The 72,089-nt window shown below is 35.6% G+C and overlaps 5 protein-coding genes and 1 long non-coding RNA gene across 9 annotated transcripts in view; 4 read left to right on the top strand and 2 right to left on the bottom strand.

Annotated features, from left to right (window-relative positions):
* Positions 1–636, top strand: part of LOC112293331 (serine/threonine-protein phosphatase BSL3) — a 10,463-nt gene extending 9,827 nt beyond the window's left edge. Inside the window, exons 19-20 of the mRNA XM_073539868.2 lie at positions 1–70; positions 398–636. The exon at positions 1–70 is cut by the window's left edge and continues 70 nt beyond it. Coding sequence (XP_073395969.2) covers positions 1–70; positions 398–481 — 154 coding nt within the window. The 3' untranslated portion in view covers positions 482–636. The remainder of the gene's footprint in view (positions 71–397) is intronic.
* Positions 637–9,049: 8,413 nt separating this feature from the next.
* Positions 9,050–10,965, bottom strand: LOC112273836 (uncharacterized). Its single transcript, XR_016500297.1, has 3 exons — positions 10,349–10,965; positions 9,746–9,814; positions 9,050–9,484 (listed from the first exon to the last, which is right to left on the bottom strand). It is a non-coding gene; the product is annotated as an uncharacterized LOC112273836 (long non-coding RNA).
* A 30,450-nt stretch (positions 10,966–41,415) lies between these two features.
* On the top strand, positions 41,416–43,226 carry LOC112276594 (ribonuclease 1). The gene is made up of 4 exons (XM_024508024.2): positions 41,416–41,812; positions 42,027–42,202; positions 42,363–42,515; positions 42,619–43,226. The coding sequence occupies exons 1-4, from the start codon at positions 41,611–41,613 to the stop codon at positions 43,114–43,116; spliced, it is 1,029 nt and encodes a 342-aa protein (XP_024363792.2). The 5' UTR covers positions 41,416–41,610; the 3' UTR covers positions 43,117–43,226.
* A 1,426-nt stretch (positions 43,227–44,652) lies between these two features.
* LOC112278767 (ATP-dependent RNA helicase HAS1) lies at positions 44,653–49,480 on the top strand. Its single transcript, XM_024512507.3, has 11 exons — positions 44,653–45,297; positions 45,528–45,713; positions 45,945–46,130; positions 46,354–46,479; positions 46,647–46,817; positions 47,068–47,268; positions 47,370–47,408; positions 47,526–47,630; positions 47,897–47,965; positions 48,227–48,352; positions 48,605–49,480. The coding sequence occupies exons 1-11, from the start codon at positions 44,776–44,778 to the stop codon at positions 48,791–48,793; spliced, it is 1,920 nt and encodes a 639-aa protein (XP_024368275.1). The 5' UTR covers positions 44,653–44,775; the 3' UTR covers positions 48,794–49,480.
* Positions 49,481–51,881: 2,401 nt separating this feature from the next.
* Positions 51,882–55,001, top strand: LOC112279129 (uncharacterized). Its single transcript, XM_024513269.3, has 5 exons — positions 51,882–52,563; positions 52,862–52,941; positions 53,161–53,567; positions 53,733–54,048; positions 54,418–55,001. Exons 1-5 carry the CDS (start codon positions 52,068–52,070, stop codon positions 54,661–54,663), a joined length of 1,545 nt encoding a protein of 514 aa, XP_024369037.1. The 5' UTR covers positions 51,882–52,067; the 3' UTR covers positions 54,664–55,001.
* A 2,753-nt stretch (positions 55,002–57,754) lies between these two features.
* LOC112278866 (uncharacterized) lies at positions 57,755–62,937 on the bottom strand. 4 transcript variants are annotated; one of them, XM_024512724.3, is made up of 7 exons: positions 62,653–62,937; positions 61,720–61,913; positions 61,292–61,435; positions 60,023–60,208; positions 59,403–59,750; positions 58,436–59,192; positions 57,755–58,242 (listed from the first exon to the last, which is right to left on the bottom strand). In XM_024512724.3, the coding sequence occupies exons 2-7, from the start codon at positions 61,909–61,911 to the stop codon at positions 58,058–58,060; spliced, it is 1,812 nt and encodes a 603-aa protein (XP_024368492.1). In that variant the 5' UTR covers positions 61,912–61,913; positions 62,653–62,937; the 3' UTR covers positions 57,755–58,057. The 4 variants fall into 4 exon arrangements, with proteins under 4 accessions (XP_024368492.1, XP_024368494.1, XP_024368495.1 ...); XM_024512726.3 differs by having other exon boundaries at positions 61,292–61,432; XM_024512727.3 differs by having other exon boundaries at positions 61,292–61,432; positions 62,641–62,850.
* Positions 62,938–72,089: the final 9,152 nt, after the last annotated feature.

Raw genomic sequence — 72,089 nt, 5'->3', positions numbered from 1 at the left:
TCCCATCCCTCCTGCCATCACGTCTCCTGAATCGTCACCAGAGCAGCATGTGGATGACACGTGGATGCAGGTATTTGTGTGTGGTGGAATGTTGGGGGGCTGAGTTTGTTGTGAAATCTTGTGATGTTGTTGGGTGGAGTGATGAGAAGAGGTGATGTTTGGTGAGGATAGTATGGGGTTGAGCGGTATGATCTTTGTGTGCATGGTGGTTATGGTTGTGAGTGCTGGTGGCATGGAAGGGATGTGGAGGTTGATGTTCTGTGGGCAGGGGGGATGGTGAGGCGAGTTTAATGGGAGGTGGGCAGGTTGTGATGCGCGTATTGAGTGGATGATGGGGCGTGGTGTTTTGAGTGAGGGTCGTATGGTCTGAGAGTGTGGTGTGGCTTGAAACTGGCAGGAGTTGAATTTGCAAAGGCCGCCGACACCCACTCGAGGGCGTCCACAAGGGGGAAATGATCGGGGTTCTTTGGCGTGGATTTGATAGTCGGCGTAGGTGTGGGTAGGATGGCTAGGTGAGGCCAGTGGACGGCAGGAGTGATGTTGATGAGTTTACGGGTTTGTAAAGTACGGCAATGTGCACTGATTTTAGGAATAAGAAGAGTCGCTCCCTATTGGTATTCTGGGGTTGCGTTGTGACGCACAAGCACAGGAGGTGGTAAGCATGGTTGTTATGGGGGACTGGGGGTGTGAGAGTTGCGAGTGCCGGATGTGAAGCGTGCGGCATCCGTGGGGTGGAGGTGTAGCGAAAGAAGGGAGAGGGTAAAGAGGGAAAATTTTGATAGGTAAGGTGGAAACTGTAGGGGCATGGAATTTTGGAAGGGCTTGAGCGAAGCGCAGGGTCAAAATGGCGAGGATGGTCCACGCAGTGGTCGGCTTGGAGTAGTTTTTACGTAGTGTTTTGAGTAGGTATGAATTTTGGGTGTTGGTGCGCGTGTTTGTGTACGCGCCTGTCTGTCGATGATTTCGAGTGAAGCACAGCGTGTTGTTCTGCCTGGATCTTGACGCAACGACTCTCGCCTGGGTGTGATCCTACGGAAAGATGCAGACGGAGGGGTTCTAAAATGGTGAGATGTACTTTTAGTATGTTAGTGTGTGTAGGAAGGTTTTAAGCAATATGCAGTAGTTGTAAATTTTGTAATGAGTGTTCGTTTTAGTCGTTTTTGATGCGATTCAAACGTTTGAACCTTAGGGATTTTTATTGCTGTATTGATGCGATGCTTCGCAAACACATGATGCCTGCTGGTCTGGGCGTGTGCATCCTGGGCAATTAGAGCCAGCTGTGTAGCATTGCACCCTTGGGTTTTTTTTTTTTTTTTTTTTTTTTTGTTATTTACCCAGATGTTGCATTGGTTGTCAGAGTTTGTTGTTTATTTGCAGAGATTGAGCTTCATGTGAGTGTAACATTTAGTCGAGTTCCAACAAGAGGAACCGGTCGGAATTCTGTGGGGACACTGGAGAAGACCTAGCGTTTGTAAGATCTAGCTTCCGTTGAGGTTTGAATTGGCGATGTTGCACATGTTTGACAACGATCGCAAGGTATGGTGGAGGTAGTCCGGTTAGTGGAATCTTTGTAAGAATGAGTTTAAACGGGAATTGAGAAGGAATACGTGGAAGGACGTGATGTTGGGAAGATATGTGTATTGGCGAGTTGGGTGGACGAAGCATTGCTGGAGTGAAATTGGTGGGCAGTGTAGCATGAGACTCTAAAGTATCGCGATTCGTTGTGTGGGTATGGTCGGATGCCAGCTTGGTATGGAAAGCTTATAAAGCATGTGTGATTTCAGTGCTCATTTCAAACGGAAGGATAAGAAGCGATCTTGATGCAATCATGTGTTGTAGGAAACGAAACCTGTGTAGAAGTTGCATCCATTGTAAGTCACGTAATTGGTTGCTCTTTTTGGGCCGGGGAGTTGACTACATGTATGTAGTTGTTCAATTTAGCACATGTTTCAAAATGGAACAATTCATGGGGCATGGGGATTGTATTAAATCAGCTGGAAGTAGTTGTGTCATGGATGGAGTATTAGGTGTAGCAGGATATGAAACTGAACAGTACGTTGATCTAAACAAGGAATGGATGTCATCTGTTGAGGGTAAAATTTGTTTACTTACCATCTTGGCTTTACACTCAAAAGTGCAAGTTTTAGGTGTTGCCATCAACAGACATTGTACCCAACAGACAGTATAAAGTCATCTTTGATTGTCAACATAGTGTTTGTAATCTATTCTTGGTTCAAGGCAATATAGAGACATTATTGATCTTGTCAACATAATTTTTGTATTTCACTCTTGGATTAGTCTGTTTAGATTTTTGTTATTGGTCATTTGAAGGTATTTAGAAATCTACTTTATGTTTTATCATCAAACTATCACCTTCTTTTTATCTCAATCACAAAGTCTACATCAAGTTTATAAATAGATGCATCCTAGTACCTAATATTAGTTAGTAGGTTCTTTTTAATTTGATGTAGAATGTATATTTTTTTTATGCATATAATTTCTACTTATTAGAAGTTTCTTTTACATAAAAGATACATTTATTATAAAGTTTTAAAAAACTTGTGATAAATAAAGAAAAAAATAAATGTATAGCATTAAGAATAAAAGATCTTTAATGAAAGAATAATATTTTTACAATTTCAATATAAAAAATGAAATATTAACTAATTTAAGAAATTTCTAGTCTAATATATAATATAGAGATAGTAAACAAAATGGAAAACAATGGAGCTTAAGATACATGTTAGGCATATTCAAGAGAAAAATTTGGATTAAATTTGGAGCTTTAGATATAATTATAAAGATTGTATATCAAATTTGCATAAGTTTTAATGATAGTCTTATGCATTGCCATTCATAAGTGATGATGTTTAGTTTGATTTATAAAATTATTATATTTGAATCAATTTTCACTAATTTTTAATTCTACTATGCAAAATATAATACATATAATGCTTTAGGTACATGGTGTAAACTACAAGAATAAAATATTTTTTACGCATATTTTTTTTGTATAACATAAATTACTTATATAATTATAATTATTTGTTAAGTTTTATAATTATATATTACAACTTGATTATTGCTTTATATAAAAAAATTACTTTTAAAGATATTCTTATTTATATTAAAACTTCTTCAATATAATATATGACATATTAGACTATATATATATATATATATATATATATATATATAAGACATTATAATATCATTTACCAATTTTTTTTATTTTTATTTCAATCTATTAATACTTGATGAGCTCTTTCATTATACATTTTTTCTAGTTGTACTTAAAGTTTATGAGTTTATTTGTCTATTTTACTTCATTCCATTTTATAAAAGTCTTTTGTGTTTTTTGTCACATACTTTGTAATACAAGTTGTAATTCTAAATTTTTTTATTTGTACTTATTAATAGATAATATATATTTTGTGAGTTCCTTATGTATTAATATTATAAATGATTGATATCATTTGCTTATATAAGAGGTATTAATAGACATATTTTAATTAGATTATTTAGGTCCTATTATTTATTTTACATAATTTAATAATCCATACATAATAAAAAAAAATATAACATGGAAATATATATACGAGTATGAAGATTATCCTAAATATTATAAAATAATGACTCTTAAATTACATCTTTTGAATCTACTTTAAATAAAAGAATAAAAGAACATAAAAAAAAAAATTATTTGAAATAACTCATTTTAATCCATAATAATTACAATAAAATTACTTGCTCTCTAATTACTTGAAGGTCCATCTTCTTATATAAAATCAAAATATTTGCAACTATTGAATACATATTTGGATGCCATTTCAACATTAAATGAGGATTCAACAACTACAACGTGAGCACCAAGCTTGATTATAAAATAGACGATTCTAGTCCAAGAGTCAATATCATAGCATAGACCTTTTAAACCATTTGGCTAATATCACTAAAATATTTGTATTGATTGGCTATTATGGATTTTTTCTTTTTTGACTTGATTTATTTTGATCTTAGTTTTAGTAATCCTAAAGATTTTTTTGCTTATTTGACAAATAAAGGTTGTCAATAAGTTGTATATATAGAAGATGTGCTTGTAAAAGAATATTATGTGTTTTTAAATGCACTTCTTGTATTGAAGCATCATCATAGAATAAACATTTGTTTAATTTCAAATTGATGCAAAAGGCATTGCAAGCTGCCGTTTATGATGATTTCATTGTCCTATCCAAAGACTTTGCCTACCATACAATATTATTACTAATGGTAGTAGATAACAAACTCCATCCAATAGCTTTTCATTCCAAGAAATGTTTAATAATAAAAATCAACTATAAGATCTACAACAAAGTATGTCTTGCAATTCTGGATTCATTTCAAGAATGGCGTCATTATCTAGAAGGTACTTCTGGTCTAATCACCTTATATACAAATTATAAGACTTCAAGTATTTCATGCCAACATATGTTTTGAATTGTTACTAAGTCCATTATATCATGTCTTTATTAAAATCACTTATCAACCAAGAAAATAAGAGGATTTATTAGATGCCTTTTTTTATACATTCTTATCTTATATCATAAGAAGGAAACATATTCCTTGATTAATAAAGAACAATCTTCTTGAAGCTAGAGTAATTTGATCTTTGAGCAATGAAAATAACATTGATTGTTGATTCAAACTATTTCAAGCAAGTTCAATTGAGTATGTTCTTTTATCCTTGTGTTTATGATGTTAAGAATAATTCTTTTAAGTCTTGTGAATCTTCTAAGTTCAAGTTCAAGAATAATCTAGTCTATTTCAAGGTTGCATATATATATTTCAGAAGATAAAGAACAATTAGATTGTTTTTCAAGCTAATCATGACTTTCCAACAATTAGACATTTGGATTCAAGAAGACTTTAGATCTAATATCTAGAGATTTTTGGTGGCTTCAAATATAGAAGGTAATTAAAGACTTTGTAAAATCATATGACATTTATTCAAGATTAAAAATTCCTTGTTATTAATCTTATAGACTTCTTTAGTCATTAACTATTTCAAAACAACAATGGTTTTTTTGTTTCTATAGGTTTTATAATGGATCTTCTAATTTCAAGTTCATATGATTCTATATTCATAATTGTAGATTGTTTCACCAAGATGGCTCATTTTGTATTATATACAAAATCTATCACAAATAAACAAACAACTAAACTATTTCTTTATAACATCTATGACTATTATGGATTGCTAAAAAATATTATATTTGATAGAAGGATACAATTAGTATCAAGATTTTGAAGAATCTTTTTTAAGATATTGAAGATGGACATAAAATTATTTTTAGCTTTTTAACTTCAAATTGATGGATAAATAATATAAGTGGATTAAGTTTTAAAGCAATATTTGAGGTATACCATCAATTACCATTAAGATGATTTAACAACTTTTTTGCCATTGATAGAGTTTGCTTATAATAAGACAATACATTCTTCTACTCAACAAACACCTTTTATTGTTAATTGTGGTTATTATTAATGATTTGATATTTTTGATTTTTTAAAAGTTTATAATTTTACAACAAAAGATTTGATAAATTGCTTATTCAAACCACATGAAATAATAAAGGTACAACTAAAAATAAATAAATAAATAAAAAAGATAAATATTAATATTTATTGTAAGAAATAATCTTAATTTTACATGAATAATAAGATATGATTACTTTGTTGTAATATTGAAATTAATTATTCTTTTAATAAGTTAAATTATTATAGACTTAGATCATTTCTTATTTATAAACAAATTAATCCAATTGCTTATTGATTACACCTACTAGAGTTTATTGAGATCCATCTTGAATTCTATGTGTCTTTTCTTGAGTCATATAAGACAATAGATATACCAAGAAGAAGACAAATGTCATTTCCTCTTATAAAAGTAGATAGTAATTAAAAGTATGAAGTAGAAGAAGTCTTAGACTTAAGATAACATTGAAATAAGTTGAAATATCTTGTTTAATAGCATAAATATGATATTAGTGAATACATATGGGAGCTAGCTAAAAATCTTACAAATGCAACAAATAAGAGAAAGATAATATCATGGATATACATGTTTACCTAAATAAGAAGTATCAAGTCTAAGATATGTATAGATAAATTTGATAATATCTTATGGCAAAGCTTCTTATAAGTTTTATAGATGTAAATTTGACTTTAGACATATATATAATTGATTGATAGGTTAGTAATTTGGCCAATAAGTTAGTTACATATTGTACATATTAGTAGCTTGTAGTACAAGCTAACCATATAGGACATATATAAAAAAACTTGTCTTAAAAGTTAAGCGCATGTCTTGCAAGTTGGACATGTATTAGAGGTCTTATAAAACATTACTACGTAGCTTTTAGTTACATAATATATGGAAGTAAGAATACATCCTTTTTTACTCTTATCAATGCCTTTTTTTATTTTTACTCTTATTTCAAAAGACTTTAGTTTTTTTGTCTTTATTAATAGCTATTTTTATTTAATATTATACCATCTTTGAATGATTAGCTAATCTTTTTAAGTGATACATTGGTGTATTAATCCTTTGATTTTTTTAGATTCGTAACTTTGAAAATCTAATTTCTATAGCTAATCTTTAATAGATGCATACATTTTTTGGATGAGTAAATGTTGTAAGAGTATATGAAGAAAATAAAAGTAATAACTTAAATTGATAATTCTATTCAAAGGTGGAGCATAGGTTGCGGCTATGCAAAAATTGAATTCAATAGAAGAAGAATTATATAAGTAAAACATATTACAAGTTACCATACACAAAGAATTTATCTCATTACTAGAAGAATTCAAAGTAGTTCTAGGAATACCAGACAAAATTGTCCATCATATAGCTTATCTAAACACAAAGTTCAATAGCCTTGAAATAAATTCCAATCTAAATAAATTTAAATATTAGATGCATCTAAGACTAAAAAAAGTATTATTGATACTTTAAAATTGGCCAAAGCAAATTTTAGTATCAATAATAAAAAAGTGTAAGAAGTTCATGATAAGTTGCTACTAAAAGCTTGAAATAAAAGCTTAAGGCTTTAAATATTGAGTGTAGAAAGAGAAAGCTACTGTACATGGCAAAAAAGATAGACTTGTTGCCTTAAAGTGAGACAAGCAACAATTTTCTAGTGAGAGAGTAAAATCTAAAAGCTACTTAGCACAAAAGGAAAAAGATGATATAACATCAAGGACCAATATACACACTTAGAAGCTCAACTTAGATGTAAATGAGAAAAAAGTGATGGAGCTTCAATGTAATCTGGACAATGTTATAAGACTAAAAAAGAAAAGTTGATAATTGTTAAGGAATTTATAATTTCTAAGGCAAAGGTTGAGTTGATAAAAGAAGCTTTGGAATAGAAAATTGTTACTTTTTTTGGATTCAAGTTAAAGATTAGAAGGTTGATAAAGCTACAAAACTAAACCAAAGTAGCAATCAAACAAAACTTGCAAAGAGTAGTTAGCAAATGAGGTGAAGATAAACTTAACTGAGAAAAAAAACATATCTAAAAAGCTATAAACAAAAGATTAAAATAAAAATACTTAATCCTAATGAATACAAGAGCTACATTGATTTATAAATCTAGTTAAAAAAATAAAAATAGTGATATGGTGTGAATGTGGGTAGCTCTAGAATAGTGTCTTTGTAGAAACAAATATGAAATAAAACCAAAAGGCTAATAAAAATTTAAACAAGTTAAAATTTAATACAATATTTTTTATTATTAAAAGAATTTTTTTCTAATTTTAAAAAGATCTAGCTTTTTTTTAAAGATATAAAAAGATTATAGAAACCATAATATAATATTTTTTTACTTAAATACATAAAATATTATAGTAATCAATATCATAATGCTATGTTACAAACTTTACTCAATATAAATATATTTTATATGACATGAATTATAAATTTGTATCATTATAATTTTAATGTAATAAGAGACTTTTAGTTTAATTTATTACATAATTTTGGATTTTTAGATGATTATATTATTTTTTTATTTTGATGAAATTTTAATCTATTCTAAAAATATAATAGAGCATAAACTTCATGGTTGATGTGTGTTTCACAAATTTAGAGGAGTAGTATTATTTGCCAAAATAAAAAAGTACATATTTTACACTTCTCAAGTTGGCTTCGTATGATACATCATTTCAAATGATGGCCTTATAATGGATCCTAAAAAAATTTAGAATATTTTAAATTCTAAAATTTTAAAATTAATAAAAATATGTTGAATGTTTTTTGAAATTTTTTAATTACTATCAAATTTTTATTATAATTATTTTTTCAAAATACAACTTCATCTACACATTTAATATATAAAGACAAACTTAAGTAGAATAAAGAAGCTAAAATAATATTTGAAGCTTTGAAGACAACTTTTATTTCCTAATCAATTTGATATCGTATTGACTTTTTTAAAAGATTATTGTACAAAAACAAAAGTATTGGACTTTACTTTAGATACAATAATATTACAAATAGAAACACATGACAAACTTTATCTATTAGTTTTTATTTACAATTTTTTTTAGCATCTAAGCTCAAGTATAAGATCTACAACAAAGAACTTTTTGCTATTGTAAATCCTTTTTAAGAATGGCAACATCATCTAGAAGGTGCTTTTAGTTTAATTACTTTTCATACAAATCACAAGTACCTTGAATATTTTATATTAATATGAATTTTGAATTGTTATCAAGTCCATTTAAACATATTCTTGTTAAGATTTATATTCCATATCACTTATCAGCCAAAAAAACAACAAAGTTTATCAAATATTTATTCTAAATGTATTTATCTTGTGCCAAAAGAAGAAGATGCAATTTTTGATCAACAACAAACTATTATTTTGAAGCTTAAGCAATTTTGACTTTGAGGAATAAAATCAATGTTGATTGTTGATTCAACCTTTTTTGATCAAGTCCAATCAAATATGTCTTTAAATCCTCTTATTTATGTATCACGGATATACATAATTACCCAAATAAAAAGTATCAAATAAAAGATAAATATAAGTAGAATAAATCTAAAATCCATTACGTTATGAATCAAAAACCATATCTCTCATATTAAAAAATCCGCATTAACACTTCACTCCACTCTGTCAACAACACCCACGTCTTCTACACCTTTCCTGCTTTCATATCCTCCATCCACTCATCGTCCACACCTCTTCCCACCTGCACACTCCTACCTTCACACTGCTGCTCCTCTGCACCCCTCATTACACTGCCTTGCATCTTGTACACTATCACTTCCCACCGGACATCTAACACCACTCCGCATCCCCATATTCCGTACCTGTAGATCCAGCCGATGCACGTTGAATATGTCTTTCATAGCATGCGAGTTGTAATCCAGCAAGTAAGACCGGTATGCATCACGAGCCGACTGATGCAGGTAGTAGTTCTTCTCCACCAGCTTTTCCTGTTATCACACACACACGCGCCATGCTTGGATCGTTCCCACGCACACCCCAACCGTTCCAACCAACCCAAAACACAACCCACGACTCGCATGACCTACACTACCACACCGTTCGCGATTCCTCTTCATAACCACCATACTATTACTCCGCACGCTCTAATGTCACTAATCCTCTGTCACCATGCCACAACATTCATCCTCCAAGCCATGCCCATTCCTTTTCCTCACCACCCCCACCAGTATCTCATGCAACATTCTTACCAGTTGTGACTGCACATTCGCTATCTTGTTCAATGGAAACTCGTACTCGTTCAATGGCACTTTTGCGCCCTGCACACAAACCAACCCACTTCAGTCTCCCCCTCTACTTTCACGATCCACCACCCCATCTCAAAATCAACCACCACTTGCATCCCCGAAATCCAACCACCAAACCTTCCGGACCCACAACCACCAGTCATCATTCCCTACAACTCGACTTAACTACAACAACCGTCTGTCCGCTCAATTCCATCCACCACCACCATCAACCAGTACCAGGTCCTCCCACGTCCCTGCCTCTCATTGTCAACCCCTCTTCGTTACACACCATCTCAAACAATCTCTCTCCACCTTCAGATCCTTCAGGAACCCCAGCTCCTCCGGTATCAGAAACTTGCCGTTCGACCCACTCTAGAAATGTACTCCTGCACACCCAATCCTCATCCAGCACCATAACTGCTATTGCCCCTGCTTGACACCTCTGACTCTCAACAGCACCCGCAATGCATCCGCCTGCCTACAGGTTATGACCTTGCTCTCGCTACCCAAATTCATTTCCCTTTCTCCGCTTCAATTACCCAATGTGATTCCCGAATTTCATACCTCAGTCTGGTGAGTAAACCTGGTGTCTTTCAGGATATTCTTGGGGGCTCTGAAACCGGCAATGACTCGAATGCGGTGGTACTCAGAATCCCTTCAACCTGAGCAATTCCTCCTAAATTCTCAATAGTGAAGCTAGTCTTCTTGCCTTCCTTGCCGCTCATTCCATCCCTCGGGACGTTAGCCTGGTCCTTGCTATTCATTTGGTCAGCCTAAGCTTGCTCTGGGACCTCTCCATCCATTTCCCCCTGTGCTCTCTCATCTTCATTCTCACCGCTCAGTTGTGGCACAACCTGCGGCTGCCAATCTAGCTTCTTCTTCTTTTTCGGTTTTCCAACTTCACACTCTTCATGCTCAGCTTTAATCACGTCTCTCACCTCATCCGCATGAATTTCCTCATTGTCTACATCTGCCATTTCTTCAAAATTCTTCGGCCGCATTCGCGCTTTCTTCCTTTTCTCGTTTATAGATTCGAAAACTAAACCATGCAATGGAGACAACATGGTCAGAACTCAATTTTCACGGGAACCTGCAAAGACTTGAAAGCAGTGTTGCGGGTGACGAAAACATTTCACAAGGTTGAAAACCCCGACCCATAAACCCTGAACCCTCCCGAAACCTCAAAATCAACCTGGTCATCAAGGCGTGGAAAAAAATATCCCTTCTCACCACAAACATGAATCTCACCCACAACTGAGAATCTTAAACCCTGAACGAGAATTAGAATGCAAACCCCTATACTAGTGGAAAAAACAACACACAACCTCGCCAACTCCTCCATTCGGACTACCAGTTGCCTTACTCCCCACCCACTCTCTTCCAGAGCCCACTCGAACACTCCAACAGAAAAACCGAGAAAGGGTAGAAACAAAATTGGGCACTATGGAATGGACGGAGAGGAAGGAGTTGGGCAAGAAAACACAGAATGCAACAGCAACAACAACAATAGGAGAGTGGACATGCCGTTACGGAAGGAGGCTGGAGAAGGATGGAACAAGGTAGATGATGAGTGGGTCAGCGCTGTGGCTATGCCATGAGAGATGCAGCGATGAATAGATGCAATGAGTGTGTGGGAAATCAGGGTGACGTTGACTGTGTGAGGGATGCAAGAAGCCATTGTCGATGCGGATGCGCAATCTTGCCGACTGGACCGGGCTGCCTCACCGACACATGGGTCGCCGCCTCTCGTCACCAAGGGCTCGCCAGAATCCTGGATCCGCCCACGGGCTGTCTAGCCCCCGTCGGCTAGCCTCGGGACCCATTGCTGATTGAACAGGCGTTGTGCGGTAAAGCAGCAGCTTTTCCCCATTAATATCGCTGCCGTGGGTTTCTCACAGCGCCAGATTCGTCGCTCAGACCTCGTTCTTGTCGATTAGCAGTCTTTGATCGCAGTTGGATCCACTCTGCCTGCATCTCCACCTTCTTCCAATTTGCCCTTGGTGGTGAAACTTCGGCTGAATTTTCTGTATTCGGCTGCGTGCGAGAGTAATGCACTGCGCGTCAAACAGCATCCACAAGTATGCAAGAGATTGGTAACAAGGATAAAAACATAACACCGCTACAAGTGCAGCGCTTATTTGCCGATCACAAGTAAACAAGGCTTCTTATACAAAACAGTTCTCCCTGATACTAGATAGATACCCAGTCAAAGGGGTGCACATCCAGACATTCAATTGAGACCTCGATTTTGTTGAGGACAGGCCACAGAGGCGTATCGTCCAACAACCTCCCTCGTCCCAGTAGTTCCAAATTCAACTCTTACTCTAAATACACACGCAAGAAATAACTACAAAAAATTCCTTTACAGCTTGAGGGTTTCTTGATTCGAGACTGAGTCTCTATTTGTAGGTGATCTGCAATGTGAGGTGATGGCGCAAGGCCAAGAGTGCCGTTGTGATTCGCTGGTGCATTTTTCATTATCTAACTAATGATACTATCTAGTCCTCTTTGGGAATCAAAATTTCATGACGAGCTGAATGAACTTTGCAGTGTCGAGCTTTCTGCCTCATCATTCGGGCATTGTTGTTGTTCGTGACAAGTGCTTGTGTCTGGTTGTTGAGGTTGTTGGAGCACCAATTATTTACTGCTTCAAAAGAGGTTCTTGGTCAGAGCAATGTTGCAAAAGATGCTCCTATCTGTTCGTCGGCGTACGTTGCGAGTTCTCAATCTGTTGTTCACTTGATGGATTCGATGGTTTCCTCACGATGTACTTCCAGTTCCAGTGGTGTACCTGAAGAGCGATTGTTGCCCCGTCGTTGCAAGTACTATATTGTCTAATGTAGGTTTCACCTTGGAATCTATGAATCTTGGGCATACTGCTAGCTAAAGGTGAAGGGTTTCAAGGGAGCAAGGTATAAGGCTTTTCAAAGTAGGTTGGAAGCAGAGAAGTATGTGTCGAGTTAATTTTAAGTATTCTGTTACTGTATAGTTATGTTGAGTGTGCTAACTACATTTAGTCTTTCCCTGAATTTTTCAAATAAAGAGTGCCCAAGTGGCTTTGTAAAGATGCTTGTTATTTATTCTAGTGTTGGTACATACTAAAGGCTAATTTCTCCGGATTGAATTTTTTTCTAGTAAATTGATAGTGTGTTGCTTTGTGTCTTGTTATTGGATTAATTGTTGGATTTATGGCTATTCTAATACTTCCTATATTACAATGTATAACTATTGGAGGTTCTATATCTATTTACAAGTCTTTGAGTAAGATTATTAGCCAGGTGGCTTCTTTAGAAGCATCAGTTAATATTCTATATTTTGTTTTCAAAGGAGACAAGACTATAGTGGGTTGTTTCTTAGATGACCATGACATAGGTATAGTTTTAATGCTAAATACAAATATTGTGGTAGATTGAGCTTGTTTCATATCTCCTATCTAATCAAAGTCTACATATCTAAAAATGTTAGTTTGATTGTTGTTTTAATATAATATTCCATAGTTTTGAGTGCTTTTGATATAACATAATATTCTTTTTGCTTTAAGTAGAAGAAATTGCTAATATTTTTTGTATATAGAATTTTTGTATCATGAATATTCTTTCTTTTACTTGTATGCATTTTACCTTTAAATAATGTAATGGAGTATATATAAGATAATTGTATTGTTGACACATAGGGATAGATAGTTAGAACCATGTTTGAGAAATTATAGAAGTTTTTAGAATTGAAGCTAGGTTAATAGACTATGTAGCACCAACTATAGAACATTCTAGAAAAGAAGTAGGATATTATCTAGTCAACTATGGCTTTGGACCTTCTCTCTTAGTAAAGTTTGGATTTACATCTTCATATTCAGTTTTATTTTGTTCTCTTCTATTTTTGTTTGTTCAATTTTGTCTTTTGTATCTTATTCTATTTGGTTCTGTTTAGTTTTGTTTTGGTCTATTTTGTCCTACTTTGTAATGAGGTTTTATATTGCTACAAATTAGAAGAGTCTTAGACTCTCGAGATAGACTAGTCATATTTCATGAGTATCAAAGCAAGTATTAGATTGTTCTTTGGTAGTATGTACATAGCCATCATCTAATTCAAGGTCAATTGTTATAGTCACATTAGACACTATGTTGAGGTTACTATGAGCTATTATGTAAAAAATCATGTAATAATACTTTCAACTATCTAAAGCAAATACCAATGAAGGAATTATATATGCAGTGAGCTATTTGAGAGATGTGACAGCTATTTGATAGTGACATCAAGTTCAAAACTATGGAGCTCAAGGTAGATTTTGTGGTTGAGAGGAATTTGAAACCAAGTTTAAGAATCAATTTTGGCCAATCAATGCAAAGAAGATATAATACAATCACTTGGTAAATCTTACACAATTTAGGTTGATGCAAGATTATGTTTCTTGATTCAAGTCCCTATGTCTCCAAATTGATAATGTTTTAGAGGTAGAGATGATGGATCAATTCTTACGAGGTTTGAAACCTAGGGTCCAACAAGAGATGGAAGTAAAAGATTTACAAACATTTAAAGAGGCAACTTAGATTGCAGAAAAGGTTGATGCTATAGATTTCAAAAATTGTGGAATACAACCTATAGCATGAAGTTCTATGCCACTATTTAATATTATGGCACAACAACCAATGCCAGTGGAGATTGATGCCTTACAAGGATCATTGACAGGACAAAGACAACAAATATTGGCATAAAAGGGATTTCATTTTTGTTGTTAGGTGCCAAGTCATTAGATCGTAGATTGTCCAAAATATCAAAATTCAAGCACCAATAAAATAAGGCAGGTTCTTAGTCTTGAAACTCACCAAGTTGATAATAAGACATAGTAGGAAAATGAGGCTCTCTAGTTAAGGCACTAAGGGCCAATACTAGGGATAGCTACTGTCTCTAAGAGACAAATGGTATGGCTTCAAACAACTATAAAAAGAATTGATTGGTGCATCTAATGGAACTATTAAGAAAATAACTATGTCAAGTACTCGTGGATTGTGGCTTTATAGAAAATTACATCTCAACTAAAATTGCCAAACAACTTGGGATTAAAACTAAGATAATCAAAGAAAGAAGTATATATCTTGTAGATAATCGAGAAAATATATTGAGTAAGACATTTGAAAAAGAAACCTTAAGCTTGATTGATACCTATGTCTTAAGAAAGAAGTTTAAGGTAATAAAGCTAAGATATGATATTATCCTTGATATGCCATAGCTAGAGGTAAAAAATATGCAAGTTGTTTGGATAGCAAGGATAATCTCCTTCAAAGATGATGGATGCGAGGTGACTCTTTGTACCTCTGCATGGAATGAAGAGAAAAAATAATCTACAACTAAAAACTTATTCATAGAGATGATTTTTATGAAGAAGCAAATACAACATATGCAACTTATATATGATGGTTCTAAATCTTGCATCAATGGTAGAAAAGATAGTCGAAGAAATAGAATAGATAGAACAACTCATACGGGAATATTAGGATGTCTTTTCAACCAACCTACCTAATAGTGTGCCTCTTGATTAAGGTACCCTCTTTCGAATAAAACTACTACTTCGAGTCAAACTGACAAATCTGCCAATTTATCGCATACCACTAAATGAACTTGAAGAGTTACAAAAGACATTGGATGAACTATTGGAAAAGGGTATTTTTTGAAAAAGCACATTACCATAGAAACTATCTATATTCTTTGCACTCAAGAAGGATGGTGGACTTTGACTTTGCATTGACTATTGAGGCTTTAGTAAGTAGATTGTTAAAAATACATATCCACTTCTAAGTGTAAATGATCTTCTTGAATAACTTAGAGATACAACTATCTTTAGCTAATTAGATCTTTGAAGTGGCTATTAGCAGATACCTATTGCAAGAGAAGAAATAAAAAAGTTAGTATTTTATATATGCTACAAACATTTTGAATGGCTTATTTTATCTTTTGACCTCACCAATGTTCTAGCCTCTTTTATGGGTCACATCAACAAATTGTTTTGGGATCTTTTGGATAAGTATATAGTCGTCTTTATTGATGATATCTTTGTACATAGTAAAATTCCTAAAAAACATGAATAACACCTATGAGAAGTGCTACACCAATTACAAGATAGTCGCTTCTATTGCTAGTAATCTAAATGTGAACTTTGGAAGTTAGAAGTCACTTTTTTGGGTTATGTGGTGTCTTTCAAAGGCATAAGCATAGAACAAGATAACGTGAAACTAGTATAGGATTAGCCAACTCCCAAGGATGCTTCTAAAGTCCACTCATTTTTAAGCCTTGTTGGATATTATCACCATTTTGTTTAGCAATTTGTACACATTATTACATCATTGACAAATCTATTGGAGAAAGAAGCCCCATTTGAATGGAAATTGGAACAACAAAGTGCCTTTGATGGATTGAAGGAGATACTCATTACTGCTCTAATATTGCAATTGTATGATCACAACCTTTTTTGTACACTTCACATTGATACTTTTGACTTTGCTATTAGAGCGATTCTTCAAGAAGACTTTGGTAGGGACCTTCAACATGTGGTATATTAATTATGCAAGCTCAAAAAGACAAAAGACAATTACTCTACACAAGATTAAGATCAATTAGTAAATGTATATGCAATAAAGGTGTGGCAACACTATTTATTGAAAAAAATAGTGGTTATTCAAATTGACCATCGATCTTTGCTACACAATTTGTACCTAAAAAATATGAAATCATTGCATCATCATTGAAAAAAATATTTACAGCTTTTTGATATCGAGCTTGAGTACAAACAAGGGTGACAATATATTGTGCTAGACATCTTATTGTAGAGACTAGACTTAAAGACTAAATCAAAAAATAAGATAGAAGTTGCTACTATTAATAGTATTATTTCAAACCTAATTAAAGAGATAGAATGGAAAAAAGATGTACATTGGAATGTTTATTTCAAGATGGTTAGCGATTGACTGAAGATGGACAATATACAATATTAAGATTATAGTCTTAATAATGGCTTGTTCTATTTCAAGAAGCAGATTTATGTACCTAACAATGCTACACTCCGGACATGTATACTTCAAGAGGGACATGACATTTCAATACCTAAACATCTAAGGCAAGAAAAAAAATTTAGAACAAATCTCATGGATATGATTTTGGGAAGATTTGGAATGTGATGTTTGAGCTTTTGTGGGCTATTGTGAGTCATATCAACATAATAAACTACACAACACATTGTCTCCTAAACTATTGCACTCAATTCTACTACCTATGGTATGTTGGGAGTAAGTGATTATAGATCTTATTATATATTTGCCCCAGATGCTTCACGAGAAGTTTTTGGCAAGCCTTATTTAAGCTACTAGGCCTACGATTTTTTATATCTACAGCCTTCCATCTTCAAAGAGATAGATAAATAGAGCATACAAATTAGATCTTAGAAGATATGTTATAGGTATTTATGATAGTTCATCATAATGATTGAGATGAATATTTGATGCCCTTGGAGTTTGCTTATAATTATAGTATTCAATTAAGAATCGATCATTCACCATTTTTTCTTAAGACTACTTAATATCCAATTATGCCAACAACTTTCCATTGTCCCATCGACACCAACAATCCAACAGTGGAAAAGTTTATATAACGACTTACAACAGTCTTATAGAAAGCACAAAATTACCTCTTTATTATACAAAATCAACAAAAATAATATGCAGATAATCAATTGTGTCATGTTGTGGTTTGGCTACCATATGAAAATAATGTGATTATGTATTTAATATATAATTTACTTAACAATATAGTGAGAGCCATGGTACTAGATTTTAATTGGTTGTAGAATGTGATTAAATTACTACTTTAAAAGGAGGTTATTTAAAAAGTTTACTATTAGAATTTGTATAATTTTATTTTCTTTTGATAGTGGCTCTTAAGATTGATTTTGTTGGTAGTAATTTTAAATATTTAGAGTCACCTTTATTAGATATTGGTGACCCTTGAAGTCTTATTTTGGTTCTTTAATTTGGTGTTTAGAGCATATATTGAATAAATCTTGTAAAGAAAAGAATTGAAGAGGGATTTTGGTAGCAAAAAGAGAATTTAAGGCATCTATATAGATGAATGGAGATGGATGATGAAAATCTCCATTCCTATTGGTCAAAAATCATGACCAATGGACTTCGAAGAGGCTACCCGAGGCCATATTAGAAATCAAGGTTAATTTTTTGGAGCCATTTGAACTTTGAAGACTAAGATTAAAGAGCTAAAGTTTTTAGCTATGGTTTTGGTACAAATCTTATATAATTTGGAATTTATATGAAGGAGATATAGGCACTCAAAGTTAAGGTATTGATTTGGGAGCTATTGTCATTCTTTTTGACATAACGCATGTGTACGGAAGGCAATTGAAGATCGGCAATTATAATTGGAGAGAGCACTTTTGCAGCTATACTTTTTGTATATTGCTTGTTTGATTCCAAGTTGTATTAAAGGAGATATTGGATTTTGAAGTCAATTCATGCAATCTAAGAGTAGTAAGTGACCCGATTTACTAGTGGTGGTGTCTTGAGCTATGTCTTGAGCAATTTGACAAGGTTTTGACTCAAATTTTCAAAAAATATGTATATTTATGTCAATAAATTTTTTACATAATTTTTATGGTATTTGAATATTGAATTCTTGAGATATTAAGAAAATAGTACTTAGGTGCTTGTAAATTAGGATTTAGAGCATCTGCTAGGATTTCTTAGATGCTAGAAGATCAGAAGTGAATTTGCAATTGGTTTTTTTTATAGTAAAACTTAAGGCTGAATTCTACCTATTTTGTAAATTTGAAACAAACTAAACTGTTAGATCAAGTGTTATGAATTTCTAAAGTTTAAGAAGAGAAAATCCTTTGCGGAAAAAATATGTTTCGAAGGGATTTTGCTACATTTTAAATTTTATAAAAAATAAAGGAGTTTTCGAAGCTAAGACAAGATACATATAAAAATTTAAGCTAAACTCTCTATAGCTAGATATCCAATGTATTTCTTGATAGCAAATCATGCAATACAATAGACCTGATAAATCTGACGTGAATATTTCTAGAGTAGAGAGTTTTTGAAGAAATATTTTTGGCTTTCTATTGTAGAAGGGAGGCAACGAAGTAGTAGTAGGAATTGCACTGGGACATCTCCATTGCAACTTGATCCTGCTACAACTCAAATGTTTCAAGCATTTACACTTTTTATTCAACAACAATAAGCAGTGGAATGCAAGGAAGCAATGGCTACTAAAGCCTTACAATCTGTTGTTGGTTTATTAGATCAATTTGATGGAAGAAATATTTCTAAGTATCTTAAGTATTATTCTCGAGAGATGGAGCTCAATAAAGTGTTGGAGAAAGATATGATCCTAATATTTGAGCTTGTAGTTGTACTAGAGCTTTGTGAACATATAATGGGAATTATTCAAACTCATGGAGAAAAATGGGAGGATTTTATCCTTCAACTAAAAGAAGAATATTTTTTAGAAGATGCTAAAAAATTAATAAAAAAATGATTTACGGAATGGATCAATAAATCCAATAAGGAGTTGATTGCAATAGAGTTATTTCAAAAATTTGAAAGACAATTTCTTCAATTATCTCGAATAGAAAAGCTTACACTTGAAAATGATAAAGTGGAGTTATTTCTTCAATTAGCTATCAATAATTTACAAAAAGATTTGGAATTACTATTGAAAGATAATAGACAGGACAATGGACTTACCACTGATTGAAAGAAAGTCTTTAAAGCTATGGGCATACTTGCTAAAAGAGAGTACTAGAGGAATAAGGTGGTAGTAAGGCAAGAGATTAAACTTCCACCAACTACAATATCTTGTAGGCAACTGCCAAAATTTGTTATACCAGTAAGTACTATTCCAATTCCTATGTCTATAATTGTACCATAGAAAGATGCAATTGATGAGTTGGTAAAAAGAATGAAAGACTTACAAATCAAATTAGCAAAACTAAAGGAGAAAGGATAAATATCTAAGATCAAACCTGCATCAAAGCAAAGATTTATACAAAGATATATTTCATGTAATAGTATTGAGCATCCTCACAAGGAATGTGGAGATTTTGATGATATTCTACAAGAAAGAGTAATTTTATGGAAAGATGGAAAAATTGCATCGCAAGATATAGGTGAGTTTTTTAAAACCAATTTTAGAAAAAGAAAGATGAAGAAGGTTTTGGAAAAGTATTTATCTCAATAAGCTATGATATCAATGGAGGCTATTACTTATGGCATTAAGGTTATAAGAAAGAAGGAGGATGTTTTTGAAAAGCATATAAATACAGAGGATTTATGGAATTATGCTATTACCAACATGAATAAGGAAAAAATAACAAGGCAAGAATTACTAAATACAGCCATAATAATAAAAAATGCCACAAAATAGAATGACCCTATAGATATTATATATGTACATGCTTATTTAGCAAAATCCCACCATGAAGCTTTGATGGAGGTAAAAAAGAGTAGAAATGAGATAGAAGAAGATTTTGAAGAGCCAAACAACAAGAAGAGATCTCAAAGGCATGCAAAAGCAACACAAAATAAAGAAGTACCTATACCAGAAGCTAATAGACCATCCCAAGCTAAGCCATCAATATTATACCCTAGAAATGTACCACTATCAAAGGAGAAATGGAAAGAAATGATGGAAGCTAATGAATACAAAGAAAAGAATAAGCTTTTTACTTATAAGCTACAATCAGATATTAAGACAATTACAGATATGAAAGAAGTGTTGGAAGAAAGGATGTTAAATACAAAAATTGAATTTACTTTATAAGAAATTTTGGGCATTGCAAAGAGAGAGTTTTTTGATGTCATCATCGATACTATTAAGCAAAAGAGGCAGTTGACAGGAGAATCTATTGTATCTAATGCTTTGGATACAATCTTGACTAAAAAAGATAAACAAGAATTGGAAAAATATTGTATTAATCAAAAGGTACAATTTAATTTGGATGAATATAAGGATGATGACAAGGGCCTTGGACACTATACCAAAGGACATTGAGTCAGAGCCACCACAGAAACTTTAATAAAAATGAGAGACTTTGTAAATCGAGTAATTGCTCTCATTGACCATGGATCTGAGATTAATATTATGTTAAGAGAAATCTACAAATATGGGAGGTAGTCCATTGATATTGACCATGGTTGGATGATTAGTACAGCAAATAATACATGAGGAGATTTTTATGGTGCTTGTCTTGATGTAAAGGTAAAAATTGGATATATGACCATTGAACAAAATTTCTTTGTTCAAGACACTACTTCATATCCAATGATTCTTGGTCAATCATATATAAGAGTTGTGTGTTACAAACATATATTTATTGTAATTGTTACATAGATGATATGAATAAATAGAAGTAGGTAAAAATAGATTAATTTCATAATATCTTCTAGAAAAGCTTCTTAGAAGCTTCATAGATGTTGCTTTGACTTTACATGTGTTTATACTTAATTGGTAGGTTAGAAACTTAGTCAAAAAGTTAACCACGTGCCACACATATTGGTAGCTTGCAAAATAAGCTAATTATGTGGCACCCACAACGAAAACTTACCTTACAAGTTAAGATACGTGTTGTGTAAAGTCAACATATTTTTGGAAGTCCTATAGAACGTCGCCACTTAGCTTCTAGATAGATAGTATATATAAAGATAAGAGTGAAGCCTTTTTCATTCTTATCAATTCCTTTCTTGCTTATAATCTAGTTTGAAGGGTCATTAGTTTTCTTGTCTTTTGGCAATAGCCACTTCAATTTCTTTTTTAATTTCTTTCTTAATATATATATATATATATATATATATATATATATATATATTTCTATTTTTTCATCTTCCTTTGAAAAAAGACTCACTTGTTTATTTATTTTTATCAAGTTCTTATCCTTGACAGATTGACAAGAGTGCACTTACAATATCAGAGTTATGTCTAATCTTGATTAAGAGTGGATTACCCTTTTTTCTTGATAAGACTTAAGCATATTAGAAGTTGTGGATTATCCTCTTCTAAACTGATATTGTTCTTAGTATTTTCTTTGTTTTCAAGTCCTCTCTTCTATTTGTCTTGAGTGATATTAGACATCTTCTCTTTTCTAAGTGTTATCATGGCAGAACTTGCTGAAATGAAAAATACAATGGCACAAATGCAAGAGCAATTGAGGAAGTTAATGCTTGTATTGCATCAACTCAATTTACCACAACAAGGAACAACAAGATTAGAAGGAAGTGAAGATATAGAAATGGTTATAGCTGCTTCAACATCTCCACCAAATCATATCCCTTCTCTTATGGTAGAATACCCTTCTAGTGTTAGAGAACCAAGAATTGCCCTATTCGAGAAGTTTGATGGCACGAGATCAAAGTTTAGAGGATTTATCAATCAAGTAAAACTTCTGATTGAACTTCAACCTTAAAGCTATCTAACTCCAAGTTTGCAAGTTAGATTCATTAGTACGCTTCTTTCAAGTTCAACATTATCATGGTTTTCATCTTTTCTTGAATGATACGATCCAATATTGGATAATCTGGAGTCTTTTTTGGCAGAGTTTCAATCCATGTATGAAGAACATGAAGCAATTCATGTTGCAACCAATAAGATCTATATTGTACGATAAGGCAATTCATCAGTAACATTGTATACTTCACAGTTTTAATAACTTGCAACTGATATCAAGTGAGATGATGCTGCACTTGTCAGCCAATTTCTCAACAGATTACAATATGAGGTAAAAAAAATTAATGCTCAACTTATCTGATTCTCAAACATTGAGTCAAGTAATTGACTTTGCTGTGAAGTGCGACAATCATCTTTTTGAATTTTGATCTGAGAACCGTACAAGTAGACCTCAATGTTACTATAATTCAATGGCAATACCAACATCTCTTCAATACATACATTCAAAAGTAGAGGATATGCAAATTGATGCGGTATGTTTCAAACCTCTTACTAAGCAAGAAAAGACTCATTATTGTTAAGAAGGATTGTGCTTATATTGTAGAGAATCTAAGCACACTGTTCAACATTATTCAAAGAAGCAATGCAATCATAAAATGAGGAGTACGGCTATCAAAGAAGATAGTATGTCAAAAAATGATTTTGTCCAACTACAATAGGAACCGTGCTGCTTGAATCTTGTACAACACCTAGTGAAGGTCTTATTCTCTCCTCGAAACCATCTCTTTGTTTTATGATAAATATTATTTTAGGACCTAAACATCACAAAGCCTCTACCCTGTTAGATTCAGAAACCTGAGCATGTTTCTTAGATGAAGAATTTGCTAAAAGACATAACATACTTTTAGTAAAGAAAACTAAATTTGTTCATATACAAGTCATAGATGGTCGTCCGTTGTCTTCAAGAGATGTTACTCATGAAATCATTTCTATAGAAGTAGCAACTAATGGTCATAGTAGCTTTGTAATATTTAATATCATTGGACCTCCTTCTAATCCAGTCATTTTAGCTTTATTATGGCTTGAAAAATATAATCCTAAAATAGATTGGATTTCTTATAGTCTTAACTTTTCTGAAAGAATAACTAAGAGTGTAATTAATCAAGTAGAAAGTCATAAGTCTAGTACAATTAAACTTGTATTTGTAGGTGCAAGAGCTTTTTTGTATGCTACAAAAGAAGGATCACCTTGTGTCATTTATGCTACACTTGTTTCTACTAGTGAAAAGACTTCAAGTGGCATTCCAAGCCAATATTAAGATTTTTAAAATGTATTTGAGAAGAAGAATGTAGATATTCTTCTGGTACATTGTTCCTATGACAGTTCAATTGACCTTCAAGAAGGAATATAAGTGTCAATTGGACCAATCTATAATTTATCACAAAATGAGTTGATTGAACTCAACGAGTATATTGAAGAAAATCTAGTCAAGAACTTCATACGCCATTCCAAATCTCCAATAGGAGCTCCAATTTTATTTATAAAGAAAAAAGATGGATCATTGCGGATAAGTATCGATTATCAAGGGCTCAACAAAATCACCATCAAAAACAAGTATCTGCTATCTTTGATATATGGATTCTATGATCAATTGAATCAAGCTAAGATCTATACAAAAATAGATCTATGAGAAGCATAAAATCTAGTACGCATCAAAGAATGAGATGAATGGAAGACTACATTTCAAACAAGATAGGGACATTTTGAATACAATGTCATGCCTTTTAGACTTATAAATACACTAGTGTCATGGACATACTCATAATTACATATAAAAATAGGTAGAAGTAAGTAAAAGTAGATAAAAGTAAGTTAATTCTATAATATTTGATATAGAAGCTTCTTAGAAGCTTCATAGACGCTGTTTTGACTTCATAGGTGTCTTTAATTGACTTTTTGGATTAGAAATGTGGTCAACAAGTTGGCCATGTGCCACATATGTTGTTAGCTTGAAGACCAACCTAACTATGTAGCCCACACGTAGAAAAACTTGCTTTGTAAGTCAAGGCATGTGTCTTACAAAGTCAACACATATTGGAGGTCATATAGAATGTCGCCACATAGCCCCTAGTTAGATAGTATATATAGAGACAAGAGTGAAGCCTTATTCACTCTTGTCAATTCTTTTCTTGCTTCCAGTCTAGTTTCAAGGGTCTTTAGTTTTCTTGTCTTTTGGCAATAGCCATTCTAGTTTCTCTTTCAATATACATACTTGTTTATTTACTTGTTTGAATTGCCTTTTCATCGAGTTCTTATCCTTGACAAATTGACAAGAGTACACCTACAATATCAGAGCTTTGTCTAATCTTGATTAAGAGTGGATTACCTCTTTTTCTTAATAAGATATAAGCATATTAGAAGTTGCAGATTACCCTCTTCTAAACTGATATGGTCTTTAGTATTTTCTTTGTTCTCAAGTCCTCTCTTCTATTTGTCTTAAGTGATATTAGACATCTTCTCTTTTCTAAGTGTTATCATGGCAGAACTTATTAAAATGAAGAGTGCAATGGCACAAATGCAAGAGCAATTGAGGGAGTTAATGCTTGCAATGCATCATCTCAACTTACCACCACAAAGAGCAACAAGATTGGCAAGAAAAAAAAAAATAGAAATGGTTGGAGCTGCTTCAACATCTGCACCAAATCATGTCCTTTCTCCTATGGTGGAACACCCTTCTAATATTAAAGAACCAAGAATTATCCTATCTGAGAAGTTTGATAGCACTAGATTCAAGTTTCGAGGATTTATCAATCAAGTGCAACTTATGATTGAACTTCAACTCCAAAGCTATTCAACTCCAAGATCGCAAGTTAGATTCATTGGTACACTTCTTTCAAGTTCAGCACTATCGTGGTTTTCATCTTTTCTTGAACGACAAGATCCAATATTGAATAATCTAGAGGCTTTTTTGGCAGAGTTTTGATCCATATATGGAGAACATGATGTAATTCCTGTTACAACCAATAAGATCCGTATTTTACGACAAGGCAATTGATCAGTAACGTTGTATGCTTCATAATTTTGACAACTTGCAACTGATATCAAGTGGGATGATGCTGCACTTATTAGCCAATTTCTCTACGGATTACAATATGAGGTAAAAAAATTAATGCTCAACTTACCTGATCCTCAAACATTGAGCCAAGCAATTGACTTTGCTGTGAAGTGCGACAATCACCTTTTTGAATTTCGATCTGAGAACCGTATAAGTGGACGTCAACGTTACTATAATTCAATGGCAATATCAATACCTCTTCAATACATATATTTGGAAGTAGAGGATATGCAAATTGATGCAGTACATTTCAAACCTCTTACTAAGCAAGAAAAGACTCGTCATTGTCAAGAAGGATTATATTTATATTATGGAGAATCAAATCACAGTGCTCAATATTGTCCAAAGAAATGACGCAACCACAAAATAAGGAGTATGGCTGTCAAAGAAGATAATATGTCAAAAAAAGAGTTTATCCAGCTACAATAGGAACCGTGCGGCTGGAACCTTACACAACATCTAGTAAAGGTCCTATTCTCTCCTCAGAGGCCTCTCATTGTTTTACATTAAATGTTATTTTAAGACCTAAATATTACAAAGCCTCTGCCTTGTTAGATTTAGGAGCCTCAGCATGTTTTTAGATGAAGAATTTACTAAAAGACATAGCATATCTTTAGTAAAGAAAACTAAACATGTTCATATAAAAGTCATAGATAGTCGTCCATTGTCTTTTGGAGATATTACTCACGAAATCCTTCCTATAGAAGTAATAATCAATGGTCATAATAGCTTTGTAGTATTTAATATCATTGGATCTCCTTCTAATCCAATCATTTTAGGTTTATTGTGGTTAGAAAAATACAACCCTCAAATAGATTGGATTTTCCAAACTCTCACTTTCTCTAAAAGTATAACTAACAGTTTAGTTAATCATGTAGAGAGTCAGAAGTTCAGTTCAATTAAACCCGTATTTATAGGTGCAAAAGCTTTCTTGATGCTGCTATGAAAGAATCACCATATATTATTTATGCTACACCTGTTTCTACTGGTGGAAAGACTTTAAGTGGCATTCCAAGCCAATATCAAGAATTTCAAGATGTATTTGAAAAAAAGAATGCAAATACACTCCCGGAACATTGTTCCTATGATTGTTCAATTGACCTTCAAGAACGAGCACAACCATCATTCGGACCAATCTACAGTTTATCACAAAATGAGTTGACTGAACTCAAAGAGTATATTGAAGAAAATCTAGCCAAGAATTTTATATGCCATTCTAAATCTCTAGCGAGAGCTCCAATTCTATTTGTGAAGAAAAAAGATTGATCATTGCGGATGTGTGTTGATTATCGAGGACTCAACAAGATTACCATCAACAATAGGTATCCACTACCTTTAATATTTGGACTTCTTGATCAGCTGAATCAAGCTAAGATCTATACAAAAACAGATCTTCGAGGAGCATACAATCTAGTATGCATCAAAGAAAGAGATGAATGGAAGAATGCGTTTTGAACTAAGTATGGACATTTTGAATACAACGTCATGCCTTTTGGACTTACACATACACCAGCAGCTTTTCAACATCTAATGAATGATGTTTTTTGAGAGTTTTTGGATGATTTTGTGGTCTGTTATCTAGACGACATCTTGATCTATTCTAAGAATCCAGAAGAACATGAACTTCATGTTCGTTGTATGTTACATGAATTAAGAGATGCAGGACTCTATGCCAAGATAGAAAAGTGTGTATTCTACACTACTCAAGTTGATTTCTTAGGTTACATCATTTCAAATGATGGACTTACAATAGATCCTAAGAAAGTTCAAACTATTATAGATTGGAAGATCCCAAAAACGGTAAGAGATGTCTAATGCTTTTTGAGATTTGACAACTACTATCGGATCTTCATCAAAGACTTTTCTCGAGTTGCAGCTCCACTTATACATTTGACTTGTGAAGACAAACTCCAATGGAATCAAGAAGTAGAAGATGCTTTTGAATCTTTGAAGACAGCGTTTGTTTCTGCACCAATCTTATATCATGTTGATTTTTCCAAAGCGTTCTTTATAGAAATAGATGCATCAGAATTTGCTCTCGGTGCGATTTTGTCACAAATGGAAACACATGATAAACTTCATCTAATAGCCTTTTATTCAAAAAAATTCTCAGCAACAAAAATCAATTATGAGATCCATGACAAAGAACTTTTTGCAATTGTGGATTCTTTTTAAGAATGGCGTCATTATCTAGAAGGCGCTTCTAATCCAGTCACCGTATATACGGATCACAAGAACCTCGAGTATTTCATATCAGCATGTATATTAAATCGTCGTCAAGCTCGTTGGAGAATGTCTTTATCAAGATTCGAGTTCATTATCACTTATCGGTCAAAAAAATAAGTAGGTTTGTTTGATGCCTTGTCTAGATATTCTTATGTTGTACCAAAAGAAGGAGATGCAGCTTTTGAGCAACAAAAAACAGTTCTCTTGAAGCCAGAACAATTTCATCTTCGAGCAATAAAATCAACATTGACTGTTGATTTAACTTTTCTCAAGCAAGTCCAGTTAAGTATGTCTTCAAACCCTCTTGTTCATGATATCAAGAATAATTCTTTTAAATCTCATGATCCCTCTAAATTTGAGTTCAAGAATAACCTACTCTATTTCAAAAGACGTTTATATATTCCAGAAGGAGAAGCACGTTTACGTGTTCTTCAAGCTCGTCAGGACTTCCCAATAATAGGACATTTTGGATACAATAAGACTTTGGAGCTGATATCTAGGAATTTTTGGTGGCCTCAAATGTAGAAGGCAATCAAAGATTTTATACAATCATGTGATGTTTGCTCAAGATCAAAAACTCCTCGTCATCGACCTTTTGTACTTCTTCAGCCATTATCCATTCTAGAACAACCATGGTCTTCTGTTTCTATGGCCTTCATCATGGATCTTCCAATCTCAGGTTCGTATGACTCTATATTCGTAATAGTAGATCATTTTACCAAGATGGCACATTTTGTACCACATACAAAATCTATCATAGGTGAAGAAACAGCTAAGTTCTTTCTTGATAATATCTATCGCTATCATGGATTATCCAAGGATATTATATCAGATAGGAGAACTCAATTTGTATCAAGATTTTGGCAGACTCTTTTCAAGATTCTAAAAGTGGATATAAAACTATCTATGACATTCCATCCTCAAATTGATGGACAAACACAACGTGTTAATCAAGTTTTGGAGCAATATTTAAGATATACCATCAACTACCAACAAGATGATTGGACAACTCTTTTGCCATTGGCAGAGTTTGCTTATAATAATACAGTACATTCTTCTACAAAACAAACACCTTTCTTTGCTAATTATGATTATCATCCATGACTTGATACTTTTGACTTTTCAAAAGTTGATAATCCTGCTACGAAAGATTTGGCGATTCATTTGTCAGAGCTACATGCAATGATGAAGGCGTAGTTAAAAGAGGCTCAAGAACAACAAAAGGTCAATGCGGATGTCTATCGAAAGGAACAACTATCATTCCACTTGGGTGATAAGATATGGCTACTTTGTCACAATATCAAGACCACTCGTCTTTGTGACAAGTTGGACTATCAAAGGCTTGGACCATTTTCTATTTCTGCACAAATCAATTCAGTTGCATATCGTTTACACCTATTGAAGTCAATGAAAATCCATCCAATATTCCACGTATCTCTTCTTAAACCATACAAGACAGTGGACATACCAAGAAGACGATAAGCTCCACTTCTTCCTATAGAAGTGGATAATAATAAAGAATTTGAAGTAGAAGAAGTCTTAGATTCAAGGCGGTGCCAAAATAAATTAGAATATCTTGTCCATTGGCGCAGATATGATATTAGCGAATGCACATGGAAGCTAGTAAAGAATCTTGCAAATGTAGCAAAGGCGGTGGAGGCTTTTTTATTGACGACATCCATCAAAATCAAAATGAAAACCTTCTTTATAAAAGAAACAACGTCTAGGCAGGATAACATTCTACTTTTAATCCTTGTTTGTAGCTTCTTTGTAGTTGTAATGCTCAAGAGATGGAGAACCAACAACTAGCGGATTCGACTCAAGAGCCTTTATTTGTTGACCTATCGGACAAGACATTACAATTGTTACAACCTTTAAGACGACACAATCGAGATGAAGATCTTCAAGAACGACATGTTCTCCCTCGAATAGATGGTGAGATACAACGTATTTGGTATCATGACTTGGGAAGGGACTCCCAATGTTTGGTGATTTTGCTAGAGGTAGGAACAACTCCTGATGGTGTTCCAAATGTTCTATTCGAAGGAAGTTATGAAGGCTTCAACAATTATCAAATAATTTTGTGATCTTCTCGCTTTGATATGGGACATTACCAATGGTTGAAAGGCCCTATCAATCATCTTCAAAGAGAAGAAAGATCAGAGTATGTAGCGAATATAATTCGTTGCATCATAGATTTTCTCAACATATGATGACTACTCCTCATAGAACTCGTCCCTAGAAGGAGAGGTAATATCATGGACATACTCATAATTACATATACAAATAGGTAGAAGTAAGTAAAAGTAGATAAAAGTAAATTAATTCTATAGTATTGGATATAGAAGCTTCCTAGAAGCTTCATAGACGCTGCTTTGACTTCATAGGTGTCTTTAATTGACTTTTTGGATTAGAAATGTGGTCAACAAATTGGCCATGTGTCACACATATTGTTAGCTTGAAGACCAACCTAACTATGTGGCCCACATGTAGAAAAACTTGCCTTGTAAGTCAAGGCATGTGTCTTACAAAGTCAACACATATTGGAGGTCATATAGAATGTCGCCACGTAGCCCCTAGTTAGATAGTATATATAGAGACAAGAGTGAAGCCTTATTCACTCTTGTCAACTCCTTTCTTGCTTCCAGTCTAATTTCAAGGGTCTTTAGTTTTCTTGTCTTTTGGCAATAGCCATTCTAGTTTCTCTTTCAATATACATACTTGTTTATTTATATTTTGTTACCTTTCTTTGAGTGAAGGCTCACTTATCTAAATTGCCTTTTCATCGAGTTCTTCTCCTTGACAACTAGTAGCATTCGAACATCTAATGAATGATGTCTTTTGGAAGTTTTTAGATGATTTTGTTGTCTGTTACTTAGACGACATCTTAATCTATTCTAAGAATACAAAAGAACATGAACTTCATATTCTTTGTGTGTTACAAAAACTAAAAGATGTAGGACTCTATGCCAAGATAGAAAAGTGTGTATTTTTTACTATTCAAGTAGACTTCTTATGATACATTATTTCAAATGATGGACTTATAATGGATCCTAAGAAAGTTCAAGCTATCATGGATTGGAAGATCCTGAAAACGATAAGAGATGTTCAATGCTTTTTGGGATTTGCCAACTTCTATCAGATCTTCATGAAAGACTTATCTTAAGTTGCAGCTCCACTTACACATTCGACTTGTAAAGACAAACTTCAATGCAATCAAGAAATAGAAGTAGCATTTGAAGCTTTAAAGTCAGCCTTTGTTTTTATACCAATCTTGTATTGCGTCGATTTTTTTAAGCCATTTTTTATGGAAAAAAAAGCATTAGACATTACTTTGAGTGGTGTATTGTCACAAATGGAAACAGATAATAAACTTCACCCAATAGCTTTTTATTCCAAAAAAATTTCAGCAGTAGAGATCAATTACAAGATCAACAATAAAGAACTTCTTGCAATCATGGATTTGTTTCAAGAATAGCACCATTATCTAGAAGGTGTTTCTAGTCTAGTCATTGTATATACGGATCACAAGAACCTTGAATATTTTATGTCAAAACATGTTTTGAATTGTCGCCAAGCATGTTAGAATATGTCTTTGTTAAGTTTCAAATTCAAGATCACTTATCGACCAGAAAAACAACAAGATTTCTTAGATGCACTCTTTAGATGATCTTATCTTGCACCAAAGGAAGCAAATGCTACTTTTGATTAGCAATAGACAATTCTCTTGAAGCTAGAGCATCTTCATCTTTGAGCAATGAAATCAATACTAATTGTTGATTCAACTTTCATTAAACAAGTTCAGTCAAGTATGTCTTCTGATCCTCTTATTCATGATATTAAGGGAAACTCTTCAAAGTCTCATGATACTTCTAAGTTTGAATTCAAAAATAATCTACTAAATTTTGAGAGATGCCTATATGTTTCAAAAGATGAAACTCGATTACGTGTTCTTCAAGCTCGTCATGACTTTCCAATATCAAGATATTTTGGGTACAATAAGATTTTGGAACTAATGTCCAGGGATTTTTGGTAGCTCTAAATGTAGAAGGCAGTCAAAGATTTGGTACAATCTTGTGATATTTTCTCAAGATCAAAAACTCCTTGTCATCGACCTTACGAACTTCTTTAGCCACTATCTATTCCAAAACAACCATGGTCTTTTTTTTGTATGGATTTCATTATGGATCTTCCAATCTTAAGTTCTTATGACTTTATATTCATGATAATAGATCATTTTATCAAGATGGTACATTTTGTATCATGTACAAAATCTATCATAGGTAAAGAAATACCTAAGCTCTTTCTTGACAACATCTATTGCTATCATGGATTACCCAAAGATATTATATCAGATAGGGGAACTTAGTTTATATCAAAATTTTTGTAGACTCTTTTTAAGATTCTAAAAGTGGATATAAAACTATCTTCGACATTCCATTGTCAAACTGATGGACAAACAAAGCATATTAATCAAGTTTTATAGCAATATTTAAGATGTACCATCAACTACCAACAAGATGATTGGACAACTCTTTTGCCATTGGTAGAGTTTGCGTATAATAATACGATACATTCTTCTACAAAATAAACACCTTTCTTTGCCAATTATGGTTATCATCCACAACTTGATACTTTTGACTTTTCAAAAGCTGATAATCCTCTCGCGAAAGATTTAGCAAATCATTTGTCAAAACTACATGTAATAATAAAAACGCAATTAAAAGAAGTTCAAAAACAACAAAAGTTCAATGTGGATGTCTATCAAAAAGAACAACCACCATTCCACATGAGTGACAAGGTATGGTTACTTTGTCACAATATTAAGACCACTCGTACTTATGACAAGTTGGACTATTGAAGACTTGGATCATTTTTTATTTCTGTACAAATCAATCTTATTGTATATCGTTTACATCTACCAGAGTCAATAAAAATCCATCCAACATTTCACATGTCTCTTCTTGAACTATATAAGACAATGGACATACCAAGAAGAAGATAAGCTCTACCTCCTCCTATAGAAGTGGATAATAATGAAGAGTTCGAAGTGGAAGAAGTCTTAGATTCAAGGCAAAGCCAAAATAAATTAAAATATCTTGTCCATTGGCGTGGATATGATATTAGTGAACTCACATGAGAGCCAGTAAAGAATCTTGTAAATGCAACAAAGGTGATGGAGGCTTTTTATCGACGACATTCATCAAAATCAAGATAAAAACCTTCTTTATAAAAGAAATAAGATCTAGACAAGATAACATTCTACTTTCAATCCTTGTTTGTTGCTTCTTTGTAGTTATGATGCTGGGGAGATGGAAAACCAATAATTAGTAGATTTGACTCAAGAGCCTTTGTTTGCTGACCTATCGAATGAGACATTAGAATTGTCACAACCTTCAAGATGACGCAATCGAGATGAAGATCCTCAAGAATAACATGTTCTTTTTTGAATAGATGGGAAGATACAACGCATTTGGTATCATGACCTTACAACGGACTCCTGATGTTTGGTGATTTTATTAGAGGTAGGAACAACTCTTGACGATGTTTCAAATGCTTTATTTGAAGGAAGTTCTGAAGGCCTTAACAATGATCAAATAATTGGGTTGTCTTCTCACCTTGGTATGGAGACACTATCAATGATTGAGAGGCCCTATCAATCATCTTTGAAGAAAACAAAGATCAAAGTATGTGGCAAATATAATTTGCCGCATCTTAAACTTCCTCAACATGTGATTACCACTCCTCATGGAACTCGTCTTTAGAAAGGGAGATAATGTCACGGACATATATTTACTATAATTTTTATCTATATGATATGAATAGGCAAAAGTAGATAAAGGTAGATTAATTTCATAATATCTTCTAGAGAAGCTTCTTAGAAGCTTTATAGATGCTGCTTTGACTTTACATGTGTTTATACTTGATTGATAGGTTAAAAACTTGGTTAACAAGTTAACAACATGCCACACATATTGGTAGCTTGCAAAACAAGCTAACTATGTGCCACCCACTAAGAAAACTTGCCTTGCAAGTTAAGATACATGTTGTGTAAAGTCAATACGTTTTGAGGTCCTATAGAATGTCGCCATGTAGCTCCTAGATAGATAGTATATATAGAGACAAGAATAAAGCCTTCTTCACTCTTGTCAATTCCTTTCTTGCTTCTAATTTAGTTTCAAGGTTCATTAGTTTTCTTATCTTTTGGCAATAGCCATTCCGATTTCTTTCTTAATATACATATTTAGTTATTTCTATTTTGTCATCTTTCTTTGAAAAATGTCTCACTTATTTATTTTTTTTTATCAAGTTCTTGTCTTTGACACAATGAGGTCTTTGTTGAAGCAATTACCTCTAATAGGTCCTCCCTCTCTAACATGCTTTGAATTATGTTTTTTCACATTTTATAGTTGTCTAGTCAAAATAACTTTTTTAACTATATAATAATCAAATCTAAAATTTCTATTCCTATTAATATAATTATGATCTAATCATAACTCTATTACTTCTCTATATAGCTTAATTTGATACCATGATGTATTATTAAGTTTATACTATGCAATAAACAATATCGAAAAGTAAATATGCAAGACAGTAGTAATTCGAATAATAACATAACACCACTATAAGTGTCATGCTTATCTTCCAATTACAAATAAAAAAGGCTTCTTAAGTAAAGTAATTTTCTTTCATACTAAATAGATACCTAATCAATAGGATACACACCTTGATAATCAATTAAGATTTAGGTTTAGTTGAAGACAAGCCATAAAGGTATATCAACCAACAAAAAATAGTACAATTGTATCGCTTTCTATCTATTTGGTGCTTCTTTTTTTTGTATAGGATTTTTTGTTTACCCTCATATATGATTTTTTTACAAAAGACTTGTAATTTGTAGTACAATCGTGTAGCTAAATTGTAATATTTTTATTTAATAGAATTTATAAAAGATATTTTAAATCAATGGATTATTTTGGATAATACTGACCTATTTATTTCTTACTTCTTACTTCTTATAAGTTGATATAGGTCTATCAATATGACTTGGATCACATAACAACTAAAGATAAATTAGAAAACTTAGTGCTAGAATATTATTATTATAGTCTACAAGTTAATGAGGTGTACATTAAACTAAAGCAAGTTCTTATTCAAGAATTTCATATGTCTAAATTTTGTTACTTTTGCTAGAAGTTTGTTCATCTTCTATATCCAATAGATTGAATATTGTATTTAAGTTAGAAAAGTTAGTATAAGTTGGCAGAATAGATATAAATTTTTAAGCTATCATGAATAATAATTCTCTTATTCTAAGAATCCACTACTCTTTGACCAACTTACATTGCTTGCTCTATTTTCTTCACAAAGGAATTTGACGACATTTATTTAGGATTTCTTTGATTTTTCTATTAGCTTTTGGAAGTAGAGGTTATATTTTTGTACTTGTGTGTAATGGTAGTGTTTTTGTTTTTGAGATGTCATAATACAATCTTATAACAATGTAGGTGAATTGAGATTTTTGGAAATTAGTGGACTAATTGCAATACTAGTGTAAATTATGGCTATGAATAAATACAATTATTGCCAATGCATGATGAAATTCTATCTTTAAAATTATAAAATAAAATAAAATAAAATATTAAACCAATGAATGTTAGTTTGAGAGGTTTTGTTTGCTTTATGCTATCTTTAAAATTATAAACAATAAAAAAAAAATATTAATATCAAGTCAAAGAAACATACAAATAGATAAAAAGAATTAAGACAAAATCCATAAGCAATCAAACATAGCAAGATATTACAAAGATTTCATAATTCCTTGCATTGTCCAAGTTTGTGCAGACAAATTCAATTACCAAGTTTCTAACTAGTTTGTTTTAGATTTACAAATAAGCAACATTATTTCCAAAGCAAGAATAAATTTTTTAATTCTTTAATAATAATTATCAAATATTATATTTTATTATAAGAAAAATTAGGATTTAGTATTATATTAATTTATCAAAGAACTTGAATATCAATTGTTAAAGCCACTATTATTAAATTATTTAATTTAATAACAAAAGCTTATTATAATAAGTACATGGTTGAAATTCCTTTGAATATCTACACTTTGATGTATAATCTTTTATTTTAAATAATTATAATATCAAGAAAATATATTTTTTATATTCTTCTATAATTTTAAAATAAATAAGAATATAACTTGTATCTAAAAATATATGAAATAATTTTTTATCAAATATTAGAGGAAAAAATATACAATATTAGTAAATCCAGAAGACATGACATTATTTCAAAATTTTCATAACTAATTCAAAAGAAAATATTCTATATCTTTTTTCTTTAATACTTATCAAATTGTATGTACATTATAGATCCATCTTAATGTAGATCTTAGCCTCACTTAATTAATCAAAGAATTGTAATATCAAATGCAAAGAATAATAAATTTTAATGGTTAATTTTTTGAGTCTAAATTAATCTACACATATTCAAAAGGATTTTTTTTTTCTTCTTTTTTATAAAGAAAATTGGCAACTCTATAAGAGATTTTGAATTTTAGATTAAAAGTTTTAATTTTTTTTATCAATACATTCTTTTAAATCAATAAGTTTTTTTTGTGAAAAGTTATAAATTAGTCTAAATGGTAGTTGAGTTCTTTCTTGAAGATCAATTCTACATTCATATGATAGATGTTTTGATTATATATATATATATTATCTCAAAAATATTTTAACCATTTTTATACTACTTTGAGATTCTATTGAAACTTCTACTTGAGTGAAGACTTGATATTACATAAACAATAAATAATTTTTTTTCTTATGCAACTTGAAAAAATGACTTAATCTAACAAATGAGCCTTAAGATGATTTGAAAGCATTTAAACCAAATCTTAAATTGACCTTTTTATAATTTTTAATTAATATTAAGTTATACATTATAAAGCAAGGAAGGTCAAATAATACTTGATTTAAAGTATATTGAATGATGTTCAAAAAAATGTTAGATCCATGATCTTCTAATATTCCTATTAATACTCTCATATATTATATCTCTAAATATAATTTTTATTTTTAATAACCTCTATTTAGACATGTTGGATTTTTTTTGAAATATCAATTTTTTTTGCAATGTAAGGTTTCTATCCATAAAACATATTGAGACTCCAATGTCTAAAAGTATTAAAACTAAAAATTTACAACTTAAAGTTTTAATAATTATAAAAAGTTTTGACAATTGCATTTATTTTTTTTATTTAGTATTAACTCTTTAAATATGATTATATCAATTTGAATAGGTTCTAAGTTTAATTAATAGATTTTTAAAATTTTAGAAGTTGTTGCTATTACTTGATTTATTCCTCTCCAATTGAATATTGGTACTTGATGTTTTTCCAAGAGTTACTTATTGCATTCAATAATTTGAGTAATAATTTTTTCTAATAGTTATTTTTTATTCTAATCAATTATAGGCTTTTAATATTATCTTTGACATTCACCATATTGTAACTAATTAATAATATTCTTTCTTGTTTTAATCTATATTATAAATAAGTTATTAGAATTTATCAACATAAATAGCAATTAAATATGATTTTTTATTAAAAAGACTAGAATTTCGATTTTATAATCTCTTTAGATTTTTCTAAATATAATTGTAAATATCTCCAAAAATACATTTAGATTATGTAATAGTTATAAAAAAATTGTATCAAATATATAAGTTTTTAATAATAAAATTTAAATAAAAATATGCCTATAATTCTTATTTAGTAATATCATCAAGATCTTGAAGAGGATATAATCTTAAGAAGATTTTAATTTGTTTTAGAAATCTATAAAAAAATTATTTTCTTCTATTAAACTTTTTTAACAAACTAATCTTTTGTTTCTTTATACTTATTATAGTAAACTCTTAAATTCACTTATAAAGTTGATCTACGTATATTTATTTCTTTCAATGGTATAAATTCTTAAAATAAATATTAAAATTTATTATTAATTTTTTATAGACATCAAAATAGTAGTTCTATAGTTGAAATTGATAATACCTAAGATTTGTATCAAAGAATGTTAAAAAGCTCATGAAGATTTACAAGGTAGTCAAGATTTTGACCATTTGTAAAATCTTGAGTTTCTAAAATTTATTTTTTTAATATATTTTAAATTATTTATTTATTTAATTTCAAATAATTAATCAATATTTAGATATATATGGTAAATAATATAATGCTATAATTAATAGTTTGTATAATTTTTATAATAATTGATTAATTTAATCTAATTTTTTAATTTTTAATTCTATACTTTCTTTTATTTGCTTGATAAGTTGTTGAAGTTAAATTAATTATCTAGTTCATATAAATATAAATCCATACAACTTATAGACTTTTAGAAATCAAATTTTTACTTATTACACAAATATATAAGAATAAACTATAATTAAAAAAAAAACAAAAAACAAAACAAAACAAAAATCTTTGAACTAAGTCATGAATATGTACATTTTTTAAAATTCAAAATCAAATAAGAATTCCATGTCTTTTTCTCCTTGCATATCTATTTGACCATTGCTTAAAAAAACAATGAATCTTCTTTTGAATCTAGTGCTACTTACTGTAGAATAATTAAAAAGAAAAAGAAAATGTTTTAAAAAGATCCTACTAAGACAACTACATTAGACCAAACCCTTTGCAACAACTCCTGTATTGAACTAAAATGCCTAAACATCTTTTTGCTCATGTTCTCCCCCTTCCATCTGCATCTGTCAGTGTTGTCATTCTTTCTATGTCCATTTCCTAGCATTCTAATAGTTCATAAAGTTTCTCTTTCTCTTGCTTGTTATTGGCATGTGATCTTCCAATGCCACATGAGCGGGATGAATTCCCGTATCCATGGTAGCTCCACAGTCGGGAGTTGCTGTTTTCCAGCCCAAAATCTTCGAGAATGCTGGCACAACAGCCATGGTCGATGACTGGTTTCGGTAGGACATTGAAGTTCAAAAGGGTGAAACGAGAACCCAGGGCGGATCTCATCAAGGATGTGGAGGTGAAATCCTTGAGTTAGCTTGTGGATGTGGCTCTGAGCGGTGACTTGTGGTAGCAGCATAATCGGTGTTGCAAGTGCTTTAGTTTTTCGATGCACTAGTGGGTCTCGACCTATCTCAGACGAAATGTGCACAAGAGTGGTCGCGGTGGGTCAGTTTAGGCTGATGAAAACGATTCTAAACACGCAGGAGCGATGCAATTGCACCATGGGATGCTGTGTCTTGACGTCGAACTGGAACGACTAGGTCAGAATTGTACACTCAAGACGAATGATGCATTACGTTATGTGCCCGCATTGGAATAGAGTTTGAGGCGAAAGGAAAATTATTTATATAAATAAATAACTTAGAAGAGTTGTTATATCTTTACAAGGAAGATAACTCTGTGTCTGTAGAACGTGCTGTTGATTGAAGGAAGCGGCCTGCAAAATGTTTACTTTGACCAGAACTCATCCTCAAATTTGCCCCCAACACCTGCATGCATTGTAGGCCTGAGAAGTAGCCAGATGCGTTTATCGATGGATTACTAGTCACGATCGTTTTTTCTTTTTTGTTTGTTTGTTTGTTTGTTTTGTTTTGTTTTTTTGTTTTTTTTTGTTTTTTTCATGAAGACCAGACTCTTTGAGTTGATATGTCTCGTTTGAAAATGAAAGTTAAGAGCACTACGAAAAAGACTAATAAAGCACCTAGATCAGTCACTGAATCTATGAAGGAGAGATTCTTACATTCCCTCGGCACATCCGTTCAGCGCGTTCCATTCGCTGTTACTCTCGTGTCGTTTCTCCTCACGTGTAGGAGCAACCCTCCAGAAGCTTCAATGCTGGACACCACACATGCTCCTTCCCATCCTCACAGTATTCGAGGACACCCTTCAGGCCGGCCACGCTCGTTGACAATGCTATACCACGACACAACCAAATCTGCTTCGTCGATAGTGGTCTAGCTCACCTTAAATTAGCATTGTTGCCATTCGACTAAATAAGTCAGTCACGAGTGACTTGCTTCTGTCAAGCACTGTTTATCAGACTTCAAGCACGGATGTTCAGCAGATGCCAGTCTCAGGTTGCCGCTATCTGAGTGATATTGTTTCCCACGTCAGCGAGTGATAATGTCACTGATCCTCCGTTTGCCTCATATAAGCTCTGTAACGTGCTTTTTTAGCAAAATGCTTGCGTGTTGTGCTTGAGCTGTCGTGCAAGCCTCACGACTGATCCAGCAAACTGGCACATTAGTGTCTTTCTCAATGTTGGCAGTAATTTGTCTTTGACCGAAAGGCAGATCGATGTCACAATGGCCAATGCCTCTGCATCATCATCATCCGATATCCTTCGCTCACATTTGATCACTCGTCAGAACGAGCTCTTTCGATAGATCTTGGTTCGTGAGCACTGGTGGGTGTTTGTTTAGATTTTTATGAGTAATTCTTTCAGAACAGATTGTAATCTCTGTTAGTTTCTTACCACATATCCTATGTTAAAAAAGCCATCCAGATAATCAGACAAGTTCATTTTGGCAGGCAAAGATTGACTTATTTGCAACGCAGTTGTTGCATTTGACATGAATGGTTTAGGTTCTTCAAAATAGAAATCTATTTGTTTTAAAAAATAAAAAATAAAAAACGGAATCCAATTCCACGCCATTGTCATCCAGATCACAATCAAATGGTTGAATAGGTTGAAACCCTTCCCTGTCAACTAGATGCTGATCTGTAAGGTATTGATGGAATGCCTGCCACCTCAAAATCAAGTAGTGTAACATCAGATTTGGGAACATGTGTCACTATTCATGCATACGCTAAGCAGTAAATTTTGGGACGAGAGAATAGTCTGTATTTGAAATCCAACCCAGATGTTTTTTGTTATTTATTATATTTAATTTCTCAACAGGTTGAAACAAGCACAATGAATCCCAGTAGTAGAAAAATGAAAAGCACCTTGTCGATCAGTTTTGAGCAAGATAAGTACGAAGGACATCAAAATGCACAAGAATAATGGATTGACTGTTACCTAGATATTAATTCCATTACTTGCATTGGAAGTTTGGGGCCAATTTGAGAATATTCATAGTACAAAATCCATTGTTCCTGTATGGATAGGGATATAGGATTTTCGTCCCAACGCCTTCACCCTAAGAACCAAGGTTAATATTTTATCGTTTTTGAATTTTGAATTTTTTACAGTATTATGTTTGACCCCTAAACAATTAAATCTCTCTCTCTCTCTCTCTCTCTCTCTCCGTGTGTGTGTGTTCAACTATATATATATATATATATATATATATATGATTCTTCCAAGTAATCTTTTACTCTTGTGGATGTCCTGGAGCCCATATTGTTGTTAACATTTTTGTGTTGGCTACTGGTAGTTTCAAGGGCACAGTGATGAAAAATATATTTTGCACTATTTCATTACCAATCAAGCTAGATTCCAGCTGTTTTCACGAATACTACGCTGTAGATGTTGCATTTAAAAACTTCAAGCTTCAATGTACTCAATGTGTAAACGCACTTAAATTTTCTTCCAAAAAACTTGGAATCTTATACATACACATACACACACACACACACACACACACACACATGTATATAGTGTATAAAAGACTTAAACTGTTGAATTTGTCTGTAGAGATGAGGCACAAAAAGTACGAAAAAATTTTAAAAATTAAAAAAAAAAAAAATGCTACAACACATGTTCATGCAAACGACAACATCAGAAGCTGTATTAAACATACAAAGATTTAGTAAGCACATACTCATACATACAGAAATACTAACTCTGTTGGGTACAATGCGTGATGGAAGCCACACCGACAGCGTAGACGTTTCGTTGCGTTGCGTCGCGGCGTGGCACCCTATTTGCAGATCAAGCATCCAAGGGAAGCCGCGACGGACACGAAAATCACAAGCCAAGTGGATCATTCCCCTGATATTCCCCACCTTAAAAGCGCGATTATCACCTCGTTCCCACGGCGTGTACCTGACCCAATTTTGATGTCTGAGATTGAATCTGCTGGTGGCGTGTTGCAGCTTTGCAAGCTTAAGCTTAACCTGCAGAGAGGGTCATCGCAGGCTTTGTTCACTCTCCACCCGCTCTCGTTGGAGATACAAAGGTTTTGGGTTGCACTGTGGGCGTGTCACAGCCCCACAAATCGTTGCTTTCCCAGCTCGCAGTTGAAACATTGTGGCTCCGGAGGTACCTACAATTCGTCGTTTTGATTTACACTGACCGTGTTTTGACGTTGCGCCGTTGCTGCTTGGTCGGTGGTGTGGAGCTCAGTTTTTGGTTGCGTCATAGCAATGCGCGTCTTGGAGCTTTTGCAGTATTGAGACGCTTTGAAGAGGAGTTGTGGAGATGTGCGTGCTTGTCGCTGATTTGCTAATCCCGTTTCGTGTGCGTTGGTGTTAAGCTCTCTCCTCGGTTTTCAATATGGAGCGGAAGTTGCTGACTCTCGGTTTACTGCTGGTCGCGGCGTTCGCACTGGTGGAAGGAAAGGCTGAGCAAGTGCCGGCGCCTTCCGAAGCTTTCGAGGGTGCTCGGCGTCAGAAGGACAATAGCTTTGATTTCTTATTCTTCGTGCAACAGGTGACAAGACACTAGAGCTTTGCATTTCGTGTGCTTGTGGACCTATGGTTGAATCAGCGAATAGCTCGTGTGCCCTTCAATGTGTCATATATTGATTGACGGTTGTGTGATTGATGAGTTGGTTTTGAGATTGAATCGGGCGCAACGATGGTTGTTGCAGTGGCCAGGATCTTACTGCGACTCGAGACAGGGGTGCTGCTTCCCTGTGACTGGCGAACCAGGCCCTTACTTCGGCATCCACGGCCTATGGCCGAACCGCGACGATGGCACTTACCCGGCCACATGCAGCAACGAAGCATTTGATCCAAGCCTGGTACTAGTCTTGATTGTGCTCTCGTTACATTTCGGATACTCTGGTCATTGTTCTGTTTGATATGAATCAATGCATTGGCATGACTAGGCTATGGCCCTTGCAGCTTGCGGACGTGATCGACAACTTGAACAAGAATTGGGGAACCTTGGCTTGCAACTCAAAACGCGGCAACGAGGATTTCTGGGAACACGAATGGTCCAAGCACGGCACTTGTTCCGGCTTCACGCAGCGCGAATACTTCCAGAATTCCGTCGATCTCTACAATGACTATGACATCACAGGTGCCCTTCGGGATGCAGGCATTGTGCCGGACGATCGCTTTTACTCGATTGCCGAAATCTCCAAGGCATTTGCGAATCTTCTTGGATTTGCTCCTGAAATTGAGTGCAACACAGATCCCAAGGGAAATAGACAACTCTATCAAGTCTACATTTGCGTTGCAAAGGATGGAAAGACATTGGTTGAATGCCCTGCTTCCATCCGCAAACCATGCCAAGGCTCAGTCCAGTTCCCCGTGTTTGGCTCCAATGACTCAGGTGACGTCAAACCTTCCGACACAGAAGTCATTGCCGATGAATTATTGGATATTTCACAAGCATGAAGCCTTGGCTGACATGGCTATGGAAATACTGAAAAACAATCAAGGAAGTGTGAGGTGCTATTGCGTGTTGCGTGACTTGAGGTTGTATAAAGTTCTCCTCGACTCTTCAACCTGTGACTCTTACCTGTTTCCAGTCTTTGCGTTTGACTTTTCTAAACCCTTGTTGCTGCTTACTTTAAACTTGAGAAGTTCAGAATGGATGAGTGTACGGGGGTTGTCTGAGAATCTAATGCTAGAACTTGCTGGTTTTCACCCTTCTTCATCTCTTTTGACACGCTCATTTCTTGTTGTAAGAATTTCAGGTTTCTTATAGAATAATCACAATTCTCAAAAGAAATGGTTGCATATTCTTTATGCTCGTTTGAGGAAGTTACGACTGTATTCGCAAATTTAACATGTGCATTCAAAGATCGTTGTCGGTATTTCCAGCATAATAAAAACCACAGTTAGTGTGGACACCGTGCTGTGGTGAACAGTAAAGGATTGGATTTGTTGGGGCCGTGCAAATGCAAACTCCCACTGCGAGAAATTCTCCTGGTGAGAAGATGCGAGAGTTAGCAGGTCCTCAGTGCAGTGCAGCATACTTCATTCGCTCATCCGCCCGTATGATCAGGTGTTATACCTTTCACCCACTAACCCTACTCACCACTAAATTCAACGCACCATTGAATCTGGCTCCGGAAATAACTGAAAAAATTGGCAGCGCGTAAGGAGTGTAGTTCAAGGCCTTCAAAGATTGGACTCAGAAATCTTCATAATGCACAACCTGATACGCTCGAAGTAGTTCACAAGCACTGAATTTGCTAAGCATTACCCATATTCATTGTCATACAATCGAGCAGAACACAAAGACCATTTCGTTTGAGCACCAATATCACTATGGTACACGCTCAATTGTACCCCTGGGCAAATTCTGAAGTCGAACATGACCAGTGTGTCACGTGGGGTTAAGACTGCAGACGCATCATCAGGTCTTATTCCTCACACCAAAAATACCGCCGACCTCTGCAACCACGAGGTAGAAGGGCAGCAAAATCAAATCAACTCTGCATCAAAAACCAGCACCCATAAACTTTTCTTCAAATTCCTTACAATCTGCTGATACAATTGTGAGCTACTTGGAGCGTCCACCTAACACTGTCCTCACCAAGTTGTTGCAAATACTCCGACCTCTTTGTCCATGCCCACTTCCTCAACATCGTGTGACGCCTCAAATGATTCAGGCTCCACGCGACACAAGTAAGATCAGCCACGATGACTTTAGCAAAAACGAGAGAAATTGTGATACTTAGCACCAACCGTCTGTACCCACAATGCTATAACACACGGCAGCCTCAGCTGAATCTCTGAGAATCACTGCTATGGGTGAACAAACCGGTCCTTCACCCAATGCGTACCGAACTATGCACTTCCTCGCACAAGTCCAGTAACCCACATGAGAAAACACGATTCTTGAAGCTACGAAGCTCCCAAAGTTCCCAGAGCTCCAATGACTTTGTTCCCCACATATATAAAAACTTTGTCTAGGGTTTTGGGTTTAAGGGAGCAAAGAATTAGGGTTTTGGAGGTGTGAAGAAGTTCTCACAGTTTAGTGAATTCGTAGTTGTAGCAACAGTCGTATCAGCGTCGCGTTCCGTCTAGTTTGTCATAGGTGATTCTATGGCCCCGTCAAGAGCGATGGTAGAGAAGAAACAATCAAAGGTGGAGGCTGAGGTTGATGGTGCCGGGCCAGAGTTGGCGTCCAGGTCGCAGAAAAAACAGAAATCTAGAAAACGGCAGAATGGTACTTCACAGGTGAACACCGACTTGACTGAGGCGACTGGTAACGGACATGACGAGCGTGAAGTTGGAAATCCGAAAAAGAAGAAGAAGATGTTGAATGTGCAGCCACAGGTTGTGGAAGCGAACGCCGAGGAAGAGGAAGAGAAGGCGGAGGAGGAAATGGATGGAGAGGTCGCAGAGCAAGCGGAGGCTGACGAAAGAGACAGCAAGGACGAACCCGACGTTGCCAAGGCTGAAATGAACAGCAAGAAAGGCAAGAAGACTACCTTCACTATTGAGAATTTAGGAGGAACTACTCAGGTTGAAGGGATTATGAGTACCACCGCCTTCGAGTCGTTGCCGGTTTCGGAGCCCACCAAGAATGCCCTGAAAGACACCGGGTTTACTCACATGACCGAGGTACGCAATTCGGGAATCACTTTGGGTAATTGGAGCAGAGAGAGGGGGTTGAATTTGGGTAGTGAGAACAAGGAGTCATAAGCTGTAGTTATGCGGATGTTGTTGTAGGAGCAAAGCAATGCTTTGCGGGTGCTGTTGAGAGTCGGAGGTGTCGGGCAGGGGTAATTGCAGTTATGGTGCTGGATGAAGACCTTGTACGCACATAATCTAAGTTTGAGGTAGTAACGCAGATTCAAGCGAGGTCAATTCCTCAACTGCTGACTGGTCGCGACGTTCTGGGAGCTGCAAGGACTGGATCGGGAAAAACGCTGTCGTTCGTGGTGCCGGCAGTGGAGTTGCTATTTCATGGACACTTCATGCCGCGAAACGGGACTGGAGTGATAGTTATCTCTCCCACGAGAGAGCTTGCCATGCAGGTGGGGTGCAAGGGATCGCTGAGTGATGCATGGAGATGGGTGTGTAAGGCACGATGTTTGACGGTGGTGTCTGCGTTACAGTATGTCGGAAGCCATGTGGTAGCATGTCCTTGGACTAGGGTTGTCTTGCAAGCGTCGAAGTGTGGGGTTCAGAATGGATTGAGTGTGTACGGTAGGGTGTTTGGTGTGTTGATGTTGCTCCCGAGGCCGCTTCTGAAGTAGTGGTTGCAGATATATGGAGTCGCTCGAGACATACTGAAGTATCACAAGCAAACGCACGGTATTGTGATGGGGGGAGCGAACAGGAGAACGGAGGCGGAGAAGCTGGTGAAGGGGGTGAACTTCTTGGTGGCTACTCCAGGTCGGCTGTTGGATCACTTGCAGAACACGAAGGGGTTTGTGTTCAAGAACCTGAAGGTGAGTGTGGATGTTAAGGCGAGGTGTTCCACAGTGCAGGTGTGAGGGGTTGAGGAGTGGGGAGGGGTGTGGTGAGCAACATGAGCGTGGTGGTTGACATGATGAAGCTGTGCATGATATTTGCAAGACATCAGAGGGAACTTGGAGTGAAGGAGCGTGAGGAAAGTGGTGCTGGGTAGTATGGGTAGGACTGATGAGTTGGATGTGTGGGTGGGCGGCGCAGTGTCTGGTGATCGACGAAGCGGATCGAATCCTGGAAATAGGGTTCGAGGAGGAAATGAAGCAGATAATAAAGTTGTTGCCGAAGGAGAGACAAACAGTGCTGTTTTCAGCCACTCAGACGACAAAGGTATGGTGTTGATGGTGTAGCAGAGGCAGTGGTTATAGTCGTTGAGTGGTGGTAGTAGAGGACGTTGGGGTTTGAGGTGGATGGAAGTGCATGCAATGAGTGGGAAGGAATGGGAGGCGTTGCAAGAATCAGGAATGCAGAGTGATTGGTTTGGTGCATTGGTGCAGGTAGAGGATTTGGCGCGGGTGTCGTTCAAGAAGGCCCCTCTGTACATCGGTGTAGACGACGGTCGATCGAAGGCGACAGTGGAAGGATTGGAGCAAGGGTATTGTGTGGTGTCGAGTGCGCAGCGATTCTTGCTTCTGTTCACGTTTTTGAAGAAAAATCTGAAGAAGAAGGTAAGAGAGCGGGTGTGGGCGTGATTGTTGCGAAGTATTGTGGCGGTGTAGGCTGTGAAGTGTGTGTGTGGGGGGGAGGGGGGGGGGGTTGTTGTAGCGCGGTGGGCCATTTAAAAGCAGGGGTGGGAGACAGGACTGAAGTTGCAGTTGGGAGGAAGATAAGGGGGTGGTGCAGCAGAATGTTGGGACAAGGAGAGGTGAGGGGGTTGACGAGGACATGCTAAGAATGTGAGGTGTGGCGTGGATGCAGATTATGGTGTTCTTTTCGTCGTGCAACTCTGTGAAGTTCCACAGCGAACTGTTGAACTACATCGACATTCCGTGCCTGGACATTCACGGGAAACAGAAGCAGCAGAAGAGGACGTCAACGTACTTTGAGTTCTGCAATGCGGAGAAGGGTATCCTACTGTGCACGGACGTTGCTGCACGTGGGCTAGACATTCCAGCAGTGGTATGTGTGGGATCCAGGTGGTGGTTGGCTGTGGAGATGCGCGTGTACGAGTAGGGAGTGTGTGGGTTCCTGATGAGTGGGTGTTGGTGCGGTGCTTGCAGGACTGGATTATTCAGTATGACCCTCCAGATGACCCAAGGGTAAGAGTCGATGCAACCTGGGGGTAGTGGATGTTTGGGGTTGGATTTTGGTTGCGTTTGGGTGCGAGGGTGGGTGGTATGTGGTATATGACTGAAGGTGTAGGACTGCGTGTGCAGGAGTACATTCACAGAGTGGGTCGAACTGCAAGAGGTGAAGGAGCGCAGGGCCGGGCGCTGCTGTTTCTGATACCGGAGGAGTTGGGATTCCTGAAGTATCTGAAGGTGGGGAGAGATTGTTTGAGATGGTGTGTTGAGATTTAGACGCAGGGACGCGGGTGGCCGTGGTGGTAGGTGGAAATGAGCTGACAGACGTTTGGTGGAGTGAAGTGGAGTGCAGTGGTATTTTGGTTGTGAGGGATGAGCAGTGGTCGTGGGTCCGGAAGGTTTGGTGGTTGGATGTCGGGTATGCAAGTGGTGGTTGATTTTGAGATGGGGTGGTGGATCGTGAAAGTAGAGGGGGAGACTGAAGTGGGTTGGTTTGTGTGCAGGGCGCAAAAGTGCCATTGAACGAGTACGAGTTTCCATTGAACAAGATAGCGAATGTGCAGTCACAACTGGTAAGAATGTTGCATGAGATACTGGTGGGGGTGGTGAGGAAAAGGAATGGGCATGGCTTGGAGGATGAATGTTGTGGCATGGTGACAGAGGATTAGTGACATTAGAGCGTGCGGAGTAATAGTATGGTGGTTATGAAGAGGAATCGCGAACGGTGTGGTAGTGTAGGTCATGCGAGTCGTGGGTTGTGTTTTGGGTTGGTTGGAACGGTTGGGGTGTGCGTGGGAACGATCCAAGCATGGCGCGTGTGTGTGTGATAACAGGAAAAGCTGGTGGAGAAGAACTACTACCTGCATCAGTCGGCTCGTGATGCATACCGGTCTTACTTGCTGGCTTACAACTCGCATGCTATGAAAGACATATTCAACGTGCATCGGCTGGATCTACAGGTACGGAATATGGGGATGCGGAGTGGTGTTAGATGTCCGGTGGGAAGTGATAGTGTACAAGATGCAAGGCAGTGTAATGAGGGGTGCAGAGGAGCAGCAGTGTGAAGGTAGGAGTGTGCAGGTGGGAAGAGGTGTGGACGATGAGTGGATGGAGGATATGAAAGCAGGAAAGGTGTAGAAGACGTGGGTGCTGTTGACAGAGTGGAGTGAAGTGTTAATGCGGTGGTGATGGGTTTGTGTGGTGCGGTACAGGCGGTGGCGTCGTCATTCGGGTTCAACTGCCCTCCGAAGGTGAACCTGAATCTGGATAGCAGTGCTGCAAAGTTCAGGAAGAAGGGGCCAAAAGTGGAAGGGCGGAGTATCGGCAAGCACGGGTTCAATGCAAGCAATCCTTATGGGAAGAAAGCAGGTGGAGGCGCGACGAAGTTCACCCGGTTCTAGGATGAGTTGGTGGAGGGTTGGTGGCGCATTTGTGCGGCGGTAGAAAGGAGAATAGGTTAGCGGTAGGGACAGCAGCGCAAGCAGTTTAGGTTAAGTGGGTAGAATGTGGATTCAATGAGGGGGAGAAGTGGGATGGTGAATCTGAGATTCTGGTAGCCACGACATAGTTTTTGATTTGGCGTTGGCGTGTCGATCTCGGATGCCCCAATTGGATGATGGTGGTAGCCTCCAGCAGAGAAGAGGATGCGGGCGGCTTGGTGTAACGTGAGATAGGGAAGCATGTGGGGAGAGTGCACATATGTGTCATAACTTGGGTCATGAACCTGGAACTTGACCAATGGAGCATGATGCAATCTGTGCTTTCGAGGACTTCGATTGTGGAAGATTTTAAAATTAGGCAGTTGGAGGATTCTCTGCGGGTTTTCTAGACTGGCGGTGCAAACTGGGCTGGCGGAACAGCATGTGGCGAGGGTGCACTGAATGTGTTGGCGTCAGGGTGTGCTCGGCCGCCTAAATGGAGGGTTTGTGCAAAAATCGGAAGGGGTGCCTTTGTGGAAATCTTGATCTATTTCACGAGCACAAGCTTGTAATTCTTGTGGTATGGCACACCCACATTGCAACATACAATTTTTTAGTTTTGTTCTTGATTTTGAAGAAAATTTATTTATTTTTGTTTCTCGGATGAAATTATCTTTTATTTGTACCACACTACATGAGTTGGCATTTCATTGCATGTCTCATTGTTGAGTTTTTGAGGTATTTGCCGTGCTAAGGATTAATTTCAGATGTACACCATGTTTTTGTGATGTAGTTTATCATATCTATGACAGATCATAGTCTTCCTTTAGGAATGTTTACACGTGTATTGCATAAAATAGGCTGTAATTGATCAAGTATAATAATGAAAATAATCTTAACTCATTACTAATATAAGTACAATCATGATAATAATAGTAATAATCAAATGGTTGCTTAAAAGTGGCTGAAATTTATTTTTTGCTTCGAATTTTAAATGTCACAGTTGATAAGATGATTTTCCTAAAAACCATCTTAAATCATTAAATCATTAAATCAGGGTGTCACAGTTAAATCATTTTTTTATGATTTTACTATGAGAGTCTTGTATTAATAAACTTGTATACATATACTCTAAAATGTATATGTTCCTTTCAGTTATTAGTAATTTCAATTTGTTAAAATTTATTGAACGGAATGGTTAGCCAAAAATTTATATATTTATATATATTATTTTGGATTTTTGTTAAAAGTATACAAGAAGGTTTCGTAGATAAATCTTCTGCAAAATATTTTGATTCGTTTTGACTTTCTTTACACATTGTAGGAATTCTAGAGTATTGTAATCTTAAAGAATATATCAAAAAAAAAAAAAAAAAAAAAAAAAAAAAACTATTAATGCATTTATTTACATGCCAACAGCACCTTGTTAAAACCCAATCTTGTGAGATTTTTCAAATGATTTTCTTGAATTCAGGTAGATTGGATTTGGATCATTTTTAAATGCACTGAATGTAGGTTATATGAGCTTGAATGAATGTAAAAAATAAACCATGTTCTATATCTATCATATAAGGTAGCTTAGGAGTGGCTCTCTGCTTAAGATGTATACTAACATCCTCATACATACATAAGGATAAATTGTGTAGTCATGTATAAAAAAATCACTGAAATTAACATGTAACTCACTGAAAATAAATTGTTGATTTTCAACAACTTGAGTATCTAACGTATCATACATGTAAAATAAAACTAATATTTTATCCTAAGAATTTAGAGTTAAAATATTAGAAAAAAATAATGAAATTATAGAGTTGCTTTAAATACTTGATAATTAAGATGTTCTTTAAAGATAAAAACAAAAAAAATCAATAGAATCAAAATCAAATACTCTATTGTACAAACAATACATTAACATGTGTGATTTGAATTGCCAATCTTAAAGTTGGCTCTATTAAAGATGTGCCTCATTTAAAATTTAAAATAAAAATAAAATGTGCATTTATTTATATTAGATAAAGCATTACATATATATATATATATATATATATAAATTCATGTTTTTTTAGGTATAGCACCAACTCACATGATATCTTTTTGTAGAGTACTAGATATGCTAAGAAAGACAATTCTTATAGACTCTCTTGATTCCTCTTAAAAACATTCCTTTTTGGAGGGGTCAATTTTTGACTTAGCAACCACAAATTAAACTTTTACACTTTTTTTGTGGCACAAGTTTCCACTAGTCTTTATATATATATATGTATATATATATACACAAATGGAGTTGTTAAAACCACACCTCCCAAACCATGTGATGATTAATTTTGAGAGATAGGGAATGAGGGATGGGATTAGGGAACAAGGCAGGGGGTTGGGGATAGGGGACAAGGGGCATGAAGAGACAAAGAGGGGGATGGACAAAATTGATCATGAGATGGTAATATGGGGTGTGGCTTTAACAACTTCCAATATTGTGTATATATATATATATATATATATATACACACATACTACTATAACCATTCATTTTAAAATAAATCATAAATGGTACAAGACCTTGTGTTAGAGAGATTTCAAGTGTTAAAATCATTGTAGGGATTTCAATTGTAGTGATTAATTTTGCAAAACCCTATTGTTTATAAATAAATGGTTTATAGCCTTGATTTCTAATCGTGGAATATTTTGAAAATAAATAGGAATTCGTAGATAAAAGTAATGAAAAAACACCAGAAATTGCTGAAAACTATTTTTTAAAAAGAAAATTATAATTTAGAAAATAAATTACATACATACATAGAATAAAATAAGAAGAGGAAGATAAACATAATGTAAAAATTAAATGATGAAACATGGAAGAGAGAGAAGATACAGAAGAAGAAGAAGAAGAAGAAGAAGAAGAAAGACAACGAGAAAAAGGAATCCAATGAAAAGGAAAAGAAACGAAGGTGCAAAAAGAAAACGATAAGAGAGAAAGAGAGAAAAAGACAAAAGAAAAGGGGGGAGGTGGGATGCGAGGGAAGGGCGGGAGGGAGAGAAAGGAACTTAGGGAATGTGTGAGGGAGGGGAGTGTGAGGGCGTGAGTGTGTGAGGGCGTGAGGGCGGAAGCTTGGGTGGGGGTTTAGGGAGCGTTGTAAACGAAGCATGATTGGTAGTTGTTGAGTGGTGCAATTCAGGGGGTGGAGGAATTGTTGACGAGTAGGAGATTTTTGACATCGAGTCTGTGAATAATGCACCTCGAACGACGAGTGCGCAGATCATGGCGTCGTTTTCAGGGGGTGGTAGTTACATGGGAAATAATTCGTCTTTGTTCTCGGGGATGCAGTCGTTCGGGTCTCAGCCGCAGTCTGTTGGGATACAGCAACAGCATCCGCAGCAAGTGAGTCCCTTGCAGCAGGGGCAGCAGCCTATGCAGAATTTGGGGGCGGGTTTTGTTGGGTGCCAGTACATGATTAGTAGCCAACAGAGCTTAGTGCAGTCGCAGTCCCTTTTGCATGGGCTCGGATTCAGTCCTAGCCAGGGGCTTGCGCCGTCGCGTTTGTTAGGTCACCTCACGCCGGCAGAAGAGAATTGGGTAGGGCGGGATGGAGATGCTACTCGGAACGGTGAAAGGTCTCTTGGTGGAGGTCCGAGTGACAGTGGTGATTCGAGTACGGGTGAGGAAGATCGTCAACTGGGAAGGAAAGAGAAACTGCGTGAAGGAGGGAATCCTGAGGAGAAGACGCGGAAAACTTTTAAGGATACGCGGATTAGAGGTTGTATTTCATATATGAAAACCATCACTTGCTGGATATACTGTGTTTATAATCTAAATCTGGTGAAAATTTGAGTAATCAAGAGACGTATTATTTTTCGGGTGGTTTGTGCGTACAACATTTCTCTCTGTGTAGGTCTTGTAGTGGTGAAGTATCTGCATAAAGTCGTCTCCTCTTCCCATGAATTGAGAAGAGATTCAAAATTCTCCCCTCTAATTGTGTCTTTCAGAATTTAGTTTTATCTGTGTATCACATTGTCTCGGATTCAAATCATAGCTTCGTCTCCTTATGAATGCAGATATTGAGAAGGAGGAAGATAAAAGTGACGGATTTAGGGATAATGGAGAACCGTCAAACACACCAAGAACTGATTCCAAGGTGATAAATATCTACCAGAAATCATGGTTAGCAACAGACATCGGCGCTCGAAACGTCGGTGTCTTAAACTGAATCCAGAATAGTTACCTTCTTATCATGAGTCGGAGAATAATTTAAGAGCAGGAATTTCAATGAGAAAGATCAAAATCTTCCGCACTTAGTTATTAGTGATTGTTATGTTAATCTGCATCGTAATCCTTTGACACTTACCCTGTTTAGATAAGAAGGGAAAGACAAAAACACAGCAAGCGAGAACGAGATGCAGTTTCTGATGCCCGACTGTTGGAGAATAAGAACGATTTGTTTCTTGAATCGTCCTCAGACTCTGGGTCTAGCAGCGATGACTCAGACAAGGACGAAAGGGAGGGCTGGAACAAGAAACGGAAGCGCACTGGTCAGGATGCTGATGGAAATTCCACGTGGACAGATGAATCTGTAAAGTTCCTTTTTGAAACCTATGATGCTATACACCAACGACTATGGGAAGAAAGCAATGGTCATGTCAAATATCAGAAGAAATGGACGCCTATCTTAAAAGCCATGCAGGATAAGTTTGGCAAGCATTTTTCTAAAAAGCAATGCCAGAGCAAATACTGGAGCGTAAGGCGTGAGTGTGCGGATTATAGGTAATAACTTCTAGCAGTGTGTACTCCCTTAATTGTCCGCGGGCTAGATGTTCACGTGGCCATGTTTTTTCTCGGTATTGGAGTCGTGAGAGGTTCATCCCCATTGTAAGTTTCTGTCTAGCACAATCACTAATGTGTGCTACCGTTTAATTGTTTGTTTGGCAGAAACATGTCAGCCAAAGCTGCACAATCTGATCCATGTTGGAATCCTAGCATCGCGGGAAGAGAACTTCTTAAGCCGAAGTTTTACGATGTTTGGTTCGAAGTTTCTGGGAAGAAAGAGGATGTCTCGACAAATTTAAATTCGACGAAGGCTACTGTTGTCAAAGATGGGAAACATTCCTTCCGTGACCCTAAGACGTCAATGTACAATGTTTCGCGGAAAGTTGTTGGAAAGGATGGCCAATCGACGAAGCACAAAGTTGAAGATTGCGGCAGTGCATTGAAGAAATTGCAGCAGCTTCTGCAACTACAGCTCCAGGTGAGAATTGCAGTAAAGGTGGACCTCGGTTTCTTACTTTGATGCACGTGGCTTGGATTATATGTAAGGTTACGAAAACAGTAGCCGGTATCGGCACGTATGATAAACTAATATCTTGTCAATAAAAATAAATGCACACATCTGGTGCTATGATGAATTTTTCCAAGTTCTGTGGGGGTCTGAATTGTTCTTAGAAAATAGTGCTAGGATTTTCCTCTGTTGCATCAGCGTAGTGCAGCTACTTTGTAGGTAAGTGGTACTAATATTTAATTGAATAGCCGAAGGAAAATCAAAACTAAATTGTCAACGCCATGCTGTCAGATGCCTTACAGTTTTATATTTAATTTGTATGGGGTTCCGGCGCTACAGGCTTCAGAAAAGAGGGAGGAGGCCATGAAGTTCCGCACAGAGCAGATGATGGATCTTTTGACGCAGCACATGGAGCATGTGGAGAGAAGAGTTAACAGTTTAGATGAAGTTCGCCAACCCCAACTTTACCTTCTACAGCGTGTTAACCACAAACTGGAAAAAGTGCTTGAAGGCTTCACTGCTTTGAACGAAACTTTGTCCATAGTAGCATTTAAATCTAATCAGAAGCCGTCATCCTTGGGATGACTATTCGCTTCGTCCTCTTGTGTAAAATAGGTGGCATGGAAACTAACCAATTTTATTTGGCTTGCTTCCAGATAGAAAAGTTACTGATTTGTGTCTGACAGGTGATCCTTCGTACATATCGTTTTTTTCTTTTTCAGTGCAGTTGGCCTTAAATGTTTGTTTATACGTTAACATTCAGTAGCTCTATTCTCAGTGCCTCCTTTCTTCAACTTCCAGTAGGAGAGAATATGAACTCGGATTGATGTAATCAGGTATAAAGCATAAAGACAAAGAAGCCCTTTCAATAGTTAAAATCATTGCTTTATATTATTTTGAAATGAAATATATATTTTTTGACATTTTCCTTCTACCATATATGGAGTTTTCATATTTTGAGATCCACTCTTTTGACATCTCCCTTCCACCATACATGCGACTTGTATATCTTTAGCATGAACCATGCAAGAGTTAATTGTTTCAAATAAAACATGATTTTCTCAATATATATTTCTTTATATAGAATCTAAACATTGGTTAGCTCTTTTATCTTGCTATCTTTCTTAAAAAATAAAAAAGTACACATGTAAAAGCTTTTGAAATGTTGTAATATGTTTTCTTAGTAAAAGAAAATTGTTCAATAATATGAAGAGGCAAAGAAAAAAAATGATGAACAAGTGAAATAACTTAATTCCAAAGATTTTAGTGAAAGGCTGCCATAAAGTTAGAAATATGAACATTTTGATGTCTACATCAAGATGTGTTTTTATTAAAAAAGGAACAAATTATGCTATTTTAAAGATTAAATCTAAAACTTTTTACATTTTGTCACTTCAAAAAGATTGAGTTTTTGTTTCTTAAAAATCTCTCACTATTAATTAAGAAATTGCTTAGACTAAATGAATAAACATATAAATATATTTGTATAAAATAAATATATTTTAAAATAATATTTATTAATATATTATAATGCATATATTTTAAATCTTTTTGATTTGATTTGATTTGATTTTATAATTTTATAATAAGGTTGCAATCTATATAGTTCTAAGATACTTAGAAAATTAAAGCATCAAATGATTTTTTTATTTTTTTATCTTTTTATTTGTTTTCCATCTTAATAATATATATGAAATACATAAATAAATAAATAAAAGAGATATAGTTATCAAATAGAAAGGAGATATATTGCAACAAATTTATGAAAGAAATCTTACATTCTTGCAACTCCATTATATTATTTTGTTTTTACTTACAAAACACAAATAGCAAAACCAAATGATACATACAGATCTGAATGTTGATAAAGATAGGAATAGAATTGGAAGGATTGTACAAATTTCTTAAATGAGGTTTTATATTATTTACTATTTCCGGAATTTAACAAGTACTCTACCATATTACACAATAAAAATTTACAACAAGACTTTATGATGGAACCTTGGATAGAAACTAAATATAATTGATTGAGATGATTAAATGTAGAATCAACTTATGTGCAAATATTTATTAATAATTCGAAAGTATTATTAAACATATACAAAATAAAGAGGTTAAGATAAAATATTTAGAATAAAAAATAGTTTTCTATCAATTCATATTTAAAAAATGATAATAAAAAAATCTTCAAAGGTTATATAGCCAAGAATATATATATATATATATATATATATATATTAAAGAAAAGAAAACCCACAAATCAATGGTGGATATAATTTCAAGTATCTTTTTAGAAAAAATTGCAAAGGAGTAGCAAAACTTCATAACCAAACTATTCAAGCTAAACATTGTATATTAATTGTGGATGCATATATGGTAGATGCAAAATTTTAAAAGATATATCCGATTAAATATTTAAAAAATTACATCAATAGATGGTGATAGTTATTTCTTGTATCATCAAAGAAATGAAGTAAGAAAATATAATGTTTGTAAGGTTGTAAATAAGCAAGATAAATTATATAATTTTTTATAATAAAGAAATAAATTTCTATATTAATACTGAGGTTTTTAGTTCAATTTAATATATAAAGTACATTCACAAACACATCTATAAAACACATGTTTATACAACAATGAAAATAGAAAATCAAGAAGATAAGGTCAAATAATATGTTAATTTCATTTAGTTTTATTTATTTATTTATTTATTTATTTATTTGAAGACAAAGATGCAATTGAAGTCTTGCATTAAAAAATGTTATAATGTGACTTAATGTCCATGGTAATACCATGAGTCTTGAGGGTATTTTTGGATATTTTTAAGTTTGCCTCAAAAACTCTAAGATGAATATTATGAATGATACATGAGCTTTATGGAGATGTTTTAGAAGAAAGAGTGCAAATATGAAGAAATCACCTTAAAGTAGAATCACTAATTTAATGATGTTAAAGTAGAGATGACATATTAGACAATCAGATTGAAAACTAATAGTTCTTTTGAGTAGTATTAAACACAAGTAAACAATTCAAGAATTCTATTTTCAAGAAAATAGAATTGAAGGGAAAAAAAAAAAGAAAGAAAAAAAAAAGAAGAAAAATTGTAATATTAACATGCTTAAATTATAGAATATTTTATATTAGATTTTTGAAACAACAAAATAATATTATAGGAATCAAAAATTACAAAGACATTATGCTTCGGAAAATTTACAAAGAAAGCGATGACAGTGTAAACTACAATATTGCAAGAGAAAACTGCATCACTTTTTATGAACATATATATATATATATATATATATATATATATATATAGTATTTATATTATTTAAAAAAAAACATTATAATAAAGCATGGAGGCAATACATGATTTGCGACTAAGCAACACCAGAAGTTGGTAGTTTTGTACAATGCGGATTATTAACCAAAACTCAACGAGAACTATCTTCAACTAGATTGATAGTTATCTGAAGACAGTCTGGATTTTAACAGAAGAAACCCTCGAAAAAAAGCCAAGTCTCGATTCACGATTAGTGGTTGGAGTAGCAAAAACTCATAGCATAAGAGCAAGCCATTCTAAGACGAATACTCCTGTGAGTTGTTTGTGGAACTAAGAAAGTGAATGAAGTGTTAGATAGTTCGTAGCACATGAAGTGATCTTTAAAATGAAAGTCAATGATAACAAAAGAAAATAAACTAAGGAGGTACCCTTACACATCGGTGGTCAAAACATCCAGAGTTTTGGCTTGAACGATCAAATCCGCCACTAGTGAAAAGGAACTGAAGACACCGACAAGCCCCATATTTGGGGCTAAAATACAGGCATTACTAATAGCTATAAGCCTGCTGCTTCTTGCTCACAGTATCACACATATGAGCTGGCAAGAGCTGCTACAAAACTCATATCCAAATAAGATAAGGCCCTCTTCACAGATCCAAGGCAGTAAGCTGTAAATATGGATTAAAAATAGACGAGAAATCACTTGTCTTTGGCCTGCTGCTTTTGAAGGTTAATCTTGAGCCGAATACCTTCTTGCTGAACTCGTGCCTGTTCTTGTACAAGCTGTAATCTTTGAAGAAGCAAGCCTTGCTCAGCTTCACTTTGTTCACGCCACTTGTCCTCCAGTTGAGTCTGATCTCCAATAGGCAACCCAAGAGTCCGGCCTGTTGACCCAACACGGAATTCCATCAAAAAAGGTGTACTTATTTGACAGTGACTAATTCATTTGATAAGACAGCAGAAGTAAAGATCACGCGACAATATCCTATAAAGAAAGCAAACCCAAAACATAATTTCGCGGATCCAGAAGAATCGAACAAACAATATTGACTAAAGACCTCTAGTAAAACATCATACCTGGAAATGATGTTTCAGGAAAGTCGGTCCAGCTTCCTATACCTGGACCATTCATCCGTCCGCCATGACCAGCAATAGCCCCTAGTCTCTCAGCAACCAAGCGTAATTCCTCCATGATCTGGGAACTCTTCTCCCTAGCTTCCTCAACTATTTGAGTGGCCTTGGCACGAGTTTCTTCAAGCATCCTTTCAGATATGAGAAAGCTTTGCGTCCTGGCTTCCTCGACCATCTTCACGCAGGTTCCCCTCAAATCACGGAGGAATGCAAGGTTCTCCGCCCGTATCTCATCACTGAGGGCTATCTTGGCTGCTTGTTCAACTAAAGCAGAAGCTACCACATGACCATTGTACGCTGCAACTCGTTGTGAAGCATCCTTTCCATGGGAGTTCACATCCACTTCCATTGCAGTTGGAGTAGGACCCTTGGTTGCGACAGGTTTTGGGGCTGAGGGTTGATTTCCTGTCACTGCACTCGCTTCTGTTGCACGTGCTGCTGGAACGGCCTGTGCGACTGGCGCTGCTTTCACCGCCAGTGGAGTTCCTTTCGCTGGCACTTGTTCGTCGGAGCTAGTTTCTGGTTTCTTCTTGATTTCCGCTCTCTTTTGAGGAGTCGCGTTAGCTACGGCAGATTGACGTCCTTTCGCCTGCATTGGCTCAACCTCCTCATCCTCTTCGTCTTCCTCTTCTTCATCATCATCCTCCTCTTCTTCTTCGTCTTCTTCCCCTTCATCCTCACCACTTAACATCGCCTGAGTCGCCTGGGCAGATATCAAAAAAGAGAGGGAGATTAAGGCGTGTGAGTATGGTAAGTAGGTGATTAGAAGAAACGAATATTTACATGTCTAGTAACACAGATTGACCAGATCCTGAAGGATGAGATGACTAGTAATGGCAGAAATGATTGAACTAGAAGCTCATTAAAAACAAAAACGACATTGTTTAATTTCAAAAATGAACATGTGCTTGACCTTGTGAGGTCCCCAAATGGTATGCCACATTCGCCACAGAACCCCTTCATGGTCACTCTTCCAGACGTTCGTTTCGCCCGCCTGGATGCGGTGCAAGAGAGCTTCATAACGCAATCTCATCCGCCTCACCTTCTCACAGAGCCTTTCAGTTCTTTGTTCTGGATCATACCTATCCATAAACGGAAGCCTGTTCATTAACCTCTCCCAGTACTGATCTGCCCGAGAAGCGGGAAGAGTTGCTCCATAGACGTCATTGTAACGATCTAGTTGAAGTTCTTTTGAGAGAACAATTTCCTCCTCAGGTGACCATGGTCGAGAAGGCCTACTAGCCTTCTGTGGAGTTTCCTCCTGGAAACAAAAGGTATTTTCTTTATCATTTGGAACAAAGCATGGAACCGAAGAACCAAAAACTAGTTGCAGCTTGAAGGCAAACTACATCTTAAGATATATCAACAATCAAGGAATTGTAAAACCGCCGACATAGCCAACGAATAAGTTCGAGTATTAGAGATACGCACAGAAAATTATCTAAATTTAAGTGCAACAAACCGAAGATCACAACGGAATCCTGAGATCAGAAGAGTACGCTTGATAAAGAAAAAAAATTACGAAATACTTGCCTCGGACCTGCTGGACGTAGATTTTGCACCATCCGACTTAGCGGCAGAACTCGGGGCTTTCCTCTTTGAAGACTTCTTGTCATCTTTGTCCGCAGTGTCTTTAGATGCTTTTTCTCTCGGTGTAGGCTTGGCTTTCTCTGTTTTAGATGCGCTTTGTTTCTTCTTATCTGACTGAGGAACCACTGGCTGTAGATCAATTTGAAACCACATGTGAGAAAAAAGCTCATAGACTGAAGAGGAAACTTGTAACTGTTACACTGAAGTCAGTCGTAGATCAATAATTACGAGCATCGTGAATAATCCACTATAAAACCGTCCATTCGCAGTATAGAGGTATTCAACCATTAAAACTTCGTCAAAAAGGTAACAGTAAAAATAAAAGTAAAAGTGATTATTGGAAACTCCCAAATAGACCAGTTAAATTCTCGTATTAATAAATGAACCGAGCACTTTCAAATTAAGTGAATACTTGGTATCTAAGCTTCAAACAAAAACATTCTAACTCTGGAAATACTCCGAAGACATCCGAAAGTGGAAGGCATCGCTAGAAACATAAGACATTGAAGTGTAAGTGCTCAAAACATGTTTCGTCGACTATAATAGGTATTTGACATACCTACCTCGTTTAAATGAAGCAGCGGTGCATGCGACCAAAAAATGAATATGTAAAGGCCATCTATCCCCGACCCAACTCTTACATATAGAATGGTTAATCTCTATTTGACCGAAGGTAGTTCCTTACGGGAAAATTACCACATCAAAAGCTACTTAACCTTAGTGACTCACTTCTCAGACAGACCTCAACTCAAATCTGGAGGTTCATCTTGCCATCTGGATTACCCAAAGCGACGGTTCCATGAATCAAGATTTCCCAATCCAGATCTGAGTAGGCTGTAGTCTTTAAAAAAGGAGCTGAGTACAGATTAATCACCATTAATCTACGATAGATTTCGATGAGAGCTTTAGTGTATTGCATCAATGAAATAACGGAGATCTGCCACAGGTAATATAAGGTAAACACAGAGGCCATAGACCCCCACAGAAATGTTGACTAGGATATTCTAGTTATTTTGGACTACGTATGTCAATGACATGGAAACAATTTAGAACAATATGGAAGACAAATTATGTAACGATTTGAGAACATCCCGTTGACTTCGCAAAATTAAATTCAGCTATCATTCCGAATTAGTTCCACACAAGCATTAGTGAGAAAATGGCGGCGTCGAATAAGCATAAAAACACGAGACCAGAAACATGAGAAACTACCTTTGGTGCCGATTTAGCAGCAGGGGTTGCTACTTCAGGCTTCTTTTTCTTACTTAGTGGCTCATCCTCTTTGCCCTTTTTCCCATTAGCTTCTCGAGTCCTCTTAGCAGGACTGCCAGGGACAGCAGCTTTGGTAGCCAGCTGCTGAACGATTTTCGAATCAAACGAGACAAATTGGTTTGTCAATAATAATATTATAATAATTTTTAAAAGTTATCTAAATATCTAAATATCTAAACACGCGCGCGCAAGCAAGAAAAATGAAGTTAAACATAAATAAATAAATAATTCAAGGGGGAAGACAAGCATATATATGTATATATGTATATATATATATATATATATACACACACACAAATTAGAGACCACACTTGACAACTTTTTTCTACTGTGCACCACGAACTATTGAAAATACATCTCAAATATACCTGCTGCTTCGTGGGAAGTATACTGGTAAGCTTCTTCTTAGTAGTGTCGGTGCTCTCGTCACTCTCAGATTCGTACTCAGACCCTCCTTCAGCCTGATCCTCGTCCTCAGTCTCCTCGTCGCTAGTCTCCGACTCTTCGTCTGAGTCCTTGACAGGAGGCTTTGGCTTTGGCGGTGCTGGGTTTTTGTCCATCGCTGCAATTTGCAACCAACGCACAAGATAGATAAGAGTCTTGAGTTGATACTTACCCATGTTTCCGAATTACAGACAAGCCTCCTACTTCGCAGTTACATAACTGAACATTCTCCAGAAACTTTGAAAGGATGTGGAAACTACACATAGCATGTGGATAAAAGAGATTCTCCAGACATACACTAACCACGACCTGTGGAACACACATGGTCTGCTCTTGCACTAAGGACATCGTGACACACGAACAGCATGGAAATTTCAGACCGACATCACCTGCAAACTTAAAAAGAGTTCTGGTAGCAGAAACATGCACCAGCCAAAGTCATTCAAACAAGCTCTGCCAACAAGCACATACTGTAGCAGAAGCCAAGGGACTTTGTCGGAACGAACTATGCGTAAAACATAAAAAAATCACAAGCCAAAGTCCAGTAAAGGCTACAAGGCAATCGACATAGAGATAACCCGACACTTAAACATAGTGAAATGACTCCACCACTACATCCATATTTAAGCCATGTGAAAGAAAAAAAAAAAAAAAAAAAAAAAAAAAAACTCGCAGTTGACGATCATAAACGAACACATGCATTAAACAACAGGGTGACCACCTAAAATCATACAAAACTCCAAACTCTTGAAAAAAATTACACGAACACAACATCTCTAACTACTCAAACTAACAACAAAAAAAGGAAATAGCACCAATACAACGCGGGACACAGACTGACACACCTTAAAACTCACCTAAACCCTGTCCCCCTCAAGAGCAAAAGCTCCTCAAACACGTGACTCGAAAGCGCAGCACCAACGCTCCGCCGGTTGCGACCGACGCGCGACGAGAGCGAGTGACTGGTGGCGAGCGTCGAGAAGCGCAGGCGCCGGCGCGACCAGGCAAAGGTTGAGCAGCGGGACAGAGCGGGAGCCAGAGACACGAACAGTCACCGCAGGGTGGCTTGGCGCGGCGGGTCATACGAGTGACGCTGGGGGAGAGTGGAGCGGGGGTTGTGGCCCCGCCGGATTCGTGTAATGCGGTGAAGCTGGCGCAGGGTGCGAGCCAGCCACCTGCTGCGTGGCGCGGCGGGCGCGCGAGCGCGGGTGCCTGCTCGCCCCGCTCACGTTGCGTCTCCCCACTGCGAGCAACGCCCTCCCCAGCGCGGGTGCGAGCCGGCGCTGTTGCGGGTCCCGTCGCGACGCCCGTCCACGAAACAGCGTGGGCGCATCCCAGTTCGACTCGCAGCGCGGGCCCAGTTCGAGTCGCGACGGCGGCAAACCCAGCGAATCCCAGCCTCGCGCCCGCCCTCCCCGCCCCTCCAGTCCTCCAATTCTAGGGTTCGCGACTTGCCGGCGACGTCACCCACGCTGGAATCCTTCTCCCCCCCTCCCCTCCCCCCTAGTGAGAGTGAGCGTCCCATGACCTCCTGGTGCTTCCTCCACGCTTTCAGTGTGGCACCAGCGGCGTGACTCCTGCAAACCCAAACCCCATGAACTCGCTCTCACTAGCTGTTGCAGCAGCCTCTTCTTTGAATGGAGGAGCCATGGAAGACCAGCCTTGAGTCTGCCCCTCTCTTAACGGTTCTCATTCTGCCACCAACATCCTTGTCTGTGCCTCCAAAATTTTATGAAGCTTTATTGTGGTGGCTCATTGTCACTCGCTGCTCCCTCTGTGGAAGCAAAACTTGGATCCTAGTAGATATTGAAAATGGTGAAGACCTACCCTGGAGAAATTCCGCCCCTTCTCAATCTCTTCATTGAAAAATCGAAGCTTATTTGGGCTCTCTACACTTGGTGCCTGAGGATGAATCGTCACAGACCACGCTTACATTCCTGAGACTCCTTGAACTGTGTTCTGTGTAAGCTTGAGGTTGTGTTTCCTTGTTGTTGCTCTTAGTATTTTGTTGGTTTTAAAAAAATAACGAGTTTACAATATACGTTGAATTTGTGATCTGGTTTTCAGTTTATTCTTTGAGTTTGATGTAGGTGATGGTTGATATTAAACTAAGATATTCTCCATGTAAGTTTTGAAACAGGAACGTGACTTTTGGGTAAGAGAAAGATGGTTCAAGAGCGAGAACTTGTCCGTGTACCATGATGATATGGATAAATTTTCTACCTATTTGTTCATATTTCGTAATACCAATGATGATAGCAAGTGTAACTTGCTATTCCAGGACGTATGCATTTATGGTTGGAATATATTTTTGTACATTCTTTGAGGTTGAAAGCTTTTCAAGTTTGTAATCATTACCTTGTGATTAGGCTTTCTTTTGAAACTGATAGCTATGATGTGAGGTATATTTACCCCAAAATTTAAATAAATATCAGCTATTAAAATGTCAATTCTAAGAATATGATTTTTTAAAGTTATTTTTTGACTTTCCAGATGGTCAAATTTCAAATTTTTCAATTGAATAAATGCAATAAACTGTGTGGATGATAAAATAAATAAATAAATAACTGAACCAAAATGAAAATTTCCAAATCTTCCTTTGATTGTATAAGGTTACAAGTTCCATCCATACAAATTAAAAACAAACAAAAAAACATTTTCGTCACCACAAAGTTATTATCTAAAAATGTATTTATGCATCATCTTATTTTTTCCCCCTGAGCGCATAAGTTTGTTTTCATAAAATTGTGTCTGTCCGCTTAATATAACAAATAACAAATGAGTGTCATCTTTTTAATCAATTAACTGTGCAAATATACAGGGGTCAAATTCAGGATTAAGTTTCTCATGGATTTAGGTTTACCTGTTATTGTAAATATTGAATACAAGTCTGAAGATACTGTGGGCTTTTATCTTTTTGTCAGGCCAAGAAAATTTGAATGCTTAAAGAGCAAGATTCCACCACAGCTGAGAATGGCCACCATTGTATAAAATCAATCATGAATGTGTATATATATATATATATATATACATATTGGTTTTTCTGCAGAAATTGAAGAGCAAGGTCGTGAAATGTCCTCAAAAAAATTAAAGTTGAAGTGCGATATTTGGCATGTAAACTGTACTCTATTCAGTGTATTTAAAAGTCTACCAAAAAATGAATATTTCTACATTTCCACAACATCACTGCATGAATTTTTTGGGTGTAAATATACCTTGGATTTTACTGGTGGGTAATCTTTCTTGGACTTTTGGCTTCAAAGCTTGGCTTTAGAAATTGTGCTTCCAAGGTAAAGAACAAGGTTTTGTTACACCAGGTTTTACACAAGCTAATGTGGAGGTCAAGGGTGACAAGAGGGCTTGGACACAACTTCTCACTCACAAAATCAAGCTTTACTACAATTAACACAATTACTTTCATGTTAATTTGATTGTTTTGTATTGCGACTCTAAATCTCTTCTTTGGAAGAAGAAGTTTGCATTAAGGTTTATATAATTCATAAAATTCAACTCTCAATAACAAATACCTTAGCTCTGACAATGATTTAAAGAAAGCATAGGATGATACAATAAGGGGATTTAGACTTAATGTTTTTGGATAACCAAATATCATGTTTTTTTGGTTTTTGGGAATCCAAATATCATAGATCACTCAAAATATCACCTCCCCAAATATCACCATTCAAACTTTATTACTTCCTTTAAGTTTCTAAAATATCGCTTGATATTTTGGTGATTTAGAAAAATCAAGGCAGTTAAGACAAAGAGAAGCAAAGAGAAGATAGTTAAGGCAAGCAAGGAAGTTTTTGATATTTCACATGTCCTTCTTTTTATATTTGGATTTCAAAATCATCCACCTTGCAAATATTACTTGATACTTTGAGATATCACCATGATTGAAATATCACCCAAAAACCTCAAGTCTAAATCCCCTTAATACTTAGGTGAATTACAAACCATGAAGTTTTTGAATGTAAGTTGTGCTCAAGGTTTGTCTGAGGACATTCCTACCAAAGTGTCATTGCAATACCCTTCAACCCTCTTTGTTTGTTTGTTTGTTTTGTTTGTTTTGTTTTTTTTTCTAATTGAGAGAAGATTGAGTGAAATTGGCCATTTAAATAAGAGTCTCTAGGGGGTCAATTGGATTATCTATGAAACAAGACTAGACTATCTCAAAAATCCAAGATCCTTTTAATCCACAACAACATAAAGTGTAACAAGATATAAATAAAGATAATTGTATAGATAGTTAGAACCATGGAAGTTTTTAGAATTGGGATTAGGTTAATGGATCAGGTAGGATCCACAGTGGAATATTCTAAAAAGAGTTTAGGATGGTTATCTAAGTAGGGTCTATTATAGAATCTTCTAAAAAAAAAGAGTTAAGGTGATTATTTAGGTAGAGTCCACCACCCAAGAACATTCTAGAAAGTCCACAGTAGTAGGATAAAGTATAAAAAGGATTGGCCAAGGCCTTTTGGGGCATCTAGTTAGGTATGGCTTTGGACCCTTTCTCTTAACAAAGTTTGATTCTACATCTTTCTGTTCAGTTCTATTTTGTTCTATTTCCATTTGCTTACTTTTGTCTTTTATGTCATATTCTATTTAATTTTGTTCAATTTTCTTTAAGTTTGTTTTGTCCTATTTTGTAATGAGGCTTTATGTTGGTGTGGATTAGGAGGGTCTTAAGTCTTTGAGATAGATAAGTCCTATTTTATAAAGCCTTATCATAAAATAGGATAAATAGATCAAAATAAAATTGAATGGAATTAAACAGAATAGGACATAAAAGTCAAAACTGAACAAACTAAAATAACATAGAACAAATTTCAATAAAAAGATGCAAAATCAAACTTTATTAAGATAAAAGGTCCAAAGCCATACCTAACCAAATGCTCCTAAAGGCCTTGACCAATCTTATTTATATCTTGTCTTATTACCCTCAACTTTCTAAAATGTTCTTAGATAGTGGACCCCACTTAAATAACCACTTCAAACTCATTTTTTAAAAGATTCTATGCTAGAATCCACCTAGTTAACTGCCTTAAATTCTTTCTAGAATGTTCCACGATGGATCCTACCTAGTCCACTAACCTAACTCCAATTCTAGAAACTTCCATGGTTCCAACTATCTATACAATTATCTTATCTATATCTTGTTACAAGCTAAATAGAAAAAAAAAAAAAACAATGTATCTATCTAGTATAATGGCATAGTCATCCTTCATGTAATCCAAGCTTCAAGCATTAGTATTATTTGGAGTGTCTGGTTGTGTCCTAAGTTGGCTTCCTAAATTGGTCCTTTATTTTCTCTTTTTGCTAATAGAAAACGAGAAAGTTGAAATATCTCCCAGCAGACTTATGATCAAGAAAAAAATAACTATTAAGTTTAAGTACATCATAAAGCATTAACAAAAAACAAAAACAAAAAAAAAAAAAAAACCAAAAAAACCAAAAAAAAACCAAAAAAAAAAACCAAAATCGAAATTAACCACAATTTACTTAGTAATTGCAAGTAAACCAAAAAGAACCCAAATTGAATTTTGGGATGCTTTGCATCTCTAATTGTAGTTTAGAAAAGCATCCTATGCACTAGAATAGCCCCAAGTTCTTTAGAATGGGATGCCTAAGGAAGTGACAATCCCATCAAGGCCAATACTTGCTGCTCCACAAGACTCAATCTGCAAGTCAAGTTGTCTAGGAATGCAGCCCTAAGTGGATTGTAAATTCTTTATTTAGCTAATTATTGGCAAAAAATTAACAACTAAGGAGTACAACAAGAGAAAGACATATATATATATATATATATATACGAAATAGAGATGTTTAAAATTGCTCTTGAGAGCTGCTCGTGTGGCCCTATTGGTTGTGGATCAGCTTTGGTTGTTGTCACTCATTATAAGGCACTAGTCAGGATGGGCTACCAGGGCAAAACAAGATCCAGATATAGTTTTCTAAAGCTTTTCTTATGAAATTTACTTATGATTTTATGATTCATAGCAAGTTTTTAGATGTTGTGTTTTTATATATATATATATATATATATATACAGTTTCATGAAAATAAAATAAAATAAATCCATATCATAAAATCGAGTTTGTGAAAAGATACATGGTTTTTAATATAATTAAATTGTACTCTACCAAAAAAAAAAAAAAAAAAAAACAGTAGTATATAATTTTCCAATTTCACTGTAAAGGTAAAATGATATTTTATTCAATAATTCAAATTGAAAAAGTAAAAATTACATGCATTTAGAATTAAAATAACAAATATCAAGAATTTCAAGCATATTAATTTTCTATGCATTCTTAATGATACTGACATTAATCAAGGAATTAAATATATAATAATATAATAGTAAAATAATAAAAATAAAATTTATGACTTATGTAGTATGATTAGGTTTTCATAAAAATCATTTATTTTTTTTGTAAATTTGTAGAGATTATTTTTTTAGATTAATGTTTGAATATTGTGATTCTTGCATAAGAAACCATTTCCAAGATATATATATATATATATATATATTCATTTTTTTTAATTTTCTAAAACTAAAATTAAATTAATTATTGTATCAAGCCTTGTAACAAACCTCTTTTTTAGAATTCATCTATACATTAAATCAAAAGATAGGTTATCCATCATAATTCATATAGTACAATTTCTAATTACATTTAGACTTTCACAGAAGTCATACAACATGACAAGTGCATATTTGATTTTAAAAAAATAGAATAAATTGATGTCATAGCAGTAACTTCAATAAAGACTATTTAAGCCTTTAATAACACATATATTTAACATTGAAAAAAATCATAAATTTCTATATGTAATTTCAACAAAAAAAATATATATTGGAAAAGAAAAGGTATAAAATTCATTCCAGAAACGATTTAGATTTTCATATAGATCAGCATGAAGAGTCAAAGTTACTCTAAGAAAATTAAATTCATTTGCAATCATTAAACTTAGAAACTTAATTTGAGTACATAAATCAAAATTAATATGAAGCATGATTTTAATAAAGTTTGGAAGAAACATGGTGACACGATCTACAAATAATGATTCTAAAAAAAAAAGAAAAAAAAAAGAAAAAAGGTGGAATATAAAAAGTGTCTCCTCAAACTTGTATTTGATTAATCATGTATATTTTTTACTGCTTTACATACTTGCAATAAAATATAAAAAACAACTGTAGAAAATAAAAATTAAAACATTTCGAATGATATATTAAAAAAACACACACACACACGCACTCAAATTAACATTACGAGAGTGTAGGGCAATGGGATAGGAATTCAAGTAGGACCAAAAAAAAATAAAAAATAAAAAATAAAAAAGCGTTAAACTTCATAAAATTCGATAAGCGAAAAGAATTTCACAGTCTTTGGTTGCTGGCTGAAGAATGGGTCGATGCGTGACGTTGGCCCGGAACGCGCCACCGCCGCTGCGAGCGGACGCTGTGGCGGAAGCTTGTTTCGTTCCAGTCGCGTCGCGTCGCTTGCGGAGTGAACTCTTCCGGCCCTTGCTTTGATGCTTTCAACAGCGAGGAGTTCGGCAGCATTGCAGCTGTGCATGTTCCATTACCTTGGCGACAGAAGTTTCTCGTCTGTCGAAGACGATGTGGTGAGTCTTCACCAGTAGCGATGATGGTAGCAGCCTGTGTTGGTGCCTTGGATCCTCACAACCAGCCCAGTCGTATTTCACGGAGTATCACGATGTCTGGAGGTAAAGCTTGTTGTCCTTCCAGCCCTGCCACTCAGGCTTCCATCACCACGTTCTGCTCAGTCCATGACCTACACACCACGATCTGTTCAACGTGCCTTACCACCACGAGTCCGTCACTGGTGATGTGGAGCCACAGCGGAAACATTTGGCTTCCACTGGAGGCGCCTCAGGCTTGGAAGGCTCTAGACTTCAGCCCTCCACTGGTAGAGGCAGGAGCTTGGCTTCAAGCTCAGGTGCCGCGCGGGTCTTCGAGAGTCGGAAGTCTCGCAAAGGGTTCAAACGTCTCGCGAATGAAGCTGACCCTCAGGAGACAGGAACAGCCATTACACATGGTAGAAAGTTACATGCATTGCTCAAAGGAGAAGCTTAGGATCGGCGACCCTCGCCGTCACGGGCTCGACAAACATCGGCGTAAAGCAGGGCTAGTGGGGGTGGTGGCCCGGTTTGTGCGAGTCGTCAGGACCCTGGCGCGATCCTGATTCCCGATATGGCAGCTAGAACCCCAAGTAATGGTTGCTGCACCCACAAATCTGACGGTTTGAATGGGTCGAGGTCTTCCTCACCCTGGAGTTAGGGGCGGGCACACTAGAAGACGACAGCAAGCTTTAAGACCAAGAAAAATCGATTTTATTACAATCTCAACGTTCTACGTTATTTGAGAAAACTATATGGTATGCTCTCTTAGCATTTTGTTATCCACTGATGCCAAACTGGCCCACACTCCCGGTGCATAGCGGCCCAAATATTTCGCAATTGTTTGTGCCACAAAATCGCGGCATGATGAGACGCAGGGGAGGTAATACGAGCCACTGCAGTGTCGAAAGCGAGAGGGCGTTGACGGTATCTACAGAGGAAGTTGAAGACAACGACCAACAAGAAGTGCTCAAGGGATCACCAGCGTGGCAGTCGCGAACAGGTGTGAGTGGAGTAGTCCATTACGCAACAGGTTGTGCACGAGAAGAGGCAAATGGGCAAGCTTTAGTCGGCGACGGACCAACAGAAAAAAGGTTTTTTTTTGACCGCGGGGTTATGCAGAGACCTCGAAAAGACGGTGCTTGGCTATCTTGAAGGTGAGCAGAGGTTTCGTCTGTACCCCATGCAGAATGAATGAGACTTCCGGCGCTGCAGACAAGCCCAACTACCGCGTGCAGGAGAGAGTTTGTCAAGGGGGCTGCGGGAGCCCATAACACGAGAAGTGGCACGAGAATCATGCAAAATGGTCCCGACCACTGTTTTCCGTAGCCAAGCCTAAGGAGGGAAGGCCGTCTTCGACAGAATTCATTTGAGCTGGGAGGAAGAATCCGGAGGTTCTGAAGAGAACTCCGCCACGTTTCATTCAAGCATGGTGACTAGGCATGCACGCGCGAAGTGAGCATGGGATCCGAAACCCCTTCGGACCTGAGGTGGGTCAGGCTGATGACGAGAGGATCCATCACCCCCGAGCAGCACCGTGAGTGTGGGTGGGAAGGTGTTGCACAGAAACCAAGTTGAGCGACAGCCCCCATGGACAACGCCCCCAGTCCAGAAGCAGCCACGCTGCACAGAAACCTTATTTGAGCTTGGGAAGAGCGGACTACGGAACTTAGACCCAACCCACTTCAGGCTGTTGTGGCTCTGGGGTCTCACCGTGGAGTTCACTGTGGTAATGCAGCGCAGCAAAGAGGGCAGAGAAGGACAGTTGTGGCAAAGAGTTGCGACCAAGGGATAGTTTAGTTGGAGCGTCACGAGTTTGTACATCAATTCTCTCACATGATGTTACAATACAAGGAGGTCTACATTGCAAATTTGAATCATAAAAGTAAACTGTTGAAGGTGTCCCAAGTAATATAAGCATTGGGATGTTGTGTTTGGATGATACTAAAAAAGTGAATATAAATCTTACTATATATTTTCTTATGTATATATATATATATATATATATATATATATATAAGGTACTTCTAATGTCATTATAGTTTTTGCTAATGCCACCACAACTTATCACCCACTCAATATATTGTTTTAGTTTGTTTAATTCCAATCATTTTAAAAAATATTTCTAATGTATATATATATATATATATATATATATGTATATATATATATATATATATATATATGTATATATATATTTTGAACCATGAAGAAATGGTTGTGATGACAAAAGAAAAAAGAAACATTTGAATGAAATTTGATTAAAACTTTTATGGGATTAATGTGGCAAAAGCAAAATAAAAAATTTAATTGAAATTTGATCAAAATTTTCATGGGATTGTGGTGGCATTATTAAAAGTTGTATTGATATTAACAACTTCTTCTTCTTCTCTCTCTCTCTTTCTCCATATATGTATATATATATATATATATATATATATATATATAAGCTGATAATGCATTTCAAATTAGTTTTGCTATTAGAAGCAATCTTTGTTGCCTTTTATAAGCATGAAAATAGTTGGATCCACCTTCTTCTATTGTTTCCTTTTCAAGTTCTATGTTGTTATAATTTGCACATTTTTTCTATAGATAGAATGTATTATAGAAAAAAAATCTTATTATATCTAAATAATTTATTTTAAGCACA

The sequence above is a fragment of the Physcomitrium patens genome, chromosome 2 (genome assembly GCF_059467195.1).
Source record: "Physcomitrium patens ecotype Gransden chromosome 2, ASM5946719v1, whole genome shotgun sequence".
Classification (NCBI taxonomy): Eukaryota; Viridiplantae; Streptophyta; class Bryopsida; order Funariales; family Funariaceae; genus Physcomitrium; species Physcomitrium patens.
This window is presented reverse-complemented; position numbering and strand designations above follow the sequence as displayed.

Coding starts and splice junctions, on each gene's coding strand:
- LOC112276594 (XM_024508024.2), top strand. CDS start 41,611: ATGTCTGAGATTGAATCTGCTGGTGGCGTGTTGCAGCTTTGCAAGCTT. Junction 42,203..42,362: donor TCTTATTCTTCGTGCAACAG/GTGACAAGACAC, acceptor TGGTTGTTGCAG/TGGCCAGGATCTTACTGCGA. Junction 42,516..42,618: donor AAGCATTTGATCCAAGCCTG/GTACTAGTCTTG, acceptor TGGCCCTTGCAG/CTTGCGGACGTGATCGACAA.
- LOC112278767 (XM_024512507.3), top strand. CDS start 44,776: ATGGCCCCGTCAAGAGCGATGGTAGAGAAGAAACAATCAAAGGTGGAG. Junction 45,714..45,944: donor CGAGAGAGCTTGCCATGCAG/GTGGGGTGCAAG, acceptor TAGTGGTTGCAG/ATATATGGAGTCGCTCGAGA. Junction 47,409..47,525: donor ACCCTCCAGATGACCCAAGG/GTAAGAGTCGAT, acceptor CTGCGTGTGCAG/GAGTACATTCACAGAGTGGG.
- LOC112279129 (XM_024513269.3), top strand. CDS start 52,068: ATGGCGTCGTTTTCAGGGGGTGGTAGTTACATGGGAAATAATTCGTCT. Junction 52,942..53,160: donor CACCAAGAACTGATTCCAAG/GTGATAAATATC, acceptor TACCCTGTTTAG/ATAAGAAGGGAAAGACAAAA. Junction 53,568..53,732: donor CGTGAGTGTGCGGATTATAG/GTAATAACTTCT, acceptor TTTGTTTGGCAG/AAACATGTCAGCCAAAGCTG.
- LOC112278866 (XM_024512724.3), bottom strand. CDS start 61,911: ATGGACAAAAACCCAGCACCGCCAAAGCCAAAGCCTCCTGTCAAGGAC. Junction 61,436..61,719: donor TACTTCCCACGAAGCAGCAG/GTATATTTGAGA, acceptor AAAATCGTTCAG/CAGCTGGCTACCAAAGCTGC. Junction 59,193..59,402: donor CCATTTGGGGACCTCACAAG/GTCAAGCACATG, acceptor ATATCTGCCCAG/GCGACTCAGGCGATGTTAAG.